This window comes from Cyprinodon tularosa, unplaced genomic scaffold, assembly GCF_016077235.1.
Source record: "Cyprinodon tularosa strain WSP-4 unplaced genomic scaffold, ASM1607723v1 ctg47, whole genome shotgun sequence".
Taxonomy (NCBI): Eukaryota; Metazoa; Chordata; class Actinopteri; order Cyprinodontiformes; family Cyprinodontidae; genus Cyprinodon; species Cyprinodon tularosa.
The window spans coordinates 1,160,911-1,232,496 of record NW_024039196.1 but is presented as its reverse complement, the minus strand read 5'-3'; the positions used below and the strand labels follow the sequence as shown (position 1 = coordinate 1,232,496).

Genomic DNA, 71,586 nt, shown 5'->3' with positions numbered 1-71,586 from the left:
TCCCCTTCACAGGTTGATGATTTGTTGATGGCATTGCTAGTTCTCTGCATACTGCCTTAGACAACGTAGCCCCTTTGAATAAGAGAAACATTTAAAATAGAAAGCTAGCTCCTTGGTTTAATGCATTGCTGTGCAACCTAAAGCAAAATGCTAGGAAACTGGAGAGAAAACTGCGCTCCACAGGCCTACGGGAATCCCACCTAGTCTGGACAAATAGTTTACTGCTGTATAAGTGGACACTTTGTAAAGCGAGAACAGCATATTTCTCCTCATTAATAGAGAATAAGAATAATCCTTGATATCTTTCTAATACAGTTGCCAAACTCACCCAGAGCCATAGCTCTGTTAAACTGTCCATCCCACCTGCTCTTACCAGTAATGATTTTATGGGATTCCTTATAAATAATATTAACCTTATTAAAAAATTAGATATTTAGAACTCCTCCAACTATGACTGGTTTATCTTTGGAAGGAGAGTCAGCATCTGAGCTAGCCATAGAATCTGAACTGGGTCGAGACTACTTTGATCCAGTTGAACTTTCAGGTTATTTAAGGAGGTATTCCCTTTGATCTCCTCCTACATTTTAGATGTGATTGTTCTATCTCTGTTACAGGGGTCTGTACCAGAGGCTTTTAAGATTGCTGTAATTAAACCCTTTACGTAGGAAACTGTCTCTTGACCCAGATGACTTGGTCAATTATAGACCTATATCCGATCTTCCTTTCTTAGTGTGCCAATACACCGTAATGAACTTTTTGAAGAGACTCAGTCTGGCTTTAGAGCTCATCATAGCACTGAAATAGCTCTGGTGAAAGTTGCTAATGATATTCTCATGGCCTCAGATAATGGACTTGTATCTGTACTCGTCCTGTTGGATCTCAGTGCTGCATTTGATACAATTGATCATAATATTCTTTTAGAAAGACTTGAATATTTTGTAGGAATTAAAGAAGCGGCTCTAGAGTGGTTTAAATCTTATCAATCTGATCAATTTCATTTTGTTCACGTTAATTACTAATCTTCCTCATGCTTAATGGTTACCTGTGGAGTACCACAGGGATCAGCACTAGGACCAGTTCTCTTTATTGCTTTCATATATATATAGATATAAAAAACATATATATATATATAAATATATATATAAGACAGTATGGGATTAATTTCCACTGTTATGTTGATGATACTCAGCTATGTATGTCTATAAAATCCAGATGAAGCTAACCCATTACATAGATTACAGGGATGTCTTGAAGTCTTGAAGACTTACAATTCTGGATGACATAACTTTCTTCTCCTGAATGCAGACAAAACAGCAGTTATAGTCTTTGGACCAGAGTCTTTGAAAAAGAAGCTGATTAGTCAGTCACTTCACTTGGATTGGAGTAAACTGATATCAGATAATAAAGTAAAAAATCTTGGTGTAATTTTTGATCAGGACCTGTCATTTAAATCCCATAGCAAGAGGTTTCTAAAATTTCCTTCCTCCAGGGGTGATGCTGAGGAACTAGTCCATGCATTTGTTACTTCAAGGCTGGACTATTGTTATTCTTTACTATCAGGAAGTCCACAAACTGTAGTTAAAAGCCTTCACATGATCAAAAATGCTGCAGCCAGAGTTCTGATGATAATTAAAAATAGAGATCATATCTCTCCTATCCTGGCTTCTCTTCATTGGATTCCTGTTAAATCCAGAATAGAATTTAAAATCCTCCTTCTCACATATAAAGCCTTAAATGGCCAAGCTCCATCTTACATCAGAGATCTGATTGTTCCCTATGTTCCTAACAGGGCACTTCACTCTCAATCTGCAGGATTACTAGTGGTCCCTAGAATTTCTAAAAGTAGAGTGTGAGGCAGATTATTTAGTTATCAGGCTCCTTTCCTGTGGAACCAACTACCAGTTTTAGTCAGTGAGGCAGACACCCTGTCTACTTTTAAGGCTAGGCTTAAAACTTTCCTTTTTGATAAAGTTTATTGTCAGAGTGGCTCAGGTTATCCTGAATCTGTTAGTTCAATCTCTAATGTTGTGCTCTAGAATAGAAATAAACACAAACAGATACTTTTCTCATCTTTGTGGGGTCTTTCCGTTGACTTCCATTAACTTCTACAGCCTAACTGTGACCCCACTGGCATAACCTTCTGAAGGCCTGGTATGGACATGTCCCCAAAACTTTGAAATGGGTGGGGACAGTCCCCACCAATAATTTGTACATTTGTGTTCGGCTCATTTACTTTAGCCAACAACAGTTTAGCCAACAAAATTTAGAAAATTGCCATTTAAAAAAAAAATCCTGTCTTAAAATCTGTGGGGTTTTTATTATCTTATGCAGGCCAGTTAGTTATGCATCAGCCTGAACACCTAAATTCAGCCAATCCTATATCAACGGTCATCTGTCAATCAAATTTTGGGGGGGGTCAAAGCATCTTGATTTATACGTTGCAGTTAAAGCTACAGTGTGTAATAATTACAGGGATATACAGTCAGAAATGTAATATATTATACATAACTATGTTATTTATCATCATCTACGAGCTCAGCCTCTTAACCTTAATATTTGCGTTGCCTTAGAATTCGTTATTTATAATTACATAGGAGCGGGTCTCGCAGCCATGGAGGCAGACATCTTTGCGCTACGGCAGCGCAGAGCCAACAAACTAGTGATTGCGAGATCGCCAAAATGTCACAACGATGTAGAAAAAATAACGGGTATATTTATTATCTTAAGTCTACATGAAATCTATACCCTACACGGACTAATGAAATACTATCTGTAAAATTATCTATGTAAACAAACCTCATCACTTGAGAAGGTAGGTGATGCGGACATCGTGGAAGACATTTTGTCCCGTAACGCTCGCCGTACTGTTGGGGGGGAGAAGCGGTGGGGGGGAGATGTTCATGTTGCTGCAGTCTGCAGTCTGACCGCTAGATGTCGCTAAAAGTTACACACTGTAGCTTTAATATACGCAACGGTTGAAATAAGAATCTTCACAGAGAAGTGGTGATCATTACATTTGTATAGTTGGAGAGTGAATTGTTGGCAGTTTCTCAATTCACAAGAAGACGAGTACTGACTTGTGTCCTCGCCAAGTATGTTCTTTAGAAGAACACAGAAAAGTGTGGAGAACGCAGAATGAATATGGGTCAATTGAACAAAAGCATACTGATGATGTCACCACACGCTCGGCTCGTCTGGTGCTGCTTTTCATCACCTGTTATTAAAAGTCTCTAGATAATAATAAAATGATTTTTTTTTTCATTTATTGAGGGAATAATAATTAACACAGGCAGATAAACACAAATCAAACTAGAAAAAGCTGTTTCGGAGAAACAGCAAAGTGGGAATGCTTTTTTTGCTGAATGAAAAAAGAAAAATTAGCTAAAGAAACTGCGAGAAGGAAAAGAAGCACAAATTAACTGAGGAACATATGAAAATCTGATAGGAAGTCATCAGAAGCTTCAAACTGCAGAAAACAATTGAATAATATGAGGATTTTGTAGGGTAGAATCATCAGGCAGTAAAATGGCAGAAACAGACTCATCTTAAAAGCTGCACAGCCAAACCATACATGATATCAAAAATGTGTTTAATGTGGGCACTAGAAGGGGTCTAAATGTAATGTCTCCCAACTTTCTAGAAAAACTTCTAAAGAAATTTTGAAGGGGGGCCACCTACTTTCCAGAAAGATGTCAGGCGTGTTATGAATTAGCAGTAAACAGAAAAGCTTTATTCCTGTCCAGAAAGAAAGCGGAATGAAGCCAAAGTTCACAGCATAGGCTGAAAATTATTAAATTAGCTGAATCAGGGACTTCCGGTTTGTAGCCACATGGAGTAGAAGCAGCTTAGACAGGCTCCAACAACTTTTCATCTTTTTATACTCTTTACTCATCATAATTTAACCAAAGAGTGACATAACAGCGATATTAAACTTTTTTACTCCACGATAGCGTAAAAATGGCTGGTAAGGGTTCCAAGGTGTCTAAAAAAGACGCTTTGACCAGTTCGTCGACGGAGGCCATTTCTGAGCTACTGGAGCAACACCGCGAGGCGCTGGCTGCCGAATTTAAGGCCTCTTTCAGCTCGCTTGAAACGAAGTTTGACCAAGTTCACAGCATTGTTCAGGACCACGGCCAAAGACTTTCATCCCTGGAGCTCGCTTCAGATGACCTCAGCCAACGGGTGCGTGAGCTTGAAAATACGGCCTCTAATCTCAGTGAAACCAACACCAAACTAACGGCTAAAGTCACTGACCTGGAAGGACGTAGTCGGCGGCAAAACTTGCGTATCCTCGGCCTGGCAGAATCCACCGAGAATGGTCGCCCCACCGAGTTCTTTTCCAGCCTGCTGCGTGAGGTTTTTGGCGGCGAAACGCTCACATCTCCACCAGAGATTGACAGAGCTCACCGCGTCCCAACAGCCAAACCGACGAGCGGTCAGCGACCACGGCCAGTCATAATCCGCTTACATCGCTACCAGGTGAAGGAACAGCTGATCCGTGAAGCCAGGCGAAGAGGGATGTTGGAATACCGCGGGCAACGAATTCGCGTGGTGGAGGATTACTGTCCCGAGGTTCTTGCTCAGCGAGCGGAATATAGAGCGGCGATGACGGAACTGTACAAGCGCGGCTTCAAACCATCTCTTCTGTATCCCGCACGGCTTCGCATTGTCCTCTCTTCCGGAGAAAAGAAGTGGCTTCGTTCGGCGGAGGAGGCGAACAGGTTTGTTGCCGGGCTGCCTCCCACAGCGGAGCCGACCAACTGAAAGGTGCGGCGGACTGATTACAACGGGCTTGACTCCACCAAACACTGGCTGTGCAGGTATGAGCGGGGAGCAGCCAGTCTTCGCTGCCAGTGAGACTGTTGTACCATTTATGGGCCCAGACAGTTTAAATGTCACTCATATAACTCTACTGTAGAGTACATAGAGTATATATTTTTCCTTCATTTATTTATTTTTTTTCTACTTTAATCAATGTTGGGAGCTGAAGTTTGGTGTTCAAACTGGAAGAGTTTTTTCTGTGTATGAGGGGGGATTTAAAGAGCTTGCTGCTAAGTTCTTTGGCAGCTGTCATGTTGTTGGGGTGGGGGGTGGGGGATTGTTCTGGTAATGCAGATGCCATTGGAGTAATATCTGTTAAACATGTCTGGGACCAGTTTTTCTATCATCTTTTGGATTATTTTATGTCCCTCATGACCTTAAGTCTCAACATTTATTTCTCAAGGAACCAAATCTGTCAACCATAGGTGATGCATAGTTCACTGAATTTTTTCAGCTGGAATGTTAAGGGTTTAAACCACCCTGTTAAAAGGAGGAAGGTTTTTTCTCTCTTAAAACAAGAAAGGGCAGAGATTATCTTTTTACAAGAGACACACATCCGCGGCTCCGACTATCTACGTCTCATGTCTCGGTGGGCGGGGCACCACTTTCACTCCTCTTTCCGGGCTAAGGCCCGGGGGGTCTCAATTCTAATCAACCAAAATATACCATTTGAGCAGCATAATGTAATTTCTGATCCAAATGGGCGATTTATTATGGTTTCAGGAAAGTTGGGTGATGTCAAGGTTGTGCTTGCCAATGTGTACGCTCCTAACTGTGACGATGCTGGATTCTTCAGGAGGTTTTTCTCCTCTTTACCTGATCTTAGTTCATACTCTCTTATCCTTGGGGGGGATTTTAATTGTTGTTTAGATCCGTTACTGGACCGATCTTCCCCCAAGCCTGGCATATTAAGTAAATCAGCCTCCATGATTCAGTCATTCCTATCAGATTATGGAATCTCTGATGTGTGGCGTTGTTTTCATCCACAAAGGAGAGAATACTCATTCTTTTCCCATGTGCATCATAGCTACTCTAGAATAGATTATTTTTTTGTTCAAAATGAGCTTCTCTCATCAGTGCTTTCATGTTCATATGAACCAATTGTAATATCAGACCATTCTCCTGTTACACTGAAAATGGACTTCCTGAACCTTCCTCCTCATAGAAAACATTGGCGCTTCAATACAACCCTGTTATCAGACAACACTTTTAAACAATTTATACAAGAGCAGATAGCTTTCTTTTTTGAAACCAATATCTCTCCAGAAGTCTCTAGCTTAACAGTGTGGGATACTCTGAAAGCTTTTCTTAGAGGCCAAATTATTTCCTATAGTGCTAATATGAAAAGGACAGCCCGGAGAGAGCGACAAGATTTAGCATCTCAGATTAAACAAATTGATCAGCAGTACGCTCAGTCTGGTAATCCAGACCTTATCCAAAAACGAGTAGAACTACAAACTAAATTTGATCTACTTTCTACATATCCAATCGAACAACAACTTCTAAAAAACAAAAGCCAGTTTTATCTACAAGGGGACAAGCCTGGTAAGATGCTAGCTAATTGCTTAAGAGGATCCAGAGCAAAACAGCTGATCACACAGATTCAGATGTCTGATGGCAGCGTAACATCCAATCCTACTGAAATAAATGATACATTCAGAGAATATTACAGTAATCTTTATGCTTCTGAACTACAAAATGATAATACTCGTGTGGAAAACTTCTTGGATAATTTGGATCTCCCTGAGCTTTCGCCTGATGACAGAGAGAGACTTGATGGACCAATAACCAAGGAGGAGGTGGTGTTTGCTATCTCCTCTATGCAATCAGGAAAGTCCCCGGGACCTGACGGGTTCCCAGTCGAGTTCTTCAGGTCATTCTCTTCCTTGCTTATACCCCAGCTAAGTCTGGTTTTGTCTGACTCATTCAGGCAAAACAAACTCCCTGCATCCTTCGGAGAAGCAACTATTACATTAATTGCCAAAAAGGACAAAGACCCAACACAGTGTTCTTCGTACAGACCAATTTCTTTGCTAAATGTAGACGTTAAAATTCTTGCAAAAATTATAGCTCATAGATTGGAGAATGTTCTGCCATCTGTCATATCCACCGATCAAAATGGCTTCATCAAGAATCGCCAATCATATTACAGCACACGCCGCTTATTCAATATATTGTACTCCCCAGCCTCTACGGATCCTGAATGTATTCTTTCTCTGGACGCTGAAAAGGCGTTTGATCGGGTGGAGTGGGCATATCTCTTTTCAGTTTTGGAGAAATTTAACTTTCCACACAATTTTATCTCTTGGATTAGATTACTGTACTCCAATCCCACTGCATCAGTAATTACTAATTCCCAACTCTCCCGCCCATTTATCCTCCATAGAGGAACTCGCCAGGGGTGCCCTTTAAGTCCTTTACTTTTCGACCTTGCGATAGAGCCACTGGCAGCTGCCTTTCGTGGTTGCGAAGCGATCTCTGGAATTTGGAGGGGAGGGGTAGAGCACAAGGTGGCCCTGTATGCTGATGACCTGTTACTTTTCATATCAAAGCCCAATATCTCCCTGCCTCATATACTGTCATTGTTCAGCAATTTTGGCCAATTTTCAGGCTATAAGCTTAATTTAAGTAAAAGCGAACTTTTCCCTGTGAATGATTTAGCCTTTCAAGCACAATACAAAAACTTTCCATTTAAAGTCACAAAAGACCATTTTACCTACCTTGGTATTAAAATCACAAGGAAACACAAGAATCTTTTTCAAGAAAACTTCCTTACTCTGTTAAATAAGACCAGACATACTCTGACGCAGTGGTCACCTTTGTCAACTTCCTTAGTTGGCCGAATTAACTCCATTAAAATGAATATTCTCCCTAAATTTTTATATCTTTTTCAAAACGTACCAATTTTCATACCCAAATCTTTTTTTGATACATTAGATTCAGTTATTTCATCATATGTTTGGAAAGGCAAGCACCCTCGTTTAACTAAAGCCCATCTTCAAAAATCCAAAAATATGGGAGGACTAGCAATGCCCAACTTTCGATTCTATTATTGGGCGGCTAATTTGCGGTGTTTAACTTTTTGGTTCAAAGATCGTCATCATGCTAGCTGCCCACCATGGGTTAAGATGGAGCTTGCCTCCTCAGAACACGTTTCCATCCCTGCACTGCTTGGATCCCCACTCCCTTTACCACCAAATATTTCCATATTTAACTTGGTTGTTAAACATGCTGTGAGAGTGTGGATACAGTTTAGAAGACACTTCGGTCTTCTTGACTTTTCAGTCCTCAGTCCTATCCTCAATAACAACTCATTTCAGCCCTCTCTAAAGGACGCTGCTTTTATGGAATGGCATAAAAAGGGCCTGGTGCATTTTAAAGACCTCTTTATTAACAATTGTTTTCCCTCATTTGAACAACTTTCAGTACGGTACAATTTATCTAAAGATAATTTTTTCAGATATCTACAAGTCAGACATTTTCTTGCTTCTCAGCTACCCAACTTTCCAAATGTATATGACACAAATTTGGCGGATGATATTCTGTCCTTAAACCCAACATGCAAACGTCTCATTTCCATCATCTATGACAAACTGGTGGAAGTCAGACAAGCCCCTATCGATAAGATCAAAAAGGCCTGGGAACACGACTTAAATATCTTACTGTCAAACAATGAATGGGAAACTATTCTCAAACTAACCAATACATCATCTCTATGCGCTCGTCACTGTTTGTTACAATTTAAGGTCGTACACAGAGCCCACTGGTCAAAAGCTAGGCTTTCAAGTATCTACCCGAATGTGGACCCTCACTGTGATAAATGCTCGATCAGTGAAGCTTCCCTCATTCACATGTTTTGGACATGCCCAAGCCTGGAGGATTTCTGGAGGGAGGTCTTCCGGACTTTGTCCATAATTCTTGAGATCGATCTGAAGCCCAACCCTTTGGTTGCTATTTTTGGCACCACTGGCGAGGGTAGCACCCGCCTCTCACCAACTCAATGTCGTGTTGTGTCTTTCACCTCCCTGCTGGCTCGGCGAGCTGTTCTGATGAGATGGAAGGATGCTGCCCCGCCCACCCATGCTCAGTGGCTCAAAGATGTTATGTCATGCCTTACTCTCGAGAAAATTCGCTACTCAATAACTAACTCAGTAGAAAACTTTTTTACTGTGTGGGGACCCTTTTTGAAGTACTTCCATCACTATAAATTGAAATGAAGATGTTTCGCTGTCTACCTTCCTACCTATGTTTAAATTTGAATTCCGGTTGGGTTTTAAGTCTTTGGTGTTATCCAGGAACAGGGACCGACTATACTATAACTGTTACTGCTGGTATGGGTTAGGGGTTTTGTTTTTGTGGTGTTGCTTTCACATTTTGATTTTTTTTTTTCTTTTTCCTGTACACTCTAGACTTGGATGTAAACATCACAGTGTGCAATGTTGTATGTTAAAATGAAAATTCAATAAAAATATTCAGAGGAAAAAAAAATTAGCTGAATCAGAAAATAAATTACAAAGAAAAACTTGAATCTTATCTGGTTGAAGAAAAAAAGTAGTAGCTTAAGGATGGGAAGTAAAATGTTGAGGAAGATGGTATTAAATAAGTATCGACATTTTGAAATCATATGTGGAAATGTCAAGACTTGGCAAAACAATTTAAAATAATTTAAAATGTGTCGGTTGATCAGCATAAAGAAAACATTGTCATTATTTGAGGATTGAAAATCTACAAACCTATGTGCAAGACTGACCATGAGAAGCAGAGCAAGGACAGAGAGAGAAGCTTATAGAAAGAGAGCTAATACCATTTAGGGAGCTGAATTTATAAAAAAACCTAACCTGCATGTTACGAGCCGCTGTGGTGATGAAAGCACCGTTGGCAGGCTTAGGCTGCATGTTACGAGGTTAGCAGATGCTTTGTTACAGTGTAAATCTTAGAGCCTTATTAAGAAATGAGCACTGAGGTGTGTGGTCAACAGGCCATTGTAGTGTAATTTGAAGAAATTGGTTGACTTTGGGTAAGGAAGAGGCTTTTATTTTGGAGGGTCCCTTTAGTCTTATTTCAAAAGTCTATCATGAATGTGTGTCAAGGGTGGGGTCATGCCCAGCAGTGATATGGAATCCATTTCTAAATGTGAAATCACTGGTTTTCCATGTTATTGGGTGAGTAGATGCTGTATTAGAGCATAAATGGGAGACTTTTATTGTGAAATTCGCTCTGGGGTATGTTTTCAAAAGGTCCCCAGAGTCTAATAGAATCAAGCTAGTAGAGTTTGGGTTACCTTGACAACGCTGTGATTTTTGGAAAGTCTCTCATTGGATTTCTTTTGGGGAAGTGTGGACTTCGCGGTCTGGGCCAAACTGCAGGAAAACTGATACCAAATTTGTTGAAATGGGCTGAAAACTGCGGAACTAGTTAAACGACCAAAAACGTATGGAATAATAATAATAATAAAGGAAAACAGAAAAACAATAAGTGGGAATGCTTAAGCATTCCCTCTTGACTAGAAATTATAGCCCCCTGCTAGGGATGGGAATCGAAAACCGGTTCCTGTTCAGAACCGGTTCCGTATTTTCCGATTCCATGTAGGGCTGGGTACCGAACTTCGGTACTTTTATGGTACCGACCGAAATGCTTCGGTTCTACAGAGTATCGAAACATGCCTCGTCTTTCGGTACCAAGTTTCGGTGATTGGCTGGAACACTTAAGGTGATTGCGTCATCCAGGAAAAATACACAGGTGGTCACGCCTACAGCCAGGGTTCATGTGTATCTTTTGTGAACTGGTTGCAGCGTCGCGGAACCCCTTTAAAATGCCCCCCAGGTCAAAAGTGCGGCTTCACTTTATTAAGACTGATGCTAATAGTGCACAATGCAATACATCGTGCACGGAAATAATTTAAGAGCAGAAAGTCGCTCTGTGTTTGACTGCAAGAAGAGCGGACCGCAGCCAGCGCGACCATCCTCCTCTCAGCAGCCCGTGGGCAGAGCAAAGCCAGAGCGGAGTGAATCATGCTGCTTTCAAACTGGACGCAGCAAGAGCAGCAAAATCTCGTCTGCTGCTTCATTTTTGAAGCTTGTACCAGCTTCTGACGCGCTGCTGTAGAAGCTTTGCTGCTCTGGCTGCGCGGTCGCAAAGTGGGTCAGACGCGAGTTGGGCGGAGCTACTCTATCCTTTATTTGCCTTGCAGCTATATTTGCTGTGATCAGTGGGAATAAAGTAGTTTTATTATGTTTTTAAGTGGGAAAATCCACCTGAAAACGTAATCAGTGCAGTCAGTTCATCCTGCATTCAATATTTCTGTCGGAGCCGCTCAGACCCCCCCCATACCAGCGGTGCGCTGTCAGTAGGATCCCATTCAACGGGCTTGTTTGTCAGACATGGTAATTTTTCTAAAGGAAAACTGCTAAGTAAAAAGGTCCTCACAATGTAACAGTGAATATTAGACACTGAATTATTTATTTTTTTATGTAAGAGGAAAAATGTAAATGGAAAAACAGAGCTTAAAATAAAACTCAAGATTTGTACTTTTTTATGTTGTGTAATTTTCTTTTTTTTCGAATTGATATTATAAAACTGGTATCGAAAAAAGTATCGTTCAGGAACCGGTATCGAAGTGAAGGTATCGGTATTGGTACCGGAACCGAAATTTTTTTAACAATACCCAGCCCTACCATGGCATCGTTTGGCAGCTCGCTGAATGATTCTTTTTTCGATTCCCGCAGCACCAGAGCCGAGAGCGCCGGCTCTGGGGAGCACGACTTACGTCACGTTTTTTACGTAAGTTACGCAACTTACGCAAGTTGGAAGAACTATTCGAGGAGGAAGACAACGAGCTGCGGTCACTTTGTGAATCAAAGCCCCGTCTTTCCTTAGCCCAGAGGGTAGATCAGGAAATTCAGCTCTATAAAAGCTTGCCCTCCATCCCCTGCAGGGATAGCGCCAAACTGGTGGTGGAACAAGCAAGATACGCTGCCATTGCTATCTGGACTGGCTGAAAACTACCTCTGTGTGCAGGCTTCCTCCACCCCATCTGAGAGGGTGTTCTCCACGGCTGGAGACACCTTAGGCCCTGAAAGATCCCGTATCCTTCCAGAAAAAGCAGATATGCTCATCTTTCTGCAAAAAAACTGTTAATTTTCCCTACTACTGTTTTATAATTAGTATTTTTTGTTATTTAAAATAGGTTATTATCCCATCATTTGTTATTAGACATTGTTGGTTATTAAGTTTGTTCTTGTATTCATTTTTCATTTAAACACAGATGTTACTCCAGTTTCACATTTCCTGTGGACATCTTGATCTTTTTGAGTTTGTAAGATTGTGCAATAGTTAAGTAAACAAAGTTGATTCTGATAATCAAACTGTTTGTTCTCCTTTTTCCCCCAAATTGGAATCGAAAAAAGAATCGATTAAGAATCGAATCGTTTCATAGAATCGAAAAGGGAATCGGAATCGTGAAAATCTTTTCAATTCCCAACCCTACCCCCTGCAGTAATAACATTAAGTTCCGCTGAATCTTAGGATCATGTGAGAGTCTTTAATGGTTTCTTTAAGCAGAAAGCCCTCTGAGGCACATGATGGAGCATGCTTCATTTTTCTCATCAGTCAGGACTACAGCAATTTTCTAATGCGATATGTGTGCTTCCCAATTTGCATGGTGGCTCGGTCCGTTGAACTCGTCAGGACGTCCAGGACTTCATCCTGCCGTTCCAATTCAGTCTCCGCCTCCAGTGCGAGGTTCTTCAGCTGCATCAGCATCTGCTCACAAACAGAAAACCACACAGGAGCATACACTCAGTTGTGTGAATATTTTTGCTACAAATCAGCCGAGTGAGACACCAGGTTACAAAGTAATAATATAATAATGGATGAATAGGCTAAAATCACCTCACTGTAAATCAGTTTCAGTGTACTACATGTTGGCCATACAGAGCCTTAGTAAACATCGGCATACATGGAACTGATTTAAATTTAGCCAAAACCACATATATCAACTCAACTGTATTATTAGACTGGTAAGTTAACACTTTGCTCCTAGTATCCAGTCTTTGAAATAAAATGGTACAAGATAGTATATAATTAAATAGTGAAAAAAATTATAGTAAAACAAATAAAAATTGTATAAAATCTTTGTTATTATTTTCTATGTTTAATTGAGGCAAAACACTTGGAGTTACAGGTATACCGTCCCTGGTGTTGAAAAGTTACACAGTGTGCCTGTAAAGGAGAAAAATATGAGATGAAAGCACTCTGGTAAGGTGAGGCCAAATTTAACTTATTTTTTACCAAAAACTTGTTAGCATACATACATTTGATCTGCAAAGCAGGTGAAATTTGTATTTTAATGGGGTGGACCTGTAAGTGGGTTGCTTTGTCAGTTTAAGGCATGTTTTGCAGGCTCTATAATTCAGTTAACGATTAATCGATTACTAAATCATTTGACGGTTATTTCAATAATTGATTAATCATGATTAATTGTTTCAGCCCTAATATCACATAATATTTCTTCTTTAGTTTGTACCACTTTAAGATACTTATATATAAAGTGTACAGAGTTATTTTGTCTTTTAATTAAATTCAAGAAAAAAAAATGCGATCTGAAAGGGGAAGATAATTTTAAAAGTAAAATCAATATTAGAGAGAAAAAAAAAATTCTCTATGAATGCAAAAACTGATGTTATTTCAGGCTGCTGGAAAAGTTTTGACAGAAAATATTTGGTCAGAATATAAATAAAAATAAAATGATGTTTGGAAAATGATTTTCAAGGAGAAAAAACTCTTAGTTGTTTTTGTGCTCTCATCTCCATCACTTGTTACATGTTAAGTGTTGCTATGTGCTTCATTGATCACAGCATAACCTTAGCTGTTCTTTGTGGATGAATCGGAAAAAAATTCAGTCAATAGTTGGTGAAAAGTTGGTAGAAATAAACTCCTCTTATTGCACAAAAAACATAGACCTCTTACTGCAGCAGAACTTTGACCCAAAAAAAGAAAAGATTAGGGAGGATCATATAAAAACACACCACTTTATTTAATCAGCACTTCCTTGATAATCTTTTAAATTCACGTTTCCAACTGCCTTGGTCTAATAATTTAAAATCCCAATTGAATCATTCGAAATGTGTGGTTGTTATGTGGAAAAAGTCTGAGGGGTTTGAAACTTTTGGTAGAGGGATGACATTTTGGTTCGTGTAAAAATCAATGCAAATAATTACATTAAAAAGTGTAATAATTTCAAATAGCATAATATTTGTTCTCCAGTTTCCCAAAATATACTTTCTCCTGTTCTGTGATGCAACATCGGTTAGTTACGCTGACGAATAAAAAAAATATTCAGCAACCAAAACCTCAGAATGCACTAAGAAAAGAGTGTTAGACCCTCTTTTGCCAAACAATATTGTTTATCTTCTACTTTTTGTTGGTTTATGGAGTATTGTAACTACATGTCAATGGTATAAAAACCATGTTTGTCATGATTTATGGGAAAGTTTAGATATACCAAACTTTGCCAAGCAAATCTAATAAACACTCCCAACTCCACCACCCTTGTGTCTAAACTTGTATTATTTTATTATACACATTCATGCAAACCATACTCATGTGGTGGCTGACATTAGGTCAGGTTCCACCAGCTACTGTCTGTGGACATTTCACATGGGCATTAAACAGCCACACACAGTGAATCAGAAAGCAGATAATGTCAATACACTCCAAGAAGCACATGCATTCACTCACTGAGGTCTGGGACTTCCCAATCAGGTTGACATGACAGCATTATACCTCGAGGTCAATTCACAGACGAAGTTAAAAAGAAATAAACGTGTTTATGACCCTGAAGAGGGCCACAAGATGAAACGCCTTGGTTTCAAATACAGTGGGTGGGTGAGTTTTTACCTCACATGCACCTTGGAAATTGGTGAAGTTGTGCCAGAAATGTTGGAAGTGTGTAAAGCTAAAAATACTGAAATGAAAGTTGCAACACAAGGATACAAATACCTTGCTCCAACAGCATGTCTTAAATCTTTCCAAAAACACGCTTTGATGCTTTAAAAACAAATGTCAATGCTTTGTTGTACTTCCTGCTAAGTCTCTAACACCTGGATAAAATAAGTACAGGTAAATGCACATTATCAAGGCCTTAAAACAGGGGATTTGTTTACAACTTGAGTCTCATGTTGAATTATATTAAGAGCAGGGCGTGCGCACTGCAACTGCAAAGAGTTCTTTAACTGGCAGCCTTTCAAATGTGAGCCATTATCAGCAGAGAACAATAAAACATTTAAAAGCACAACAGGCGATCCAAGCTTTACGACCAAGCCAGCACTGTTAATGCTTTTAAACGAGAGTTATAAGACAGAGTTAGTGCTGTGTAATATTTAATAAAACTTATAGCAAAGGGTCATAACAATGAATCACAGAGATGGGTGCATATTCATTAAGTGCGTTCAAAAGATACTGCACACTATCAAGGACTCCTTTGAACAATTAAACCTAATACTATGACAACGGGTTGGTCTAGGAAACTTTAGGGGACTTCAGCTTCCAGTCTGGTTTCACACATGCTATTTTATGAGCTTGGACAGGATAGGGAGACTTAAACTGACTGGTCATTTTATTACCACTTTTGCCTTAAGAACCACCCTCCATGGCACAAAAAACTAATAAGCAAACCTCCATGATTTTGACTTCAAACGACAGGATACCATCACAAATTTCTGTAGATTTGCTGGCTCCATTGCATCCCATGCTTCTTTTATAGGACTGAGATCTGGTAACCATAGATGTAATTTAAGTAGACTAAAACTCAGTAATACTTTCAAGAAATCCAGTTAGTTTATCTGAGACATGTGAAGCATCTATCAGAAGTTACTCTATGGTCAGCAGGGTGGAAATGCTCATCATGATAAGGTAGGCTATGGAGTTTGAAAGAAGCTCAGCTGGTACTAAAGGCCCAAAGTGTGCCATGATAAACCTTTATACTGCTAAACCACTATCATCAGCCTAGACTACCATTAAAAGGAAGAAGGGATTGTGCTTTAATCTGTAAATCCATTTCTTAATCTACTATATGGGGGTTGTAGCTGACTCAAATCAGTCTTAGGTGAATCGGTGTGCTTTTCATAGCTGACAAGAGGGGCACTCAGTAAGGTGTTCTGCTGCTCTAACTCATCTGCTTCAAGGTTGGATGTGTTCAGAGATTATGTTCTTGGTTGTAGTGGTTGTTTAACTCCTATTCCGCCATGCCCATCCTGTCTCTGGTATCAAGTTTTCTTAATGGCCCTCAATAAATATGTATACCTTTTTAAGACTGTTTTCAATAAATATCAGATGAAGGTGAATGATTATCTCAGATCGCCAGTTTCTGAAATACTTGAGCAGCCTGTCTGACCCCCAACATCAACATTTTAAAATTGACATAAACTTCAACTCTTTCTCATCCTGCAGTTCCCTCTGAACCACACCATATCTAGATACCTTAATGTAACAAATAGCCGATTTTTGGGTTATTTAATACTATTGTTATCAAGCAACTGAACAAGTGCACCTTAAAAAGCGTCTGGTGAGTGTATACTGTAGGATATTTTTTTTATTTATTTTAGTCTTGCATATGACCTAAACTTATGAAAGAAATGGCTTACTGTAAGTTTCACATATAGTTTCAAGCTCTCAGAAACCTCAAGTAGTGAGTCACAAACATAAGAGAAAAAAAATGTCAGCGTAAAACGCCTGAATTTGCGTCACTGTTTAGAGTTTGCCACCACAGACCATGTCTGTAACAGCTCTCAGCACTGTGAGGTACTGAGTGGAAAAGGCACTGACCAAATAACTGACCGTACTTCTTTTCCTCTCTTAAACCCAGGATGGACTTTTGGTTTGTGGGCTCACCAAATAACATTTCAAAGACATGGGATAAAAAAATAAAATAAATCACAGCAGCAGATTGTGGATTGGAATGGAAAGATGAAAAATATGTGTTGCTGTTAAATGTAAGCTTATTTACAATAACAGCATGCGTCGTTTTTGTGACACTATGCAGACTACATGTGGGCCTTTTCATTACTGCCACCTGTCTTGTTTTTACAAATATGGAACTGCTTAAAGCCCCAGTAGAGCAGTTATATTTTTATACAAGCCTTGGAAATCCAGCTTTCTCACCTGTTTGAGTTCCTGGGCCTCAGCCTGACTGACAGATGGCTGGAGAACTTGCACCTGCAACTGGGACAGCTCTCCTGCCGGGACCTCCACTGGGAGCTCAGTGTCTTGGCACCTCTGCATCAAACCTGCTTCTATTGGGTGGAGGTGGTGAAAAAGTGCATACAGTTTGTTTTTTTTCTTATATTTCTGTCACAAAGAAACACCATTAGCCATGATGAAATGTTTTTGCATGTGACTTAATTTCTGGATGCAGCAAGCTGAGAACACAGATCACTACTGCCACTCAGTGGTCAAATCTGCTAAAGCATGGCAGAGGAAATAAAAACAACTGTTTTACCTTCATTCCAGTTTGTCCCTTCTTTGATGGAAGGAGATGCCAGCTGAGTTGCCTTAAAGGCTTCGTATTCCCTTGTCATCTTCTTTTTGTACTGCATCTCTAACACGGACAAGACCTCTGGCATCTTGGCTGACAAGAATCTATAACATATATCTGGTTTTCCTATAAACCTCTGTCTAACTGTGATCTCGTAGGGATTGTGCACCCTAATTTCATCAATTTCGTTCCGTTCAAATCGATGGAGGAGGTGGCAGTTGGTATCTTGTGCCTCCAATGAGGAAACCAGCAACACCAAACATCCAGGCTTTAATTCTGAGTCTCCGCCTTTGGACAGCACTGCCGGGATGCTTGCAATCACCTTGCTCCTGCTAGAGACTTTGCCCGATGAGATTGCAGCTGCCGCCTTGGCAGCATCCTCAGCTTTGGCATCCTGCTGAAACTTCCAGTTGAGTTTACTAAAAGGCCACCAGGAAGGAGACTCAAGTTCTGAGAGAAATCTGAAAAGAAGCAAATAATGTACAGTACCATGAGCGTATTTGTAAACCTTGTCACATTACAGCCACAAACTCATATATGCTTTAGAAAGATTTCACATTAGTAATAAATCATCAATAGAATTCAAAATTATGAACAAGTGTTTTTTAGATTTCTTATCAAATAAAAATGTTATAAGAAATTAATTTCTATTTACCCACATCTACTCTAATGCCATAAATAAAACCAAGTCTAAGCACTGTAGATTTTTACAGCAGAATTTAACGCAGTAATCCACCAAAAAGAATGCAACAAGTAAGGCCAACTGCAATCCTAACAAGACATGACTGAAACTGAAAAGATAGAGAAAAATAATCAGAGGAGCAGAAAATGATGCTAATGGTGGCTCATGATTAATGGCGCCTGAGGGAGTGGCTTAGATCTACAGCTCAGGTGGGAGATTCTGTTTACAGGGCAACAATTAGCCGCACACGACACAACCATTCCTTCCTGGAGGAGTGGTAAAATGAAAGCCAAGTTTGAAGGGGAAAAAAAAAAAAAAGTTATAAGAACCTGTGTATGGTAATCCTGCAAAATCTGTTATATGCTCCAAAAGACATGAATTGGATGGAGATCCATCCTGCTATGGGACATCAAACCTCTACAGTCAGTACTAGACAGGATTGGTGTGGATCATTTTTACTTCTAATTGTTAGGAATATTATTATCAATGACATGTGAGTCTGTTAATACCTAATATTACCAGCCTGTTGTGTGTCAGAATGATTTCTTTTCCTAAGTGGATTATTGATTAGAACAGTTCTTCTGTCCTGATATACCGGATATATAGTTATCATCTTCATTATGTACATAACAGAGATTTGAGAATGAGATGGGGGCATAGAGTGTATCATTTTTAACAGTGAATTCTCTGTTTTTATCTGGGACACTGTGTAATATTTTAATAAGGCTGGAGCATTGGATGTCTCCTCATCTGCAAACATGTAAGATGTGATGATACGGCACACTGGATTTGTATAAAATGCATCTTTAATGGTGATTCAGGAGAGGTAAGCCTGATTGGTAAGCGCTGCCTTCTGTAAATCAAAGTAACTTCTTTGATCTGAGTAAGATTACAATTCTATAAAAACCTATTGTAATGTCTCCTGAATATTTAATGCATAAACATCATGAAGTGTTATTTAACAAGTTTGCTCAAAGTGATCTCTTCTGAAGAAAAGAACTGAAAAGAGAAAGCTTCAAGGTGTAAACACAGAGCTTTCCATAACATACTTCATAGGAGTTTACTAGTTTATGTTGGTTCAAAATATAAAATATATAATACATTAAAGTCTGGGGTTGTAAGCATTTTTTTTTAAGTTAAAAAGCAAGCATCCTTGCAATATGCTGCATGAGGCTATACATTTCATACTGTTTTCATTTTGGGTTTTTTTTTTAAACAGAACATCCATTTAGTGCCATCATACATGTTTAAATGGAAAGAAAACATGGTAATTACTTATCAGCAACACCCAGATCAGAGTCGATCTTCTCCAATCCCTGCACCATGTTGTCAAACTGCTCTCCCTGGTGACTGAGGACTCTCCCAGTGTCCTCCAGTCTTCTCTGGGCCCCAGCCACCAGTTTGATAAGCTCCCTTCCCTTAGAAGGTTGACACTCAGCCCCCCGAACCTCTGAGGTGGGGGAAAGGAGCCTTTCCCTCCAGAAATGCTCCAGCACGTTAAAAACCGCCAACCTGTTGGGTTTGAGGGAACCAAACCAATGTTTGACGTTTCCCTCCTCCAGCACAGTCAGGGTACTGAAGATGAAACTGGAGGACTCCATCTTTATCTCCATGATCCTGGATAGATGGAAACTGGCGATGCACTCCTTGCTCTGGCTTGAGATGAAGCGCACAATGGTCCTGGTGAGGGTCAGAGTTCCGCTCTCCCACCTCCTCTCACTGTTCATGTAATAAGAGGCAGGCCAGGTGTGGATGGGAGCATCCCGGCTCATCTTAAAGGCAGATGAGCGAGATCACCTAAGTAAAAGTCAAATTAACTACTGTGTTGGCATATATATGCTGGGGCCAAGTAAATGTAAATTTATATCACGACTTTGCTGTCTTTGGTAATCTGCGTTTCCTAATTGGGAACATCCTTCCTTCAAAGTAACCCAGGAAAAACGCTGACTTCCGGGGACGCTTCCAATCAGGCAGATTCGTTATTTTTCACCCGCACCTTTGTAATTAAATTACAATGCCTCTCTTAGTTCTAGATCTTTTTCTCGCAGTATACTGTACAGCGTAAACATTAGCCTGAGCATGGCGTTGCCTCGTTTTCTTCCTGTTTATGATGGAAGTGATGTCACACTCAGCTGTGAACGCTTGCGTGACCGTGTCCGCCATATTGCGAGTGGCTAGACAGCCCACTAAGACTTTTTTTATTGGAGAATCAAAGTATTACCAATGTCAAATATCAAAACAATTCTACAAAATTGTAAATTGAATATCTTAAGAAGCTGAGCACACTATGTTTAATATTACAAATAGAATCATACAGAGAACCAATATACAATTAGAAAACAAAAATATCAGATTGTAGAACAAAGTAATTGAATAAAAAGAAAAGGGAAAAAAACAAAACACAAAAGGACTCTTGAATTTTAAAGTAAATACTCAATATATTGCGTCATTGATCGGGCTTAGCCCACTAAGACTTAGGTTTTGTCATTTTGTATATAGTGTAAACAAAAGGAAATTTCGTTTAAAACAGCTCTAGACAATATCATTTTTTAAAGTGCAGCCTTGAAAACAGTAATAAATACATAAAAAAATAGTAATATAAACATATGACTGTATATTTACAATTCTAACATTTTTTTTTCCTTTTTTTAAGAATCAAAATGGTAGAAGCTTTCTTGATTTTATAACATTGTAGATTACTTTCGTCTAATACTGTTAAACTATTTTACTTTTGACAACTAGATATGAAGGTAAGAAATTCTGCATTAATCAATAATATTAAGTGCTGTTGTTAAGTCATTTAGTCATGTTTTTACCCTGGAAGTATATAAAAATAAATAATAATCCTACCACTGCTACTGCTAATATTACTAATAGTAATAATATCTTAATTGTAACTGGAAAACAGTTGAACAAAACATGCCACTCGCAACATGGCGGTGCGGTTGACGTAAGCTAATGGACACCCATAAGCAGCGTGCGTTCTTCTAGGTCTATGGTCCGCACGAAACAGTGAAAAGTCACGGTTCCTAGGACAATAAAGGGGGACAATAGCGGCTGTGACGGCGGTTGTATTTTTAATTTCGAATGAGCATTTGCAGCGTTAGCATTTAAGGAACGAAATAGTTGACATAACCAAAGTATCGGTGTTACATTGCGTCGTCGGGAAATAGCATTCATATGGTGATTTGTTGTCGTACAGGGAAAAAAAAAAAAAAGACAGCGCGTGAAATATGTATTTTAAATGTAACTAAATCGGACGTGGACGTATTTTAATTTTAATCTCGTCGATTGCTTTTCGGCGTAACAGTTTAATGCTAACGTCGGTAGCCAGTTAGCCGGGGTCTGGTTTAACACGATGGACAGAGACGCCTACCACAACTGCTGCAGCCTTGTCAAAATCCCGAGACAGTCCTACGAGCAGTTCTGGTCCTCTCATTTTGTTGACTACATAGACAAGGAGCTAAACTACTCTAAGTTTTTCAAGAAGTACTTGCTGCCTAATCACCCGTGCATGTTTTCTAAAAGGTTCACAGAGAACTGGAAGTGTAGGAAACAGTGGGTGACAGAGGAGGGGAAACCACATTTTCAGAACCTGCTGCAAGAGTTTGGTAAATAAGGATTTTTTTTTGAATAATCAGCTTGAACGGATACCATCATATGAACTTATATTCTTTAATTGCACCTTTTTTTATTACAGATGAGACTTCTGTCCCAGTTGCAAACTGCAATGCAAAAGAATACAATGCAAACCCTAAACAATTAATGCCATTTAAAGAATTCATACATTACTGGAAGGAGTACATCCAGAATGGACACTCTTCACCCAAAGGATGCCTCTATCTTAAAGACTGGCATATGTCAAGGTATAAAACTAATCGAAAATAATATAATTTGTGTCTGCATGTGTTTAGTGTTATCAAAATCATATTCTAACAGTAGTCTGACAGAGCAACAAAGGTCTAATTTATTTTTCTTAAAAGATGGCATGAAACATTTTACAACTTTGAAGATTGCTCTACTTTTCTGAGGTTGAACTTACTAGATGTCCTTTATTAGCTTGTGAATTTATTTTTATTCACACTAAAGGTAGCAGTCAGCCATGTCAATTAAATTGGTAAGAAATATTTAGCCTAGAAACAAACCAATCAAATAAACAAAGTTCGGAGTTTAAGATGCAAGTTATTACTTTTCTAAAATATAACCTAGGCTGAGTAGGTATGTTTATATTTCAATTGAATTTGATATTATTGGTATCTGAAACTAGATTATATGGTTTAAAAAAGGGAAATCCACTCCTTTCTAACGTAACAGAAAACATTTATATATATTAGTCATGATAGATTTAATGAGCCATGGTAATGTTATGAAAACATGGTTAATGTGCAATATTTTGAATTGTTCAATTGACTGATTGCAGCTGCAGATAGCCTAACTAACAAGATTCACCTTGCTATTCACTTAATATAAATATCAGGTATAAAAGTATTTGGCATGTTTAATTAGTTTAGCAGGAGATCCTGTCATTGATCTATCAGTATTATAAATATTAAAACTATTGAATATAGAAGCATTAGGTTTTGCTTCTCCGTCATAAAGGCAATTATGCCTAAATTTTCAGTTATCCAGCACTGATACACACATATCCAGGAGTCTCTGTCAATTCTGGCAGTTCGTACTAGAGCAAGTCGACAAATTGGACAAAGATCCCTTGATAGGTGTTTTAAAAAAAAAAAATGAACCAAACCAAGATGGGCTCTGATTTAGGCGTGTTTTGTGGTTAAAAGCAATAACGTTATATTTTTGAGCTAAAATATAAGTTACTTTGGGTTATGATACTATGAAAATCTTATACTGGCTAAAACCTGTTCTAGTGTTTCCAGCTGGTTATTTCCAGTTATTCATGTTAATATATTTCTACAGGGATTTTCCAGACCATAATGTTTACATCACACCAATATTCTTTTCCTCCGATTGGCTTAATGAATATTGGGATACACTGGATGTGGATGACTATCGGTTCGTCTACATGGGACCCAAAGGCTCATGGTAGAAAAATGTTCATTTATCATCTAAAAAAATAACTTGGCAAAGGGGTAACCTTTTTTTTAATTGTTCTTTTTTTTCCAGGACGCCGTTCCATGCTGATGTATTCCGCTCATACAGCTGGTCTGCAAATATCTGTGGGAGAAAAAAGTGGTTGCTCTATCCTCCGGGTCAGGAGGACTTTCTACGAGACACCAATGGAAACCTTCCGTATGATGTTACTTCAGCTGAACTCAAAGACAGAGGCCTTTTCCCACAGTTCGAAGAAGCATGCCAGCCTCTTGAAATTATTCAAGAGGCTGGTGAAATTATTTTTGTGCCAAGCGGCTGGTTCCATCAAGTTTACAATCTGGTAAGAGGTGGGAAAAAAAGTAATTTGATTCATTAGTTAAAACCGTATTGATTGATGACGCTGATATATTTAAAGTATTAATTTCTGTAAGCTTTGATTATGGCTTATGAGCTATGAAAAATACCATATTTATAAAGCACTTTCAACACCCAACAGGATCAAATTGCTATACACAATCATAAAAACAAGTGTATAAAAGTAATAGTAAAATAAAAAGCAATAATAAAATAAAAGAAATGCAGTAAGACAAAGTCAACATCTCAGATTGTGTTAAAAGCCAAGGAAAAGAAATCGGTCTTTAGAAGAGATTTAAAATCAGAAAGTGAAGAGGTCTGTTTAATGGCCAAGGGAAGGTCATTCCACAGCTTAGGGAGCTGCAACAGAAAAAGCACAGCCCCCTCGGAGCTTGCGTTTTGTCTTTGACATCCTCAGTAACAACTGGTCAGCTGATCTAAGGGAGCGTGAGGGTGTGTAGGGATGAAGCAGCTAAGACAGGTATGGACAAGGGCAAGACCATTAAGAGCTTTAAAAGGATTTTAAAAAATCAATCATAAAATGCACTGGCAGTCAATGTAATGAGGCTAAAATAGGGGAAATATGATCAATTTACTTGTACCTGTTAAAAGGCGTGCAGCAGCATTCTGTACACACTGAATCTGGAAAACGCATGAATCAACAATACCCTTATTAAGTGCATTACAGTAATCCAGCCGAATGGTTACAAAGGCATGGACCACTGTTTCAAAATGCTGAAGCGAAAGGATCTGTTTTAACCGCTAAATTTGTAATAATAGGTATAAATATTTGATTTCTCACAAATGCACAACTAAAAAAAATACACAAATATTTTCCTCCTCAACAGTATGTGTGTGTGCAAGTATTACCTGGTCAGGAGTAGCTGCGTGCATGCGGAAGATCAGCCCGCATCTTTGCTCGGATGTTAGGGAAACCCAGGTTGCTTCAGCAACAGCCTTTCAGCTGGTCTGCTGTCTCTCATTCTCCTCTTCCTCTTTTATCTTCATCATTATATCAGGTATTGATCCTTTTATCAAGGTTGATATTGCTCAGGTGCCTATAACAACATATATTCATGGCCCATCCCCAAACCTCCAGACTCTGACGTTAAACTCCAGAGAAAATTATTTGCTTACATTTTAGCCTGGAAATATTCTGTTCATCATCAGACTTTGGTGATTCTCTTAATTTTATCCAGGTTTCTCAGACTGTAAGCCATATTAATATTATGGAGTGGCCCAACCATATTTACCTTCTCAGCAACTAAGAAATAAACAATTGAAATGTATCACTAAGAATCTATTAGCTAACTTCTTAGATTGAACTAATGAGGTTATTTAACCCTTCAATGTTACTCTAAATAACTGACATGAACCTGTAGGTAAATATACACATTTGAATTGTTGATCTTTTGTTTCTAGGAGGATACTATCTCCATTAATCATAATTGGCTTAATGGCTGCAATATTGACATCATGTGGCAGTTCCTACAAAATGAGCTGTCTTCTGTTCAAAAAGAGATAGAGGAATGGAGAAACACCATGGATTCATGGCATCAGCATTGCCAGGTACTGTGTGAATGAGATTGTTTCTAAATATACGATTCAAATCATTTTTCTTAAAACTTAGTTGTGATTGTTGGCCAATTCTCTTTTCAGGTCATTATGAAAGCCTGCTCAGGCATTGATTACAGTGAATTTGCCTCATTTTTGAAGATCGTTGCTGAAAATCGGATGGCCTTTTTGAATGCCTGTTCCTCTGGTGATTCCTCCGATTACTCACGACATCTCTCAGAGACCCTCACCACCCTTGGACCTTACCACGCAGCGTTTGACCTACAGAGAGTCGCTCACATTATCGAGTGCCTGATGTGCAACGAGGACTTCAAACGTCTTGATCATTCAACGTCAAATTTGCAACTAGAGACCATGTTGCAACAGATCAGAGACACTATACAGGCCACTAGAGGGCAGCACCTCCTTTATCAGGAATAATGTGTCCATCTCAACAAAATCCACATTGAGTGAAAACTATTATAATAAAGCAAATGGGTTCACTGCTGTCTGAATTCTTGTCTGCCTGAATTTTGCATTTGCACTGAAAGATGATCAAACACGAATAAAAGTAGTGTTTGTGTTACTTTTAATGTCTTTTTTTTTTATAAGAATCGATGCTTCAACACCTTTATATTTCTATACATGAATACTAAATTTTCAATAGATTAAGAAATGGAGATATTAGAAAATAAGAGAAGCTTTCCAAAGCAATTAAACTCTTCTTGAGGGTTTTGTCTGTCTTAAATATGTCAGCTCTGATATGCGTCACATTTCGAGGAGCAACAAAACATCCTCTTCAGTTAATTTTTACGTCTGTAGGCCACCAGTCTGGCACAGAGGCCTGAAGTGTCACTGTTGTGTCGTCGGAGGATTTCAGCGTCAACACTTCTTTGGCATGAGCGGTGCGAATTAGGCTCAGACCCAGCTCCCCGACGCCAGATCGATGTTTACCAGCTGGTTTGCCAGACTGCGTCTGGAGCGTGGCTCCTTCCCCGAATTGTTGGACTGGAGATGAGAAACGTACTGGCATGAGGCGTTTCCGAATTACCCCAGTGTGATGAGTCCTGGCCGTGAGCTCCTGACCGATGTAGCACCCCTTGCTGAAGCTGATACCCTGCATGAAGACAAGGTTAGACTCCAGTGGTAGTGCTACTCCAGGGGGAAGATCATTTACTCCCTCAGGAAGTCCTACGTGGTACGAGAGAGAAAAAATAAATGCCATAATATCAACAATATATATATATATACTCATCTGACTCCTCAAATCATTTATGCTTATGTGATAAAAACTGGACACTCAATTGTAGATCATACCTATTGAGTAGCGATGTCTGTGGTAATCTTCTGTGTCTCCTTTCTGACAAGATGAAATGATCTCTAAGGGGTCGACCTGACTCTGCATGACCAGTCTCCACCCCATTTGCGCAGTTCGGGGATCAGCCTCCCACACCAGAGCTTTTCCAGGGTCAGATAACTCAGGTTTAAATGTGTCTTGATTTGGGCTTCCTTGCTGTGAAAGTACTGCCCACACCGACAGCTCCGGACAGAGGCTGATGTTCACCTTTCGCCGGATCTTGTAAACCTTCAAGTGTTTTAGCACTGAGCTCTCAACCATGCTGTCACACTCAAGGAAAACGCCATGTTCTCCTCCTCCTTTCAGACTGAAGGAAAATAAAACAAATTAGGTTTAAGTGTAAAAAGTCAATTCACCGTAAAATGTGAGTTAAACATGAGTTGCAGTTATTTTGCCAAGGTAAAGACTATATTTTGACACAGTATGTGCAGATTTCATAGAGGAACAAGCATGCCTACTAGAAGAAATGGGAAACTAAAAATGTGTTAAACAATTTTCTTTCAGAAAGTAATTTTTTCTTATGCTTGCTGGAATTCAAGTCTTCTCCATTTCCTGTAATATGATTCGAAAAGAACAAAAGCTTGCATGACTTGCTAACCTCATTACAAACTAAGGGTATCCCAGGGCTTAGTAGCCTGTAGAACCATGAAAACAGCATTAGAGTAAAATACTGTCATACTGCAATTAATAACATATTTTGCTTTTAACTAGAAAGAACTGTGTACCTCCAAACAAGGTGTGTGTTGTAAAAAATGTTGTATCCTACTTAGCTGAGCAAAATACCTTATATTTGTATTAGTACTGCAACTACAGAGTATTTTACAAATCGATTAATCTGTCAATTATCTTTTCAATTAATCGATTAATAATTGGATAGCCAAAAGTGAAGATTTTTTACTAAATTATACCACTGAAAAAAATTTTTTTTTCACTTTTGGAGTTCTGGATAGAGAATATTGACAGATACATGTTTTCATCTTAAGTGAAAAAATGTTTACATAATTTACTTTTACAATTTTGGTATAATTGCTGCTCATTGTGGGATGCTCTGTCAGCTAAAGGCAAGTATAAGTCTCTATATTCCAGTTAATGATTAATAGTTGACGATTATTTCAATAATTAATCACAATGAATCTAATTAATTTTTTCAACCCTATTTTGTATGTTTGGATTTTCTGCCTGATGACAGCGCAGAGATGTTCACCAGTTTCTTCTCTCAGGTCCAAGTCTCTGTACACTTGATAGACATTTTGCTTTTTTCTTTAACCAATTCTACATGAAGGTATTTATCTTTTATTAAAACTTCCTTCAAGCACTTCATTCATTAGTATGTCTCACTGGATAGGACATCCCGAATCAGCCACTAGAGCTAGAGTTGTCAACAACACTATGCTATTCTAATTTAAGAGTGAGCAAGGATCCCTTATTTATGGTTTGTTTTTACAAAATATGTCTCTAATTAAAGCATGTACATTGTCATGATACACAGAAATGTTTACTCTGCCTGACCATTAATCAATAAGTAGTGTTGGAACTACAACTGAATGATTTTTTTTTTAGTTATGCAATTTTATTCAGATTTTCCTTTGCACTAACCACAAGCATGTACACAGTTTTATTTCCGTGGCCTTGAAAGTTTGCTTGTCCAAAGGCCAATGTCAGAAGACTTAACTGTTATTGTTGTGTGGAAAAGTGTTTATTTCTGCTCTCATGCGTGGATCAATATGCCAGCTGCATCTATGGTTGTGTCCCAAGTCAGGGGCTTTGACCTTTGAAGCACCCAGTCCAAGTAGACATGCATCCTCTCCGAGAGTTTCATATTATGCAAGTTGCTAATAAGATAAAATATAATTTAAAAAATACCTCGGATCGGCCAAATAAAGGAGTCTTTAAGAGCAAAGCTGTGTTGTGATCATTCTACAAACAGCCTTCAAAGCATGAACCCCTGACCAGGGTTGGGAGCGATTTCTTTTAAACTTGTTCTAAGCTGTCTGAGCTTCAGTGAGCTGATGACAGTCTTAACAGCACGGTTTTCACAGGGCTTCTCCCATGTCAACAAGTAAGGAGGTAAATGTGTTTAAAAACACAGTGTTTCATTATGCTTATTACACAGCACAGTTCAGTTGTAATTAATAGTTTCAGCTTAACCAGCGTTTGTCCTCCTGACTGGTGCATAAAAAGAAAAATGAGTGTATTAGCCTGATTCTCAGCATGGCTTTTGGAGTGTAACGGACCACTATACTTAAATACGCTGGCGAGTAAACATAATGCATTCATAAACTTTACTAATAAATGACTAAGCTTGACTAGAGGAATCGTTGTTTTTTCTATAATTCAACCCTATTTCACAATGTAAAATCCAGTGATATAAAAATCAATGGCCTCATTCATAGAGCATCAGCAAAAACTGATCTACACTATCAAATAATACCCGTTTTACACCCAATACAAAAAAGCATTAGAAAGAAATTAACACCCATTAAAGTTTATTTTCAAATGAGTGAGATAGGAAATGCTTTAGAGATCACTTATTGGTGGCATTCGTTCATCCTTTTGAGGTTTGGAGCAATTTTTCCTTCTTTATAATAAGGACTTTTAACATAATTTCTAAAATAGGCCTTTCAGATTTTAAACCAGTTACCGGTATATCTAAACAGTAAACATGTTTCACCATTCTTATAAGCCAAGGTTTGAGTCTGTAGAGTTTTAATTAATCTCAGGCCCATAATGTTTGACTAAATGTGTCTTGACCCCAAATCTAAAGTTCCACTCCACATTTTAATCAGCTTAAGACTGGACTCAACTGGACTTTGATTAGACCAAAGCAACACATTGATACTTGTTTACCCATTCTGTTGTAGAAATGCTGGCCTATTGGGACCACTGTCCTGTTGATAAGCCAATTAAGATAAGCTTTAGCTGCTAAGATAGTGCTTTGGTAAACAAAGTTAAAATGTAAATAATAAGGAAGAATAAAAAATAAAAATCGTACTTAATTTTATTTATTTTCTTTTTTTTTAAATGCATATAATCAGAATGTAAATACCTGCATCTATATAAATAAAAATAAATAAAATACACCTGAAACATTTTATTGCATAATAAATAATCAATAATTACATTGAAATACTCTCACTGTGGTGCACTGGTGTTTGTCACTTTAGTGTTCAAATTTTGTTCCAGTCCAAAGCCACGACTTGCGCTTCTGCATTCTACTGATAATTTGTGAGGGATGTGCTCTGTTTCTTATCACAATTTAGCAATAACTTGGCTTATTTTCTATAAACTGAATTGAATTGTATGACATGAGATCAAAGAATAACTAAAGGGATCAGGGCTAAGACAATTAATCGGATTAATCGTGATTAATCCATTATTGAAATAATCATCAACTAATTTAGTAATCAATTAATCGTTACCTGGAGTATGGACTAGGGGTGCAACAAACGATTGTTTTGCAAATTTATTTATCTGTCAATTATTTCTATGATTCATCGATTAATAATCCGATAGCCAAATTAGTCTATTAGTATAGACTCGAAAACATGCCATTAGCAGACAGAGCAACCCACTTAGAGCAGTAATTATAGCAAAATTGTGAAAAATATATTTTGCATTTAAGATTAGAAAACCTTTTTCTGCTGTCAATAGGCTGGATCCAGAACTCCACAGTTGAAAAGTTTTAGTTTCCCCTGGTTTAATTCTGTATAAAACCTTTAAGGAATCTTTTACTATGCAATTATTGATCAAATAATCGAAACAAAGAAAAAATATCCGGTAGATGCAGCCCTAAAAAGGAAGCAAAAGCAGGAAGAAATTAAGAAATAAATGCATATTGTAAATGATATTGGAGTTTTTAAAACTTTTGGTGTTTAAACTTACACTTTGCATCCCGTTGTGCCTGTTCAGTCTTTGATATTCATAACATTTAAACCTAAAGAGTATTTTATTTGCACAAAGCTGTTGCTGAATTCTCAGATATTAAAGATACTAACTGCTCCATCACATACAGTAAATTTGGGTTTGTGGTTAAAAGGGAGGTGGATAATTTTTGCAGACCCAGTAGGCCTTTAAAATAAGAAAGTATCAAATTGGTAATTGTTAATAAAATAAAGAAGCAACCCTTTCTCACCTGTATAACAGGATGTCATACAATGTTCGTCCCTGAACATTCAGCATGTGTGAGTACATGGCAGCGCACTCAGGCTCCTCCAGCAGCTTCATGTCATTGGTTATAATTCCCTGTAGAAACGGGCTTGTGTCCTGGCCTTCAATCTTCAACAGGGTTCTGTGCGGAAGGGGGTAACAAACAAACTGACCGCGACCATTTTTCTCCGCGCCCTGGCTGTACTGTTTGACCCGGATCCTGGTTTGAGTCGCAGCTCCCAAGAGAAGCGTAACCGACAAACTGCTTCGTTTTCCCGTTTTAAAGCCCAGACCGCTAAAAGCTCCACGGACAAAACACAAACCTGCCATTTTATACGGTTACATTGGAGTGTGGTGGTATATGAATCTGTGAATAACGGATTACATCAGTGTTATCGATAACTTAACATCTTACGTCAACACGGTGGGCGCCATTTTGGTGTCCCAGCATACTTTGCTCGAAAGTTGTTTTTGCTGAGAAGAGTTCCGTCTCTCTTTTACGAAATCCACTTGAAATTAGTTAGAATAATCAATTATATATCCATTATTATTATCAATTATATATTTGGTAGAATGCCAAGATTTCGACACAAAAAATGAGACCTGTTGTGTGAGATCTTTTTTGTACCACTTTTATTGTGACATTTCTACTGTATAATTTAACAGAAAATCAAAAGCAAGTAGTATGTGATATATGAAAAAAGGAGCTGCAAATAAAACATGTATTTTTTCCCCAAAAGCACTCAGACCATTCATAATTTGAGGAGATTTTACAATAAGCATATACTCAGTGGATTAGATATGTTCCAAACACATCAACATTTGTTTCATATGAGTATATGTCATTGTATTGACATGAAATTAACACTAGTTGTCAGGTACAAACCTAACTGTCCAAAGAGAAATAGTCTACAAATAAAATTATGGGTAGAAAAAATTATTATAATAAAGGAATGACATGCTTTGTAATTATTGAACACTCAAATTAAGGGTTTCATTGGTCCTATATTTTAAACCTATTGCATTACTTGACAATGGAAATTCTGTTTGTATTCAGATTTATATGCCCTGATACATTTCTGCATTTATCTGTATGTCAGTACTGTATGCTTTAAGATAGTCCACATCATGACTTAAATGACTTAAAACCATTATATAAAACCATGATATTTTTGGGTTAACCATTCCTCCAAACATTTCTAATAAAGTGCCCCAAAAAATGTTCAGGACTTATCTAATTGACTTTGTAATGTTGGCTTTCCCAAAACCCTACTGCAAAGTTTAAACAAGCTTCATCAGGTTGTTTGGGCAGTTAATGTGTATAAGGCCATGCTAGCTACACCTACTTTTTTCCAGGTCTCTCTGATGTTCTATGTGAAGGCTCATTGGCTCTTGTGGACTTATGGACAACTCTTTTGGTTATTCTTTGACTCGGGTGTCAGGAATCTTACAAGGGGAACTTGGTCATGGCTGGTTAATGGTGAAATGATGTCCCTTCCACTTCCACTTTATGGCTCCTTCTTTTCCATCTCCAGATTCTGGCTCCACCAGCGCTCACTGGAAAATTCAAAAGTTTAAAAACGCAGTTGTAAGCAATGCCATTAGTATCGTTTGCAACATGAATACTTTTTGTGAAGGTCTCTGCTTTTAGCAATTGTGTTATTCTTTGAAATACTTTGGTTTGATGGAACCCTTTATAGGCCATTAGTTATTATCAAAGCAACTGATACTCATTTGCACATAGCAGGAGGAATGCTTTCTAGATAATGTTTCTTGCTTGTTTTTCTGGTGTTAAGTAATTATTTCCTGTAGCATTCTACAGCATCGAACATATGAAGTAAGAGATTGTTTTGATTTGGGGTGTGTGTGTGGATTACTTTGGTGTTTCCAAACTATACATCAGATTTTAATTTCAGATAGACAGAAAATACTTTTTAAAACTTATTTTACCCACCATACTTTATTAAACCACATTTTGATTAATTTCCAATCTTAAGTCCTCTTATCTTTTGATGTGTAAGTATCTCATACGTGGCCGGATTTTCTTCTTAAAAGCTTAATGCCAAAACTTATCTGGATTCATAGCAAGTTATTTCTGATTTAATTTACCTTGAAAAATGTTTTCGTCACATTTGAAAAAAAACCACAAAAAAACACCCGAGACCATGATGCTGCAACCACCATATTTTACTGTGCATGAGGTTTTCTCTTGGTGACCTGGTGTGTAAGTGCAACAAGATAGACTGCATTTGTGGCAATTTTAGTTTGGTTGATAATTTTTTATAAACAGTTTCATAGTCTACTCATATTTTAAAATAATTGATTTGCTGCATGATTATAATCTCATCAGAATTAACAATTGATTGTTTGTCCCGCCAAAGTATTTGATTTATAATGAAAGTAGGAATGAAACAATTAATCGGATTAATCCTGAATAATTGATTATTGAAATAATCATCAACTAATTTAAAAATCCATTAATCGTTAACTGAAGTATAGACACTCTAAAACATGTCTTTGGCTGACAGAGCAACGCTTTTAGAGCAGTAATTATACCAAAAGCATTCATCTTAATCTTAAAGGCATTTTGCCTTTAAGAATTAAAACTTCAAAACTCCTCTAGTGGAAAAGTTTGAGTTTCACCTGGTTTAATTAATTAAAAAGTCTTCTTAAAAAAATCTTTGGCTATCTGATAATTAATCTAAATGTATTGAAAAAATAATCAACAGTTTCAGCGTGCAAAATAGACGTTAGATGAAAGACAAAGTGGATATAAGTGCTTGCAGCTATAATTAAGTCCTGTTATTGGGAACAAAGGAAGAGCTGCAGTAAAAAGTAGATGAGCGAGTTTTTCTGTGTTGTGATTGTGTTAGATGCTGATGAAGGTTCTCAGTCATCCAGCTTTCTCAATTGAATTGAGATAGCTTCCTGGAGAGGTGGCGAAACGTCTTCAAATCTTGAAAACCAAGTCCAGTGGATATTTTTTGAATTTTTACGGAATGATTGTGTTAGGATTATTACCGTAGTAAGGATTTTTCAGTGACGTTGGAACATCTTTGGAAAGCTTAGGCACTTCACTATTTTATGCAATTATGCATGCACAAGATTATTCTCCTTTTTATTGTACTAGCAGGGTCATGTTTTCTTTCTCTTTTGGCTCCCCTTGAGATGATAATCTGTTAATGGCTGATCGGCTTTTTGACACCAATGCAGTCAGCAAGCCTTTTGCCACTACAAAGCTCAGCTTGCCTCAAGTTTACAAAATAAAAATTCTATTATTCAGAATCTGAACTGATTCTGTCCTCAGCAACATACTGTAGCAACATAGTACAAATCCTAATTATCTTCACCATTAAGAACTGTGAACTTTCGTTCAGGCCCCTCAGTTTTTCTCAGTATTATTTTGAAGTCAGTCGAATCTAGACAAGAGTAGATATATGTCAATAGCAGCCTTTGGAATTTACCCCAAATCTGTTAGTTGTTTGCCAAGTCGTTAATTTAATATAAATATAAACAATTAAACCACCTGAAAAAAATACTAAAACAGTATATATTGTATATATTTTGGGTCAAATACTGTATGCAATGATTTGTGAAATGGCTAAAGTTTTGGTTTCCCTCAGTTATGATGCTTCTTAGAATCAATTGTTTTAAAACTGTTTTCTGACCGTTTTATTTCTATTTTATTGCTTTCACATCCACCATGTTTTAAAGAGTGTCTTCTGTTCTGTTACATCCATTTGGCAGATTTGCAGTGCCTTTAAATAGTATTCACATTTATACATGTTATCACATTAGAGCTACAAGCATCAATGTGACCAATAGATACAGAAAATGGTGCAGAATATTGAAGTGCAACAAAGAGGATACATGACTGTACACGACTCTGCAAATTATCTAACAGCTGTAGTGCTGGCCAATGGAGGACAGCATTGATCAGAGAAGCAGTCATCAGGTAACTGAGGACGAGCTGCATAGTCCTCTCTAAAAAAAAAAAACTGCCTTTTAAGCAATAGTTGTTTAAAGAAAGGCTCTTTATGTTTTAAAATTGTTGAGAAATAGCCTGAAAAATTGTTTCCTGTAAGTGGGTATAAAAACTCTTTGGAAAAAGTATTAAGCCGGGATAGGAAACCTAAAGGCATGCCACACTTTTCAGGTTTTATTTGTAAAAAAAAAATAAAAACAGAAAAGTGTCTAATTGTACAATATATTTCTTATGTGAATACTATAATTTAGCAAACCCAATATCTTCAGTTCCTTTGTTTATCATGATCTCTTTTTCTGATGAATGAATAAAGACACACTTTTAATGTCTGCCTGACTATAAACCAAAGCAAGTCTTTTGGCATTTGATGGGTGGATCAATTTAATTTTATGGAAAGTATGCTGAGTCGATCCAATTTCTAAATAAATGTATATTCTTCTAAATGTATAGGTGCAATATGTCATAATATCAGCAGTTTATCACTTTAAGCTGTAGTAATTTTGAATGTTTGCGATTGTTGAAATCAGTTTTTAATGACTTCAAGAAATTGCTTTATTAACGGATTCTGGTATTTTTGAACAGATAAATAGTTTTGGACTTCAAGAGGCCAACTTACTTAGAGTTTCTAAGTTTAGATTGGAGAGCTTGTGTTCCTAGAGACATGCCCTTGTTTGGGCAATAAGTCACTGAAGCATACTGAGCTACTAGACATCAGGATGTTTTGAGATTTCAATTTAATTAATTAACCAAATTAATACGAAAACAGACTTTAAGAATTGGAGGCACTTTGAAAATTGAAAGCAGTGAAGGCAGGATTCCATATTGCTCAAACATTTCAGTAGCAGAGATAAATTGAAAATATAAATCCAACTGAATTTAAGGTAAGAGTTTAATGAATGATCAGTGATTGGATTTCTGTCAGAAATATGACTGTACCTGTTCAAGTTCCCAGCTATAAATAATGGATAGTCTTCTCACAGGATATTGGTATTTAGTAAAGAAAGTTGTTACAATATGTATTTATTTTCTGTTTTATTTTACATAACCCTTTTGGAAAACTGTAACACAGAGATCAGGGCTTTGCACGAATGACTGAAGATCAACACTGTGCAAATGTTTCCTAAAAAAAGTCTTTACCGCTTCTCGTCACAATTGAAGAAATTGTTATTACATTGCTTCTACCTCCAAAAAGTATGTATCTTAATGTAAAACACATATCTTTAGATTGATAATAGTCTATGTAAAAACAAAAAAAAGTGCTATTTAAGTGCTTTACTGTCCGTTTTTCACTACGATAGCTAACATTTAAAGCTTTGTTTCTCCACATAAATCAGTCAGTTTTCATTGGAGACCATGTGTGTCATGAAGTTTAGCTGGAATTAAAGATGCTAAGCTAAGCAGGTATATTTTGTTAACTATAATCAACATCTACTCCTATGAAATGATTCATTATTTTGAGTTTGATCTCTGTGTTTTCTGCTTTTTGTGTTTTCAGAGACTAGAGCATTAGTGCCCCTAGATCCTGCTGTCCATAGTTAAATCTCTTCATCCTTTATTACAGTTTTGTAGTTTATTAGTTTAATGTCAGTTTCCTATAATAGTTGAATCTTTATATCCATACAGAGGTCTTTACATTTTTTACGATGGTCGTAGCCTTGTCTGTAGCTGATCTTGGTCTTGCTCCTTGCTTCTCTTGGACAGTATTGACTCGATTTTGTTCTGCCACAGTTCCCCCAGAAACAGGGCTGCTTGTTCTGGAGGTCTGCTGTGTGTTTTTGATCTGATAGGTTTGAAAGGCCATATCCAGCTGCTCCTGTGCAACTCTTAGGTGCCGATGCAGGCTTGCAAGGTCGGAGGGGATGTTCTCGTCCGGGCTGGTGCACTGCTGCTCCTGGGCTACGTTGGCCATGTTTTGCTCATGGGGGATAAGGCTGTTGGGAATCCTGCTGGGTTTGTCTGTTTTCATTACAAGGTTGTACCCAGGTGGCGAGGCTGTGATGTTGCGTGAAAACGGATAGCCATAGGACCCGGGACGTCGACCACGGTTTCTCTTCATGTGAAGAGTGTCCCGAAATGTGCCGATTCCCAAGTGAAGCATCTCACAGACATTCAGCACGAGACAAAGACAGCTCACCACATACATAATGAGGAGGAAGATTGTTTTCTCTGTAGGTCTGGAGATAAAACAATCCACTCTGTGTGGACAAGGTATCCTGTTGCACACGTAGGAAGGATTCACTCGAAATCCATATAGGAGATACTGTCCCGCCAGGAAAGCAATTTCAAAAATAGCTCTGGACATTAGCTGGAGAACGTAGATTCTCATTAGGCCTTGTTGCAGGATTTTTCTGCGCCCATCATGTTTGGGTGGATCTTTGCCAGTGTTGCTAACAGGCTGCACTTTGCTATCATGAACCTCAAGTGCATCTTCATAGATCATGGGCTCAGCATCATCATCTTCCTCCTCCTCCAGGTCACCCTCAAGAGGTTGACTTTCTCTCCATCTTGTATGAGGCGGCCTTTTGTGGAGTCTTTGGTGTTTCCTGCGCTCAACCTCTGAGGATCGTGCTATCTTGTGGATGGCGTAGCCCATGTACATGATAGAGGGAGTGGAGATCATGATTATCTGAAAGACCCAGAACCGAACATGTGAAAGAGGGGCAAAGGCATCATAGCACACGTTGTCACAGCCCGGCTGCTTAGTGTTGCAGGTGAATTTAGTCTGCTCATCAGAGTAGATGGACTCTCCTCCTACGGCTGTGAGTACAATGCGAAAGATGATGAGCACAGTGAGCCACACTTTCCCCACAAATGTGGAGTGGTTGTGGATCTCCTCCAGAAGTCGGGTAAGGAAGCTCCAGCTCATGTTGCTCCTACAGGCTTTAAACTACAATCTGTAAAACAAACAATGACATTTTAAAAATTTAACCAACATTTCTGGATCTAAACCACAGTTTTAATCTTGAGGGGGAAACATATTTCCATGGTCACCTTTGATGATTATTTCCTCAACTAAGTAGATCTAAAACATTTTGAAAAGCTTTAAATATAGCTTTATAGAGTGCAGCTTATTAGACTGATCATTAAATAAACAATTGAACTAAAATAAAAGTGACATTTGAGCAGTCCTATGACCAATCCCCTTTACCATTTAAGAAATTACTTGACTGCAATTAATAATGAAATAATGTGCAAAGATTTGAGTACATAGTCATGTAAAGGTATGTTTAAGGCACAAGGTACAAACTAGAAAGGCAAAAAATAAAAAATAAAATTCTCAGGAGTATATAGCAAAGGGGAAAAACCAACATATACATCCCTGTATTTTACCATTGAAGACAAAGATGAGAGACACTTGAAGAAAATACATGATAATCTCATAAACAGAGAATTAAAATAGTGTTGAAAGGGAGAAAATATAAAATAGCCATTTTTTTGTGTGTTTTCACAAACATTTTGGGCTGTGGAAATCATTATAGGTGTGTCAGTAATAATCAAACAGTAAAACAAACCTTTATAGAAGCAAGAAGGAGCTTCAGTAGTGGAAAGATAATTAAAATATAAAAGGTGACTTTGTGTTACGCTTTTGAGTTTTTAGCTCCGTCATGAAAAAATCCATAACGGATCTCAAAATATTAGCAGTTGGATACAAGTTACAGATATATACAATGTAGATGTTACACAGAGAAGCTGCAGTGATTCTGATTCACTTACTTCTAAAATGTTTTTTTTCAGCATCTTAGAAACAAGCAGTTTGCTTTTATGTACATATTAATGTTGCTCTGATATTAATGATATCCCTGAATAAAGGGAAATCATTCACATGCAAATAATAGTAGCATTCCAGACTACAATAGGACAAAAGCAAACAAAATATTTGAGTGAAGAATATTAGATATTGCATATTTGCATTCAGACACTGGAATCAGATCACATCCTGTGGAATGTGGAAAAGAGCATCTTCACAAAAATTATAATTCTCTTCAGTATATTGCAGGGGTACAATCCTTGCTGCATAGAGAGACAACACTTCTACTAAATAAGATTAGCAGGTGCCTTAAAGTGCTGTATACAAAAAAGACACATTAGGGAAAGTACATTGCTCTAAAAAATAATAGGATCATTATTGTATAGTGCTATAGGAAAATAAATAGGATTTAAAACTAGCTTAAAAAAGTTTGTCTTTAATGATTACAGTTCAGCAGTCTGATGACTACTTTTATGATATAGAACAAACTTTTTTACAGTACTTAATATATTTCTGAAAATTAATTTTAAATCACAGGTTATTTGCATTAGAAAGAAAGAAAGAAAGAAAGAAAGAAAGAAAGAAAGAAAGAAAGAAAGAAAGAAAGAAAGAAAAAAAGAAAGAAAGAAAGAAAGAAAGAAAGAAAGACAGAAAGAAAGAAAGAAACTGAACCCAAATGAATTGAATTTTTAGTTTTTAAGTTATAATGAAAAGTCATCTTCTTTTTAAAAAAAGAACCCATAAATGGAGTCAAACCACAGTTACTTGATCTGCTACGCATGGAAGTATTTGCTTTCATATCCCCATTAAAGATAAGATAGCTTCAGTTCAGAGCAATTTCTGTTTTCTTGCTTTCATTGAATTGCAAACATATGGCATTCTTTTGTTTACCTCAAAGGGATTTTGCAATGTAAAAGATTGTCTTGAATTGAATGCTTGGTAACGATAGAAGAAAATTACACACAATAGCAAAGAAAAGATTAAAAGACAAAGAAAAAGCCCTTCATCAGATACACTACTTAAGAATCATTGTCATAATTGAAACAGACCAAAGAGCACCACACCCTCAGAAACAGAGAACATGCCTAAAATCAAATACTAATGATTTGGAATAGGTGACAAGACCATTTTTGAATCAAAGCATGGTTTGTTCGGCATGCTTTGGCACAATATGCCGATTGTCACGCAGGAAGAAAAAAAGGATGACATAAGATGGCATAGGGTCATACTCTCCTCAGAACCAGCATCCCTGCAGAAGTGAGGCAATGAGATAGCTAAGGACTTTTATCCGATATACAGAACGAAAGAGTCCGCAGTGATCTCATGACTGTGATACTGTACTGCCCGTGTTTGATGTGCCATCTACCCAGTGAACAGTAGAGGATTGTTGCTCCAAACACCAGGCCTCCACTCCTCTTCCAGTCCTCCCAGTACAGGAGATGGTCAGATGTCCACAACAGTCTCAGTCTCAAAGATACTATTCAGGTTTTATTCACAACAGTTTTCTTTCATATCATCAGTTTGCTGATGTGTTTGATTGTTCTTTTAATAAATATATTTCTTTATCGTTCTTTTGATCAGACCTAAATTTGTTCCAGCATTTTAGCAAACATAAATTAAAAGCAGGAAACTTGTAGCATCAAAAAGTTAAATTGTAATAGAAAGACATGTAAAGAAAATTATTTCCCACATAAATCCCACTTGATTTGTGTGGGATACATCTTGACTTTTAACATATATGCATCTTTATTTTTTGGTTTATTAAATATCACAAATGTTTAAAAAAGGTAGTGTAGACTGCAAATGACACTACCCAAAAAAATGCATTTTGACTGCTTAATACTACCCACAGTTATCGGCTCTGATATATAAAACTTAAAACAAAGGTAAAGGGAGCAAGAATCTATAATTATTAAATAAATAAGTATAAAAATCCAATGAACATTAACAAAAAATGAGATCAAAACTTGTTATATGTTTTAGTAAGTTTGTCAAAATTAAAAATGTATTTTTTATTTTAACTTATTTCTATTATAAGGATTAAATCAAAACAAATTAAACAATTTACAAATCTTAAAAAACATTGAATAAAAAAGAATTGTTATTTGCATGACAAAAAAATAATCTAGTTGTAATCTTGTACCATAAACGTTTAACAAAATATATATGTCAATATTTCAGAACCACACATCGTGAAATAAATGATCATATTTACGTAAAACCTCATTAAAACCCTTGTAGTGTATAAATGTATATTTGAAGTTTTACTAATTTCTCTACATTTAGCCTATCTATCTATCTATCTATCTATCTATCTATCTATCTATCTATCTATCTATCTATCTATCTATCTATCTATCTATCTATCTATCTATCTATCTATCTATCTATCTATCTATCTATCTATCTATCTATCTATCTATCTATCTATCTATCGATCTTAAACATTTGGAACATTAAAGTTTACAGAATATCTTTGCAAAAATAAATTGTGGGTAAAATGATGTAACTAATGCAACTCACCTGAAAAAGTTGCACATGCATTCCCATTTCTGCAGTCCTCTTTTTCCCACACTCTTTATTTCTAAACAGACTGATCCACTTTTCATCCTAACAGACCTTCTTTTAAAAAAATCCAAATTAACTAAAAAAAACTGAAGTTGGAACTTTCTTTTCTTGACTATAATTCTCTTTCTAATCCTGCTATTCTACTCTGCGAAGAAGTGAGGTCTCGCCGCAGTGGATGGATGCCTCACATGCTGGCTTGTGTCTGGTTTCTATTACACCAGCCTTCTGCCCAAGAAGGAAGTATAAAAAAAAAATAAAATCATCCTCTGGCAAGTGATCCTCATCCAAGGGTTCAGACTTGAGGCTATTGTACTGCAGATTGAAATGAACACCCGACTGAGGGAACGTGTTATTTGCAACACAGACTAACCTCCCCCAACATTCATGAGCAACATTTGTAACACATGATGAGCTTCCTCTCTCTCTCTTTCTCTTACTTTATCTTACTCTTGATTCTTCTGTTCTTGTTCCATGCTATCATACCTTCAAAGATGTAAAAATAGTAATAGCTTACTGAGACAATATCGCTGCTTTTAAGACTTCCCAAATTGTTCCTAAGGAATTTTTGCATCAGTGTCTCTCTAATTTGGTTACAGAGGGTGCACAGTGAGGTACCACAGTTGCAGATTGCAGCCTCTTTATTATCTTTTGATTACATAAGAGTTTACAGTGGGTGATGGCTATGAAGAAGTAACTTCATAGCCATGAGAGAAAGACGGGGACTTTGAGGACAGAACTGTCACCAAGACACAAGCCACCTTGCCTCAGTGCGGATCAGCTAAAATATAACCAGCAGGTACACTCAGTCATGTCAAGTGTCATAATATTTAGATCTTTCATCCCGGCAGATGGCCAGATTACAGAAAAGTGAACAGATCTCACTATGCATTCCCGCAACACCCCTTCTCCAACTTTGGGTTTACAGTTTTAGCTGTCAACTTCATCTGTTGTATCACAACAATCTACAAGATTATATATTTTATATATATATATATATATATATATATATATATATATATATATATATATATATATATATATATATATATATATATATATATATATAGGGCAGAGAAGAAGGAAAACTGATGGAAAAATTAAAATTGGAAAACATTACTTCATTCTATGTGCCAGAACTTGCTGTCAGATTTTGGAAAGTAAAATTATGTTGGAACAGAGGACAGATAAATGTCTTAGTGTCTGGTTTGCATTAATGACACAAGCCTGGTCATTGTCACAGTGATTGTTTTACAATGTTGCTTTCACATGGCCCTTGGTAATCTTTTCACTTTATTATTTATGTGGTTATAAAGCTAAGAATAATACTCAACAATTCTAGTTTGCTTACATCAATAAGATAATAGCTCGAAGAGTAAGTATTTTAGTTAGAGAGACTTCTAAAAGTAGTCATAGCCCTTGAGCCTTTTCAGATTTTGTTACATTCTACCACAAACTTTTATATTTTTTATTTGGAAGTTATCATGTAGTCAAACCAACATAACAGCATTGATTGAAATCTCTACAGATGAAAAATTACTGTAAACAAAATTTGAGTCTAATCAAAATTTTACTGAATTTAGGTCTTAAATTTGGACTAGCCCAGATAGAAAATGAGTTGTCATGAGCCTACTGGGATTCAAGGATCAACAAGGATGAGGTCTTAACAATTAAATATGATATAATTTATGTTATATTTATATATCATATATATAAATGTACTAATAGAGTAAGCAATTTGAAAAGCATTTTTTTAACTTTGCCTTTTTCACTTAGATTTTTGAATTGCAAGCACATATTGAAGATTTATTGTTTGCAAAACTTGCTATAGATATTGAATTACTACTACTACTAAGAAAAGTACTGGTTTAATCAGTGGGTGGGGTCATAAATCCATTAAATTAAATATTGAAGTTTAAAGACACTGTAAACACAAAATTTCAAATGAAAGATGGAGCCTAGGGAAATTCAACTGAAGAAACTTCTTGTTTTTCATACATCCACCTGCGACACAGCCAATCAGCTTTGAACCACACCTCCACGAAAGCCAATCGGCATCCAAAGCTCATCTTAAAAGGCCTCCGATACACACCTGTCTGCTCCTGTGCGCAGGAGGGGGATGCACTGTGACTTCATTTAGATGACACCATATCAACACACCTCCAGCCCCTCATCCACCATCGTAGCTAAAAGCTTCATCAGAGTGTTATTCCTTCAAGACTCTTACTGCGTTCCCTGTCTCATCTTAACCGGTCCGGCAAAAAAACGTCATGTTGAGCCTGGTTCTGCCAAAGGTTTCTTCTCAATGGGGAGTTTTTCCTCTCCACTGTCACTTCATGCCTGCTGATCACGGACAGGTTCTTTCAACCTGTGTTTTCCAACTAGACTTCCATTTTCCAGGTCCCTGAGTGAAGCTCTAGTATCAGCTCACGCAGTCCACAGAATCTCCCCATACAGTAAAGCTCTGCAGACCGTCTCGCTATCCAGCAGTCTACAGACTGACCAACTTCATCTATCTCCACTCCACCACCAGTTTCAGGCCTAAGGGGGAAACAGCCCTATTCTTTTCTCCTATTCATGCTTATCTATCAAATCAAGTGCTATGTTTCCTGCCGAGGTCAGAGCGCCAAAGACAAAGTAATTGTATCAAAAAATTGCTCCTAATTGTCTTTTCTCTTTGTGTGCGTTTTTCAGATTGAAATAATTGTTGCATTTATTTACTCAGAGAGTTTTCAAAATTTAGGATTTTTTTGTATTTTGGGTTTATTTGTGGTTTGCTTTTGGGATAGGCTTTAATGCATGCTATTTGAAATGATTGGTATCAGTCGAATCAGTGTATGGGTAGGTTCTGAAACTGTAGGATGTGGCTTCATACTGGTTGGTTACAAAGAAATGGTCCTTTTGGATGCCCTCGTCTGTGTGTTTTATGTCATTCTTCTTCCAGTCAAATTAGTCCATGATGCCTGTCAATCTATTTATGTTGTAACCGCATCCCTCACCACGGTAGACACTGGTCAACATCTCTTGTTGGGTAAATCTCTTGTCTAATCTAAATTCATACACAACAACTCCTGTCTTTGGAGGGCAAGGTTCTGCAGCTTTTACATGTTTCTCTGGTTAAACGCACCTGAATAAATATCAATTTTGGCCACTAGTGGGACTCTGTAGATCTTGAATGTATGATGTTGCAGCAAATAAGCTGTTTAACTAAGGTGTGTATGACCAAGTGCCTTCTACACATCATCATCCAGGGGCGTTGTAGATAGCCACAGCTCCTCCAGAGTTACTGTGAACACTTTAGCTACTTTGAGACTTTTTAATCATTGCTTATGATAAAGCCTTCACAGAAATGTAATATTGATACTGAGATTAAATTAAAATGAGGTCAGTTTTGGGTCCTTTTCATAAAGGAACAGAAAGACAGCAGCACTTGGCTGCAAATATTATTAAAAGTCTATTTAAATCTCCTTCTGACTGAATTGTCTAAATAGAGACCCCAGAGCTAACAATCTTGGTGTGACAGTGAGAGCTTAAAGTTTAGAGCAGACAGTTAGCAAGTGGAAACGGTTGCTTTTCTTTTTGCAATTTTCAGTTGATGTTCATTGACAGTTGCAAAACTTGATCTTCACAGTAGCAAGTCCCAGTTGGCACATCAATATGTCCAGTTAAAACTGAATTTGTCACAGTGTGCAAGTCTTTTCACAGCATGTAGTGATGGACAAGTGCAGAATCTGACTGTAACTATGTGTTGGTCTTTTTTATGAGGTGCCCCCAGGGACATAAATCAGAATTAACTTGCATATACACATATTAAATTACACTGTTCCATATAATATACTGAAAACCTCACACAAACACTAGTAAAAAGCTCTCACATAAACTAGTGAAAACATTTACCTCTTATATAATCTACTCAAAAGCTCTCATACAAAGTAGTGAGAACTGTTCATATAAACTGGTGAAAAGCTTTACCTTTCATACACACTACTAGAAAGCTTTCATATACACTATTAAAAAGCTCTCATATACACTACTAGAACGCTCTCATATACACTATTAGAAAGCTCTCATATACACTACTAGAAAGCTCTCATATACACTACTAGAAAGCTCTCATATACACTACTAGAAAGCTCTCATATACACTATTAGAAAGCTCTCATATACACTATTAGAACGCTCTCATATACACTATTAGAAAGCTCTCATATACACTACTAGAAAGCTCTCATATACACTATTAGAACGCTCTCATATACACTACTAGAAGGCTCTCATATACACTACTAGAACGCTCTCATACACGCTACTAGAAAGCTCTCAAACACACTACTGGAAAGCTTTCATACACACTATTAGAAAGCTAAAATATATGGTCCCCCTCCTTTAATTTAGGCAAACATTGCTCAAATATCACCGAATCCAGATGGTTAATAAACACAGTTTAAGATTTGCAGCTAAATTTATTTGTTTCCATATTATGGAACTGCTATCAGGCACTTCCCATCATCTTATATCAGTAATAAAAAATTATAAATACAAATTTGGTATTTGCTGACTTGACTTTTATTTCTGTCAGGCTGAAGTGAAAAAACTTGGAAAGAGACTGATTCTCTTGGCGTTTAAAATAACAACACAAAACAGCATAAGAAAACCGCATTTATTTTTTTTTATTTTACAATTTTGTAAACAACAGCGGCTGATTAAACTAAATGTCTCAACCTTGTATAATTTTACGACTTTTTATTTAACCAAGAAATGATCCGAAAGGCCTGGGAAATGATCAGATCCGCTTATGTGGCTGCAATGCGCGGCGCGCTCCCGACACAGGTGGAACAGATTTTCACATGGGAACAGAATTTCACACAACACCGGAAAAGGATCTCCGTTGAAGCAAAAACATAAAAAATAAAGTCGAGTAATGCCCGTGCTTCTGTGAGTTGTTTAGCGGATAGCTGAGCATGAATCAATAATTTTATTTGATACAATTTCGGCCGGAGATAGCACAAAATGTACGGAGCTAGCCAGAATGACCTCCGTTTAAAACAACTTCCGGTGTAATGACGGTCCTTCCTGTTTCACTGAAACACCTTCCGTTTCAACTGAAATCCGCTAATAGCTTTTCAGTAGTGTGTATGAGAGCTTTCTAGTAACGTGTATGAGAGCCTTCTAGTAGTGTATGTGAGAGCTTTCTAGTAGCATGTGTGAGAGCTTTCTAGTAGCATGTATGAGAGCTTTCTAGTAGCGTGTATGAGAGCGTTCTAGTAGTGTATATGAGAGCGTTCTAGCAGTGTATATGAGAGCGTTCTAGCAGTGTATATGAGAGCTTTCTAGCAGTGTATATGAGAGCTTTCTAATAGTGTATATGAGAGCGTTCTAATAGTGTATATGAGAGCGTTCTAATAGTGTATATGAGAGCATTCTAGTAGTGTATATGAGAGCTTTCTAATAGTGTATATGAGAGCGTTCTAATAGTGTATATGAGAGCGTTCTAATAGTGTATATGAGAGCTTTCTAATAGTGTATATGAGAGCGTTCTAATAGTGTATATGAGAGCGTTCTAATAGTGTATATGAGAGCTTTCTAATAGTGTATATGAGAGCGTTCTAATAGTGTATATGAGAGCGTTCTAATAGTGTATATGAGAGCTTTCTAGTAGTGTATATGAGAGCTTTCTAATAGTGTATATGAGAGCGTTCTAGTAGTGTATATGAGAGCGTTCTAGTAGTGTATATGAGAGCTTTTTAATAGTGTATATGAAAGCTTTCTAGTAGTGTGTATGAAAGGTAAAGCTTTTCACCAGTTTATATGAACAATTCTCACTACTTTGTATGAGAGCTTTTGAGTAGATTATATAAGAGGTAAATGTTTTCACTAGTTTATGTGAGAGCTTTTTACTAGTGTTTGTGTGAGGTTTTCAGTATATTATATGGAAGAGTGTAATTTAATATGTGTATATGCAAGTTAATTCTGATTTATGTCCCTGGGGGCACCTCATACTTTTTTCTTTTGAGTTAACACGATTACACTCCATAAGCTTCTGTACAGCTGCTGCATAATTCAGAGAAGCTCACTAATGTCACCACTACCAATGTTTTTGCTGTTGCTCTTGTTGCTTGTTTGTTCCTTTTTTCCCCCTGTTCCCTTTTGCAGGAGCTCCTACAGGTTCCCCACCAGGACTGCACACAAGGAACAGTTCCATTTTTTTTTTTTTTAGACAGTAGATGGTTATATGGTTATGTTTTCTCTGTTGTTGTCTTTTTTCTCTTTATGTCCAAAGGATCTCTTTCCTTTCCACTGCTTTTCTTTCTTCTGTCTCTCTGTCAGGTTCCGCATTATCGGTCACATATATATATGTGACCGATAATGCGGTATATGGGATATGTGAGCCTTAGTCTTGTTCAGATTACTTATTTGTGTACACTGATACTGACAGACCATTAAAGAAAGGCTGAAACTATATTTTAGCAACTGAAGTACACCACTTTTGAAAAAAATGCGTGGTAACATCTGCCTCTCAATAACATTTTCAATGCCAGCACACAGAAAAGTTAATGATGTCATCTGTCTAAAAAAAATAAGTATTTAAAACAATAGAAGAAAAAAATACAGCTTTTCCCAAAGGATATGTTACCATCTGAGAGAAGCCACTTCTGGGTCACAGTTTTAAAGACAAATTAAGCATAACAATGCTATGACAAGAAAACAGTAAACCCACAGTGAAATTGAGATGTGGCAGTATCATTTTCTGTTTTTTTCCTTTCAATTACATAATACTAGATTTTGGTATTTGAAATTGTAAACTGTTCCAAATGGCTAGTCAATTTTGACCTCTAAGCAGAATATGAAGATGAATTTTCCCTTTGCTTTTATATCAAGATCGAGCCTGCATTAAAATTGACAATAATAGTTACTTAATACAGTAAAAAATAGGACTCTGGAAAGGTATCTAAATCTGTAAGGTCACCTAAAGAGGATGTGAATGATAGACTTTCTCACAGTCTGATAGATTTGGAGAAGTTAATATAGAAAGTGCCGCCAAATAAAAGCTAGAGTGGACTTTTACCAAAGAATGAATGCTGTAATCAATCATAAGGTCAAATTAGTATTTGGGAGTCTTAACAATTCAATTCAATTCAGTTTATTTATATAGCTCCAATCCACAACACGCCATCACAAGGCACCCTACAATTCACCAGATTACAAGGCCAAACTGATTCAAAGTTCTCTATCCAAGGAAAACCAGTTGATTGCATCAACTCGTTGATTCGAAGGCAATCCCTAAACAACAAACAGGTCTGTGCAGTCTTTGTATTTATTCCGTTTTACAGTTGAGTTTTGTAAGAGAAGTTGTGTCTATGGTAGAAAAGGAAAGAGTTAATGTTGTTTTATTTCCACTGATGTGCAGTCTTTTTATATGCCATATTTTTCTTAGGGGTTAGTTTTTGCTAGTTCCTGTATATTGTTATTATAAAAATCTTAAACAACTTTATTAACCTTTGTTTCATAAAAGAATGATATCCATATCCTGTACACAGAGGTGTCAAAAGCATTCATGTTTATTGCTCAAGTAGAAGTAGAAATTGCACTCTTTAAAAATGAGAGTCAACTTCAGCTTTTTTACTCAAGTAAAATGTTTTAAAACTACATAAAGTAAAAAAGTAATGCAGGAAAATGTTAAGGAAAGATGCTTTACTGCGCTAGCCTATTAAAGAATAATCTTTTTACAATTTAGCGTGATAACTTCCTTGGACCCAATTTTATTCCTTTTATAAACTAATGGTAAAAGTGTCAATTTTTACTTTGCATCATCTTGAAAAAACATTTATTTTTTTAGTGAGCAACAAGTTTGTGCTGTACCAAGTCCAACTATAAAGAAATTAATTGAATTGATAGAACAAATTGTTTTGATGGTTTTTGTTTATTTTAAATACCAACAGGCCATAATGAAAATGAGCTCAAATAAAACAAAACTAACAAGTCTATTTTTAAAATGTAAGGCGTAGAAAGTAAAGATAATTGCAAAAAAACTAAGGAGTAGAAGTAAAAGTTTTTGTAAAAAAAATATTACTCCAGGGAAGTACAGATAGCCACTTAAGTAAGAAAGGTAACAACGTACTTTTAATTTGTTACTTGACATCTCTGTGCTTCATATTACAGGGTTGCTAACAGGCTAGTTTAGCAAAAAGCAAGCAGAGATGTGACTTCAGTCATTTAGATATGCTATTTATTCAATATACAACATCATACGTTCATTTCCAAACCAACTATATATATATATAGTATAATTATTTAACATTCCTTTGTTGCTTTTGTCAAAAAAATGTTTTACATTTTGTGTGATTGTGAAAACCTTTGTATGTAAAAACACATTAGGATTTTTTAACAAATCCTCTAAACTAGATAATTAGGGATACATTAACAATTGTTTTAATAAAATACATTTATTTATTTATTTTGATAGGGGAAAAAAATGTTTAACAAATTCATGACATAATACATCACCCAAGCAAATGTTAAACTTTAAAAACAAATAAAAGAAACTGTCCTTTTGTCCTTAGACAAGTCAGACTGTTTTAGCTTCAGGAAACTGTTGTTGGTGGTGATAAATATTGATTGGAGAGCCTGTAGCCAGCAAAATATAACAGTGTTCCCCTGCAAGACATCATTTGACATTGTTCCTTTTACAAGGACTGCCGTCACATGATAGCTAAAAAAGGTGGTTAATATTCATGAGGATAGTGTGGCCTATAATAGTAAGATAGATAGATAGATAGATAGATAGATAGATAGATAGATAGATAGATAGATAGATAGATAGATAGATAGATAGATAGATAGATAGATAGATAGATAGATAGATAGATAGATAGATAGATAGATAGATAGATAGATAGATAGATAGATAGATACAACACAGTGTTATTTTTAAAGGAGAAAATAATGCTAAGACTTTTAAGAGGAAAAGTCTGTCATCCAGTTTGTATGGGTTTTATTTACAAGCATCCTTGCCTGGAGAGGTTTCTGTGAGCTGTGAGGTGAAGTGATGCAGCAATGTGGAGTGAACATCTCGACAACTCTCCTTGGCCACCACCAATGTCATCCCAAGAGTTTCATCCACATGTATTTACAGAACAAATTTGATGTGAGTAGACTGGGGGCTGTGGAGGTCCATGTTTATGTAACAAATCAAGCTCTAGCCTGTGATTTGGAAGCCCCCTCCTTCACCCTCCTTTCCTCTAACCCTCACAGAAAAGAGTGACAGAAGACACCAAAGCAAAAAAGAGACAAAAAAAAACAAATAAAAAAACAACATCCATCTCAGCACTTGGGCTCTCTCTCTCTCATTGTCTCCCAACACTATCATTAAAGCGCCCTCAAAAAGCTGTGAGGGATTATCCCACAGGCAGCCTGTGAGTAGTGGCAGTCCCATCGCATTTGTTCACTTTTTTTCCTTCCAGTTTCTCAGCCGAGTCTCTCCTACCCTGGGGTCGAGTGCGTCCCGTGCCAGCTTTACGAAAGCTGGACAACGTTGAAACAACTAAGATGAAAAGCCTTGAGGAGAATGTCAACAACTTTTCTCAGCCTGGCCCTCCCATATTTCAATAAAGCAGCTCACTCTAAGCGAAAATTACTGAGCAGACAAAAAGCAGTAGAAATAGATCTGAAGAGAATTAAGATGGCAATATTTTTGACAAAATTACAGTTACTGACTGTAAATCAGTAAAATCTTATTATGTTGTACACATAGAGCCAAGGTTTTTCTTTAAAGGATCAATATCCACCCACTACAACATTTTCTGAATGAAAAGCACCTTTAAGCTTTACTTGCAGAATTGTTGGACTTTAATCTTTGGCATCATCTTATCTTAACTGCAATGTCAGTGATGGAGTTGAGGCAAGGCCAAAGGCTCATCAGACCTAGTCAGGGTCATTCAAACTATCAGTGAGGCGTTACTGCATCTCCTCCTTAGTGCTGTTGCCTTCTTCTATAACTCAGTGAACTCCAGACACTGATAACACTGCTAGCAATGCTACAGGATTTCTTCAGATTGCAGCAACATTGCCTCTGTGCTCGATGCAGTCTTATACAAAATACTTAAACCAAAACTCTAAATGCACTACTGCATGTGGAGAGTGCATGACTTAAACTGCATGTGACATTAATGAATGAGGTGATAAGAAGTGCAAATCTGCTGACCAAAATATTAACTTTTAAGGTGAAAGCTTTGTGACAGTATAAAATGGTTGATAATGTGGGCAGGAAATGTGTTGAAAATGAACTTATTAAATGCAACTAATCACAAAGCAATCCAACATTAGCTTTAAATATTTTATTCTATTAACATTTACTTCCACACACTGGTCAATGCAGGCTGCTGCCTATCTCTAGTGCCTTTTACACAGGTTATCTACCCTTTACTGATCTTTAGTCCATTTCATATGATATATAGTCCAAAATATACACAATTTTAACACAATTTAAAATCCCAGTTATCCTGGCTTGTGTTTTGGACTGTAGGAGCAAATCATCATCACCAGTCACACTCATCTGAGAGAAGATGCAAACTCTACAGATAAAGGCCCATGACAAGATTTAACCCAAGACCTTTTTTTTTTCGCCATGAGGCACCCGTGATGACAATTTTACCTCTATAATGCCCTGTTTCACATTTTTTTAAAACCTTTTCTGACTAGATATCTTTAGCCACCAGATGGCAATGTTGTTTGACCCAACAAACTCAGAACTCTCTTGTAGACATTTGCAGCATTTTGGCAATTAGTTGCCAGGATATCCGAATATTATAACCTGTGAAAATGAAACCATTGCTTGTGATCAGGAATTGTTGACATAAACAATCAAACTTTTTGTGAATGAGGGATTTGAATTTGTAGGGATTGGATCTCTGCTAAATGTGTGATACATAGATTTAAAACCCCCCAGGATTTTTTAGTGGCTAGGGGATTGGTGGTAAGAAAAATCCTCTTGGATTGTTTTTTTTCTTTTGCATTATGGCTTTTGTTTATATTCAACTCTGAATTTCAACCTACTGGAAATTCAATAAAGATATATAAATAACTTGAATTAAATTTTTTAGCAGGCACCAGAGAAACACAAAAAGGTAAATTATTCAGTTTTTAAATGCCACAGGTCATAATTAACAGCCCAGTGTTCAATGATTATTTGGCAATTTTATGTTGATCTGATCAACAGCTAACAACATGTATCAAATGCTTTTAACTATTACTGTCAGGTTTCTGCATAAACAGAAATAACTCAGACATTCTGTGCTCATTGGCTACAGTATCAACCAACTTGATCTCTTTTAACTTAGAATTTAAAGTTTGTGTCAAGGCATTCTTTTTCATTAGAAGTGCTGTTACTCACATTACATTCTTATTCTAGGACTAAGATGCAATTGATAAGCCTTTTTGGATACTTAATACTTTTTTAAGTCACCATATACCAACAACAATAACAAGAATGTTTATTTTTGAAGTAAATGACTATTAATTCAAATAACTTTTACTTAAATACTCATTACCAAAAAATGGTGTTGTTGGAAATTTTTTATTTCTCTTCTATTATATATTAATTAATCCTATTTACTCTCTATAAAAGTTTTCACTCAGTCTGTTTCACCTTGAAGGCCGCACAATTCTCTGCAGGATGGTGTTTGTAGACCAGACATAGCTTCTTCCCACAACAAACCAGATTCTTTCTCAAGGTTTATTCATAACATGTTACTGTTAACCAAAGTGTCTGTAATTTGTTTTGACTTTGACTACTTTTGCATTGTTGTAAGTAAGGGGGAACGAACACTGCTCTAGCAGAACAGGGCAGAATGCTGTGCCATTAGGGCTGTATGATGACTGTTCTCTCTTTGCAAAGATATGAATAAATGTGCCGACTGAGAGAAATCCATTGATCTCTGTTTATTTAACCAGGATGAATAGTTGAATACTTTTTTCCCACGACAATGGACATAAGTAAGAGTAGCTCTAACACATTATATGTTTACTTCAGTAAAAACAGAAAGTAGCCATTCAGAAAAAATACTCAGGTAAGGTAAGTATTGAGTGAACAATACTTAATACTCATGTTGATAACAGATTAAATACCCTTAAAATATGTAAAATAGCAATAATAATAATAATTTTATGCAAATGCTCATTCAAGGTATGAGATATAAAAAAAAGTAAATATAACAACAGATTCAGGTGGAAGAAACACTTTTCAAAATATAATGTTTAATATATTTTTATTACAAAACCTAAACCTTGGACTCAATACTTGCAATATTTTATATATGGGCAAAAATAGTAATTACATTACTACAAAAAAGATACAGCATACTGTTTAATGTATGTTCACTTGATCTTCAAATGACACGGCATAATCAGCAGATAGAAAATAACAATAAACCAATGGAGATTGAGTACAAAAAAGAAGTCACACTTAAACATGACCTGCAGGGGTGCAATTCTATCAGGGTGAATATTTGCCTAAAACCTGTTCTTTTTTGGGTAAAATTAGTCACAAATGTAACCAGTTACTCCACATCTCTGAATAAAACAAAAGTTGTGTAAATGACGAAAGCAGAACTATCAACACCTAACTTAAAATTAATGAAATAATCAACCTTTTGGTCTTATAGCTACAAGACTTAAACTTGACACACTCAGAACTTTGCATTTCATAGACAAAGCGAAGCTAAAGGAATAACAATAATCACAAACTGTATATCTTAAAATGTTTTGTTGTTACACATGAATGGCTGCCTAGCTCTAACAGCCCTGCTCCAAAGTTTCCTTTGTCAACAGCAATCATTCCCAATATTTCAGAAAAAACACAAATAATATAGAGAACCGTAATTTCTATAGAGTCCCTACATTTATCTAACCCTAAAAGTTTGGCCAGTAGATAGCGGCTATGTATTTGTTCATTCCAGGATCCTTTTACATCTATTTTGAAATGTTTGTGTTTCTAAGGCACTGTCATAAACAGGTTAATGACCCATCCAGACTCTGCCACTGACAAGTAGAAACGATAACAGCCTTGTTACTCTGTGCATCAAGAGTCAGCAAACAAGAGGAGTTCAAGGTTATGGTTTTTCTAAGAATTAAGGACATTTCATTTAGAGGATGAAATGAACGTTGACAGCACATCTAGTTAATGCAGTCCAATTTGTCGTGATTCACTTAATTCCAGTTAGTTATTCTGCATCACTTTACACTGAATTCATATCAGGGAACTATTAAAAACTCAAAACAGGAACAATCCCTTTTTAAAAATCAATCCATCTAACACCAAGGTCACAATCTGATTAATTTATCATACCATCTTTCAATGATAACTAACCACAAAACAGCGAGAAATTATAAAATATTGTGCATCGAAAAAAGTTGTAGATTGCATCAGAACTTTACTCGAAACAATCCACAGTGCCAGTACAACCTATTTACGTTGTTTTTTTTTTTTGGTCACATTTAAATACAATGCTCAAACAAATAAAGGGAACACTTAAGTAACACATTCTAGATCTGAATTAATGAAGTATTCTCATGAAATACTTTGTTCTGTACCAAGTTGAATGTGCTAACAACAATTTCACTCAAAAATCATCAATGAAAAATAAATGTATTAACCAACCGAGGCCTGAATTTCAAGTCAGCCAACAGAGGCATTTTCCTGTTAAGATGGCAGATGGTCTGAGAGATTTCTTCCAAAACCTGGACTAAACGGACGCGGCAAACTTTCTCATCACAGCTCACATTGATGTGCCATCCTGGATGAGCTGCACTACCTGAGCCACTTGTGTGGGTTGTAGTGTGAAAGCGCCACTAACCTTCAAAAGCGACCAAAACATCAGCCAGAAAGCATAGGTACTGAGAAATTTTATCTGGGGGCCCACCTGTAGAACTGCTCCTTTATTGAGTGTGTCTTGATAATTGCCAATAATTTTTACCTTTTGTCAAACAATTTTCAAAACAGCATGTGAAATTGATTGTCGATCAGTGTTGCTTCCTAACTGGGCAATTTGATCTCACGAAGTTTGATTTGATTGAAGTTATATAGTGCTGTTCCCTTTATTATTTGGAGCAGTTTATTTTAAATCAACGAAAACTATATAAGACAAGTTAATGCAGCTTTTAAATGACAATTTTGTTTCAGACAAATCTATCTTACCTCACCCTAATGTGTTTGTCCCAAAAACTAATAACTATAAGCAGTAGTGCCTGCCATTAAGAACTTTATTTTGTTTAGTTTTTATTTGCTAATCAGAGTTTAACTGTGGTGTACCTCTGCCTCACTTTTCATGGTCCCAAGCTGATTTATGATCAGAGAGGATTTACTTCCTACATCTACTTCCAGGTCTGACATTTTTAAGATGCCCAAACAGCCTCACCTTATTCCTTTTGATGATGAAGGACATCATTACATCTCTTTGTCTAAGCCAAGTCGAGATGGAGCTCAGTTGACCCATTTATATGTTTGATCTCTTTCTTTTGGTCATGATCCATATCAAAATCTAGACATAAAGGTAAAATGAGACTTTCGTCTTTAGTTCAGCTCTTTTTTCCACTCAATAGAACAAAGAAGGGAGTAAAAGGAGATAAACAGTGAAGGCCCTAATCTACAATCCATCTCTAATCCCATCTTCCCTCTGTAACAAGACACCAAGGTACTCTTATCTCAAAGTTGTTAGGATAATTATCATTGAAGATGTGTGAGTTTATTACACCCTGGTATGGGCTGCCTGTTGCGCGTCAGAACCGACATTCTAATTTAATTAGGACAGTTCCTTTGTCTGGATATACAGTTATAATCTTCATTTTGTACATTGCAAAGATTTGGAAATGGAATGAGAGCGGTGTCCTTCAGCTAAGAACGATTTGTAATATTTTGAGGATGGAGCAATGGATGTCTAATCATCTGCTAATACGTATGATGTAAAACATGATGATGTGGCAGACTGGAGATGTAAAAAATTATTTTTAACTGTTAATCAGGGCAACTTCCTGAGAGATGAGCCTGCAGGTGAGCAGCTGCCATACTGTAACCCTAAGCAATTTCTCTGATCTGAGTAAGATTACAATTTCAGAATCTGTTGTCATGTCTCCTGGTTATTTAATACATAAAAGTTATTAAGTGTTAAACAAAGAGTTTGACCCTAGTGATCTCTTTTCAGGGAAAAGAACCGGAAAGAAATAGCATCAGGGTTCATACACAGAGCTATCTCTAAGAAAGTTAAATACGGTCACTGTTGTAAATATTTCCTTCCTGGGGCTGGGACTTTGACCAAGCTGCGTTTTTTCAGGTAACTTCAAGAAGTCCTCGAAGAATCAGTAAAGAGTAGATGTTGGCAAGGGCATGTTTAAAAAACAATTGTAACCGTCCCTTTTTATACAACCAACTGAATTTTATGTTAAGACATCCATTTTAGGATATATAATCACTCATTGTTGAACGGTTTTATTTTTTCATCATTATAGAAAAAAACACAAATACATACCGTTCCACTTTAAGGTGTCTATTGGGGTACTATAACTTTCAGGAACCTATGGTAGCTTTATAGAGCTATTTTCTTAAATTTTCTTGTTTCTTCAGGAACCACGTGTAAAATAAATTGCCAGGAAGCAATGCTACCCTTAAAACGACCCTTGCAGAGGTACTACTTTTAGAAACACAGAAATTCCCTTTAGACCAAGCCTGAAGGGTAACAGTTTTGTAGGTATTAATTGTAGGTATAAATTATATGGCTTTACAGTTTTCATATTCTAAAATACCAATCAAAGTTTTCTTATCTATAAGTATTATCTATAGAGTATGCTACACACCCAGAGACCAAAGGGCTGCACACATCCATAAAATTTAATGAAATAAAATCATAAAATGAGCAATAAAATACAGTATCTAGGGTAAAGCTTATAGAACATGAGCAGTTAAAATAATAAAGGGATAATAAATTAGAAATCTATAAAGAAAACATACTGAAACTTCAGTTGGAGTTCAAAGTCAAGCTGAATGATGAGTCTTAAAGGAGATTTAAAATATTTCAATGTATTTCCCCTCATTGCAACAAGTGAACCAGCAACACAGAAAGCTATCACTTCAACTTATGAGTCCAAAGAACATCAAGTAGCAGGTTACCTGACCTCAGGGTTTTAACTGAACACGCCTTAAAAGAGCTTTGATAAGTAGAGGGGTGCCTGACTTATCACTATTTAAAAAGTAAGAGTGAAAACTTAAAATGAATCCCAAAACATCCAGGCAGCCAGCACAGTGAGGACAATATGCAATAAATGTGTTCAGGTCTTTTTTTTACCTGTCAGCAGATGGCCAGCAACTTTTTGGATCACCTGCAGAAGACAAAGAAGAGAACTGAGCATCCCAGTAGAGGGTTGCAGTAGGCCAGTCTGGAAGCAACAAAAGGGTGAATCACCCTTATAGGTTCACTATAAGGTAGATAAGTTTTGATTTTAGAAAATAAGCCTTAGAATAAAGAAGCTGGACAGGACTACTGCACTGCCCTTTTTATCAAATTTAAAGGAGTAATACCCCATATATTAGTTATAGTTTTACAATATAAATAGTTCAAAGGATCATTTGCACTGTTAAAATTCAGTTGCAATAACATCACCTTAGACTTAATTTCATTAAGGTAAAGAAATTTAAGCTCCATCCAACTTTTGGATGTTCTTTAAAACTCAGTGGGTACTACTTGCATTTAGAGTGAGGTAGATTTGTACATTGTCCACCAAAGATTAAAAAAGACAAACCTTCTCTAAAGCTGGACCCTAGAGGAGGAGGGTAAAGGGAGCCTTGAAGTAGAGCGCATTTCAGAAAAGAAAGAGAGCCTTAGATTGTCTATTCTTCACAATTCATAAATACGAAACAGACAACATTTTAAAATTAGTTTGTTCTGAACTTCCAACAGGTTAGAAACATTCTTATTCAGAGTGTGACCCTAAAAAGAACTCTAAAATGAAGAGAATATTCTGCTGTGATCTTAACAGCTCTGTCCCTGTCTTTTCCTATTACTTTAAAAAAAGTTAACAGGCCTGATCGGCAATATTCATGTTTCAGTTAAAACTTTACCTAATGTCTGGAACAACACTACTTTGTTTGAGGATACAATCAATGTTAGAGTTTCACCCTGAAAGAATGTTGCGTTGATCTTACTCAAACTCTTTCTACCCTGAACATACTCAGACATTTGAAAGGGGGCAGTTAATTTAACATGTATTATAGACACTTTTTTCCCCCCATTTTTAATGACAATACTGCTTTCAAATCAAAGCCATTATAAAGAATCAGGAAATAATGCTGCCTTGATGGTTATTTACTGTTTCTAATCTCGTCACAGATTTTTTTTTTTTATGTTAGTGTCCAGTATCCCAAGGATGCTAAAGCAGATAAAAAGACTTATGTAAACATACCAGCAGACTCTGGAGTGGAAATGCAAATAGCCGGGCAGCCAGGGTAAAACAGTAGGTTTTAAAAATGTAACTTTGTTTAAATAACTGTTAATAAATAGCTTTCTTTAATATAAAATAATTTCCTGAAACTGTAGTGTTTGCAGTACCAATAAGGGAAACATTCAGGTGTTTTGATAAAATAATTCAGATAGATGAATAAATATGTCTACAGTTGGAAAAAAAGAACAATTATAAGCAGTACCTACCTGCTCATGTGGAAAAAAGATTTTTTGCTTTATGATAGTTTCTCTACTGACATTCAAAGGAATCATTCCAGTGCATTGGCTCTGTTGCAGGATGAGAACAACAATGGGTTATTTTTTTTTATCAAAACCCCTCACCACCAAGTACAGGCAGACCTCTCGGAAGATCAGCATGCTACCAAAAGACCCATTGTTCTGCAGCTTACCCGGATACATGGCCTAGACTGACAAACTGCTTATTTATTGATGGTAGCATCACAACCACTACAACCCCATTCATTTGCAATGAAAAAAGGTGTCACAGCTATACAGTAAGTTGTATTGATAAAAACTGTGTTGAAGAAACAAACTGACTCTAGAAGAGCCTGGACATTGTTTGCTTCCCTTAGTATACATGTGAATGATTGTGATGTTAACCATGCACAAGTATGTCCTTATCCCATATTTGCTATAGCATATTGATAATTTAACCAGTTTATTAAGTGCAAAAGCCTCACAATGAACATAAACCAAGGTTAAAAACTGTAACAATTTCTTTTGGCTTGGAGCAAAACTGTTAAAACCTTTAAATATACAAATTGCAATGCAAAACCTCAACAACATTGCATATCCTTTTTTAAATTACCATGCCGGCAAATTTTCAAAGGCAAATTTTCTAAAAAATTGTATCAAGTTTGGTTTCCAAAGTGTGATTTAGTTACTCTGTATTATTTAATTTGCATCAATGGCTTTTAGTCCTCTCAGCGTTGGCTATTGGTGGCATTTTAATACCTTGACATGTTTTCAGTTTCGAAAGGTTGCATTATTATTATTATTTTATTAATTTATATATTTTGCACAAACTGTATGTTGCAAACATCTTTGGTCTCTTGGAAAGCGAGACATTTTAAGTGTGAAACTTGCATAAATATACATATGGCAAATTTGACTGGTGTTAACTGCATTTGCAAAGAGAATTAGGCCTTCTGTTTATGAATACTATTTCACACAAAGATTTATTTGTGCATCTTTTTTCAGATGTTAGTTTCAAAGGACACACACAAAGGTTTGCACAAATTTATCATTGTGCAAAAAAGTGATATAGACAGGTAAAAAAGATTTCTTATAAGTTTATAGTTTTAAAAATAAATTGTAAGACAAAAGTATGGCTGATATAAAAACAAAATATCCACAGAAAATAAGAAAACTAAGGGTTATAAATTGAGTTGTATAGGTTATCCAATAATACAAATATATTTAGGAGTTAGGTTAATTGGTTTCTCTAAAGTGTCCTTAGGTGTGAAAATGTGAGTGTGCATGGTTGTTTGCCTCTGTGTTTCCCTGCGATGGACGGGCGACCTGTCCAGGGTGAAACCCACCTCATGCCCATAGACTGCCAGAGATAAGCAATGGCCTCACCACGACCTGGACAGAATAAGCGAAAGCAGATGGAAGGACGGAAAATGTATTTAATGCATGTTGATTCTGGATTTTTGTTAATATTTTGTCTGGTAAAAAAAGTTTATCATTAATAAAAGCTCTATTTACTTGTTTTAAGGGGTCCGTCTTAGAAAATCAGAATCAGATAAAATTATTTTTATCCTCAATATACATTTGATTAATTTAAAAAAAAAATGTAAATAGACCTAAAAAAGCAATAAGTCAAATTAACTCTATTTTGTATGAGTATGAATAGCTGTGGATAAAGTTGGGAGCATTCTTCGATGTGACATTTCTTTATAACAGTATGTTTTGATTACAGTTCTTTCTGGACTTGCTTGAAGTACACTATATTGCCAAAAGTATTTGCTCACCCATCCAAATTATTGGAATCAGGTGTTCCAATCACTTCCATGGCCACAGGTGTATAAATTCAAGCACCTAGGCATGCAGACTGTTTTTACAAACATTTGTGAAAGAATGGGTCGCTCTCAGGAGCTCAGTGAATTCCAGCGTGGAACTGTGATAGGATGCCACCTGTGCAACAAATCCAGTCGTGAAATTTCCTCGCTCCTAAATATTCCACAGTCAACTGTCAGCTGTATTATAAGAAAATGGAAGTGTTTGGGAACGACAGCAACTCAGCCACGAAGTGGTAGGCCACGTAAACTGACGGAGCGGGGTCAGCGGATGCTGAAGCGCATAGTGCGAAGAGGTCGCCAACTTTCTGCAGAGTCAATCACTACAGACCTCCAAACTTCATGTGGCCTTCAGATTAGCTCAAGAACAGTGCGCAGAGAGCTTCATGGAATGGGTTTCCATGGTCGAGCAGCTGCATCCAAGCCATACATCACCAAGTGCAATGCAAAGCGTCGGATGCGGTGGTGTAAAGCACGCCGCCACTGGACTCTAGAGCAGTGGAGACGCGTTCTCTGGAGTGACGAATCGCGCTTCTCCATCTGGCAATCTGATGGACGGGCCTGGGTTTGGCGGTTGCCAGGAGAACGGTACTTGTCTGACTGCATTGTGCCAAGTGTAAAGTTTGGTGAAGGGGGGATTATGGTGTGGGGTTGTTTTTCAGGAGCTGGGCTTGGCCCCTTAGTTCCAAGGAAAGGAACTCTGAATGCTTCAGCATACCAAGACATTTTGGACAATTCCATGCTCCCAACTTTGTGGGAACAGTTTGGAGCTGGCCCCTTCCTCTTCCAACATGACTGTGCACCAGTGCACAAAGCAAGGTCCATAAAGACATGGATGACAGAGTCTGGTGTGGATGAACTTGACTGGCCTGCACAGAGTCCTGACCTCAACCCGATAGAACACCTTTGGGATGAATTAGAGCGGAGACTGAGAGCCAGGCCTTCTCGTCCAACATCAGTGTGCGACCTCACAAATGCGCTTCTGGAAGAATGGTCAAAAATTCCCATAAACACACTCCTAAACCTTGTGGACAGCCTTCCCAGAAGAGTTGAAGCTGTTCTAGCTGCAAAGGGTGGACCGACGTCATATTGAACCCTATGGATTAGGAACGGGATGTCACTTAAGCTCATATGTGAGTCAAGGCAGGTGAGCAAATACTTTTGGCAATATAGTGTATCTTGAATATTTTGATTTTTTTTTATTTTCTGCTGATTTTCTTCAGTGAATGGGATCATTGAGGTTCTGTTTTATTAAGATTTAACTGCCTTACAGATGGTCTCAATCATTGTGTTTAAAAGAATCCTAACAATGTGTAAGGATGTTTATACTGCACTATGTTTAGTTTTTGACAGAGTGCAGCCGAGCACATCATCGCAAAACATCCTCAAATTTGGTCTTGTTAACTGCTCCTAATTTTGGGGAATTTTGTTAGTTTGAAAGGGAATGCTGGCATGCCAGTATCCCTTTCCAAATAATAGACTTTTTTTCACAATCCTTCCAAAAACAAGTTGAGGAATTTGAAATCTAAGATGTGCATTTTATGTGCTGGTTTTAAGGTCCGTTGTTCTGCTGAGGAAAACAGATTTGGTTTCTTCTTGGCAAGTTTATAATTAGACTGTTTGTCACAAAAGCTGAGGAAGGCAGATTAAGCAGCTTGTCCTAATTCTGGTGATACCCTATCAATGCTCGGTGAGTCCTATTTGTTTTTTGGATCTATATTTTTACAAAGAAGTTTAGCTCAGCTAGGGAAGTCATGATATTCACCTCTGTTCCCTTCCTGCTGTAAAAGTGGTTCAGGATTATGGTTATTGTACTGCAAGGGTATCCAGTACAATAGCAATAATGGCACTTCCATTTTTACAATCAACCTTGACCCTGGGTTTATATTTCTCTTCCACCAAGGTTAGATTTAGGGTAGGAAGGAACTGTACTATATTTAATTATTAAAGCTACTGAACTTAGGCTTAGTTGCTTCACCTTTCTGTCCAAAACCTCCTGTGTGACATTTTTTTATTTTGTGTACTTCATATATAGAAATATAGAGAATCAAATGAACAAATAACAGTGTAGACACCATCTTCACAAACAGCAATGAAGGGTTATTTAGATAAGGTTGTAATTGAAGTATAAATTAAAACAGTAATTTGCTTTAAAGTTATAGTGGAGGATGTTCTTTTTCTTGGTGGATCATCAAAATAAGTGGTCCCCCTAATTGTCAATCATTCTGGTTATATGTTTACATAAGGCTGTCCTACTTGCTCGTCCCCATTTTCACTTACGGGTGAAAATTGCAAAAGTTTCTTTTGGAAATTAAGCTGTATGAGCAAAGAGCACCTTTTAAACAAATCATGCAAAAGGAGAAATGGGCTTGTGCATGCTCTTGCATGTGTTTAATAGGCATTCCCTCTGGGGAGTGGGTACAGGGTTGTGCATGTGCATTGTTTTTCTAATGTAGAGAGGGTGGGTCTTTTCAGAAATTCACGAAAATCCTCCACTATACCATTAATGTTGAAATTTATTTAAAAAAATAAATACATAAACTTGTCCTAATTGACTTACTTCAGGTATTAATTGTAAAAATGGCATATCCCTGCAGTAGGGAGAAAAAGAGCAATGCTTATAGCGTTTTGTTAGGGAGTTCTATGGGGGTTCCAGGTGTGAGCTTATAACTCCTCCTTCTTAGTTTTGTGTTGTGTTTTTGAGAGTTAAATGACAGGAAAGGCTATATTGATGTCACTGAAGTATTGTTCTAATCTTCATAATATTGGTGAATAGAAACCTAACCTAGGAGATTTATGAACCACAGCAGTAATAGGGCACAGAGAGAGGGATGTTAATAAGGAAACCGTTGAAACATTGAATTAGAGAACAAGCAAAAGAATAGCACAGCATAAAAAGTGAAGTGGACATCATATAGGAACTCAAAGAGGTCAGCATTTATATATTTTCCAAGTGTTGTTTCATTATTCCTGAAACAGGGGACATTATGAAAATTGGACTGAAATTAGATTTTTCAAGCCTTTTGATCATACATAAAACAGTGACACAGTAGGACATTTGTTCACTAAAAGCTTTATTTGTCAATCTAAACTTTAACCAGATCTAATGTCATCACATAGTCAGTTACGTAAGTAGTACGAAAGACATCTCTTTAATTTCCAAAAGAAAAAGCATCCTTAAATAAAAGGCTTTCATTCTTCAATATAATGTTTGTTGTTTTTGTTTAAGTTTTGTCATTTTTACATTTTCACAATGTGGCATTTTATAATTGACAGCGAAGTTCAGTATTCTGGAGAATAAAACACAGAAAAAACAAACAAAATTACAGTATTTTTTCACCGTTATCACAACATAATTAAATGCTGAATTGCAAATAAATGTACAAATTCTACTTAATTAAGCAATTTTCTGTTTTGAAATGGAACGATGTTGAAAAAAGGTTTAAACATAAAGAGAAAAAAATGTTTTAACTTTCCTTTGGATTAATACAGTATATTTTATTTAAATGATTCGAGTATGTTCACAGGTTTGGTGTTACAGCAAACCATAATACATTTTCAGTACATTCTATGTCAGCTTTTATAAGGTGACCATGCTTTTAGTGTAAGGCTATTTAATTACGCAATAGTCAACTGCTGCATTTTAAGTGAAATCTCTTTAAAATCTTAATCTGTATCTAAACGGAACATCTCTGATGGGTTGCATCGATCCAAATCCCCAACGCCTGAAGTCAATTTGAGGAATCTCCTCATCTGCATTTTTCAGCTCAAACTCAAAGTAGACCAACATCAGGAACACAAACTGTTTCAGCTCATTGGTGGCAAAAAATCGCCCAGGACACATGGAGACCCCTGCACCCCACGGCATGTTGTAGTACTTCACTTTCTTACCACCTTTGAAAAAATCAGTTTTTTTGCTGCCATCTGGGTTCAGAAAACGGTCATATTTAAATGTGTGTGGGTCAGGATGGATCTCTGGGTCAATGTGGACTGCTGAGTAAGGAAAGATGGACATCCTGTCACCCTTGCGGACAAGGTATTGACGCCCATCAGCCAGCTTGAGAGTCATATCCTCGAGCACAGCCCTGGTGAGAAGGGGCGCTGCTGTGAGCCTCAGGGTCTCTTCCACAGCGCTGTCCAGGATGGGAGTTTTCAGCAGCATTTCACGGGTAAGGTCTACCAAGGGGCCGCCACGTCTGACTTCCTGCCCTGACTCTTTCAAAACTTTATCAACCTCTTCTCTCACTGCTTTCATGGCCTCTGGGTGTTTCAGGAGGAAGAGGAGAAGCCAGAACGAAGCCGGTCCTGTGTTTCCCTGAGAGGCCCAGAGAAGCACAAACATGTACCTGTTGATCATCGACTCATTCATCCCCACCTCTTCTTTGGCCTGCTGCATGTCCCACACCCAGCGGCTAATGTTGTCCCTAGCTTTCATGTTCTGCACAGACACAGCATCCCAGAAGAAGGACTGCAGCCTGTCAGCTTCCCACTTCTGCTTTGGTGGAAGAACTCCATATGCCAGGTTGGGGAAGAGTTGGTCATATTTACGAAATTCGTAAAACAAAGCTTCGGAATGAGTTCTGTCCTTTTCTTTGGCTTTTTCCTCACCTCCTTCAGACTTGTTTGGCACATTTCCATATAAGGCCAAATAACCAGCTCTGAAAACAATGTTGTAGCTGTACATGAATAGTCCATCTTCCTTCCAGGGACTCTGATCTGTAGCTGAGCCCACACTGTGCAACATCAGGTTTTGCAAATTACTCATCATGGATTGTGTCATTAACTCCAACCCTTCTCCTTTCAAATGCTTGTTGCTGGCAATCATCAGGATATTATGATCATTCTCGACTGCTTTATAACCAAAAACCCTCTCAACAAGCTGCTCGGCAAAGCTTTTAAAGTCCAGCTTCTCTCGAGCCTCCTTAACGAAAGCCCCAAAGGAAAGTGGGTCCTGCAGAAATGTGAAGTAATATCCTCCCAGCTGTACTGTGAAAACATCACCATGCTTCTTCTGCATCCTCTCCAGGAACTTTAAAGTGTCTCTGCGAAATTCCAGGACATGGCCAAGCCATGGAATTAGTCCCTTGTCAAGAGGGGGCTCTCCTGGCCGGCGCTTTCGGAAAACTCCGAGAACGTACAGGCCTCCAAGTAGAGCAACAAAACAGCTGAGGAGGATCAGCAGAAGTCCCATGGCTGATTCTGCTGGCAGAAAGAGTGATTGTGGGGTAAGGTCTGTGCTCAGCTTTACAAACAGGCTGTTGCTCCTCCCATTCATAATGGGTAACAGATTTCCAGTAAGAGAAGATCAAACACTTAAGCTGAACAAGAGATAAGGAATTTGTTTGCAGTTTCTGATGTATTTCTGAAAGCAGAGAAGTGTTAACAGGCACAATTAACCACAGGATATTTTTTTATTGCAACACAATAATTTCATTATACTTTAATTATACTATGATATTAGGCAGGCATGTTCTGTGGAACTTTTAAAAGCTGATTTAGAGACTCACTTGTTTCTGAAATGTATGTGCAAAGTTTTATTGTTTTTACTCTGGTCTTTACTATTCATCTGTTCTTATACTGTTTTTAACTGTATTGTTTTATTTGTTATCTTTTAATGTTTTCAGCACTTTGTTTGATGATGATAATGATAATAACTATATAATGTTATTATTATTATTATGATAAGACGTGTCCTCTAATAATGAACATCTTTGTAACTGGATGCATTTGCAAAGTGTAATCTGGCTTTTTATCTGCTTAATGACTTCTATACTGTCTAAGTGGCATTTCTGTGTAAATAAGTGGTTTGGGCATTTGGAAATTTTCCCCAATGATAACCAGAATTCTGGCTGATATATTACACAACAATCCCTTCTTTCAGTAAGGGGTACTTTTTATTTCTTAAAACATCCTTAGATGTCACTCTTGTTTGGTCAAATTAGCCTAAAAGAAGCTGAACAATGCCATGATATCATCATTTCCCCTTTTCCAAGTGATTGAATGACTAATAATTTTAGTAATCATATGATCTTTCATATCATTGTGACAGTTAGCAACTATGAGCTAGCAACCCCGGGGCTCTAGTTTGTATGTTCTCTCAGGCAGTGGGTGAATTTCCCTGACATGTGCAAACAATGCAAAGAAAAAAAGGTGCCATAAAATAGATTGAATCTAATGCAACATTAAAAACTTGCTGGACTGAAAGCAATATACACTATATTGCCAAAAGTATTTGCTCACCCATCCAAATTATTGGAATCAGGTGTTCCAATCACTTCCATGGCCACAGGTGTATAAATTCAAGCACCTAGGCATGCAGACTGTTTTTACAAACATTTGTGAAAGAATGGGTCGCTCTCAGGAGCTCAGTGAATTCCAGCGTGGAACTGTGATAGGATGCCACCTGTGCAACAAATCCAGTCGTGAAATTTCCTCGCTCCTAAATATTCCACAGTCAACTGTCAGCTGTATTATAAGAAAATGGAAGTGTTTGGGAACGACAGCAACTCAGCCACGAAGTGGTAGGCCACGTAAACTGACGGAGCGGGGTCAGCGGATGCTGACGCGCATAGTGCGAAGAGGTCGCCAACTTTCTGCAGAGTCAATCACTACAGACCTCCAAACTTCATGTGGCCTTCAGATTAGCTCAAGAACAGTGCGCAGAGAGCTTCATGGAATGGGTTTCCATGGTCGAGCAGCTGCATCCAAGCCATACATCACCAAGTGCAATGCAAAGCGTCGGATGCGGTGGTGTAAAGCACGCCGCCACTGGACTCTAGAGCAGTGGAGACGCGTTCTCTGGAGTGACGAATCGCGCTTCTCCATCTGGCAATCTGATGGACGGGTCTGGGTTTGGCGGTTGCCAGGAGAACGGTACTTGTCTGACTGCATTGTGCCAAGTGTAAAGTTTGGTGGAGGGGGGATTATGGTGTGGGGTTGTTTTTCAGGAGCTGGGCTTGGCCCCTTAGTTCCAGTGAAAGGAACTCTGAATGCTTCAGCATACCAAGACATTTTGGACAATTCCATGCTCCCAACTTTGTGGGAACAGTTTGGAGCTGGCCCCTTCCTCTTCCAACATGACTGTGCACCAGTGCACAAAGCAAGGTCCATAAAGACATGGATGACAGAGTCTGGTGTGGATGAACTTGACTGGCCTGCACAGAGTCCTGACCTCAACCCGATAGAACACCTTTGGGATGAATTAGAGCGGAGACTGAGAGCCAGGCCTTCTCGTCCAACATCAGTGTGCGACCTCACAAATGCGCTTCTGGAAGAATGGTCAAAAATTCCCATAAACACACTCCTAAACCTTGTGGACAGCCTTCCCAGAAGAGTTGAAGCTGTTCTAGCTGCAAAGGGTGGACCGACGTCATATTGAACCCTATGGATTAGGAACGGGATGTCACTTAAGCTCATATGTGAGTCAAGGCAGGTGAGCAAATACTTTTGGCAATATAGTGTATATATATATATATATATATATATATATATATATATATATATATATATATATATGATTTGATGCTTTGGATTTAGGCTTTTGCAGCAATTTACCTCCATGTCTTCCAATGGATATTGGAATCAGATGAATATTTGCAAGTTACAAAAAAGGAAAGAAAAAAACATTTTCAAATGTGAAGTGCTGTGATAAAGATGTGTTTGAGCTTTGATAAAGATGAGTTTGCCACTGCATGTATTTAAATTACACTGAAACATTTTCAAGTAAGCAGAACTTTAAAAGAAGTGATTGAATTAGAAAAGCTTTTCTAAGGACTTTGACGGGAAGCTAAAGCTTTACCTTAGCAACTTTAATTCTTAGATGTTTGTTGAAAATAAGCTTAATTTAGTCAGACCTGAAACAATCAATCCATTCAGTATTACAGCAAATTTTAATCAAAACATCAAACTGATAATTATACAGGTCCTAGGGATTTTATTTTGTTAGTTCTGCATAGGTTCAATATGTTGGTTAAAACCAACTAATCAAGTACCCTAATCCTTATAAATAAAGTATACAAGGTTAGCTAAGTAGAAAAAAGAAAACTTTAATAAAGCCAGACCTTGAACAGCTGATGAAACACTCCAGTGACCTTCATCCTGCTCCTGACCCTGTAATCATTCAATATTTTTGCACAATTGATCATGCAGACAGTAATGCCAGTGTTGTTTGACAACGGGTTCAGAAGGGAATGTTTCTTCTGCTATCATGATGGCCATGAACTAAATTACAACAATCTGCAAGCTTTATTGTTTAATATGAGAGCAATGTGCACTTTAGACTGCAGCAGAGGCTTGTGTGATTCTGTCTTTTGTTTGTCTGGTGACAGGGCAGTCCAAAATTGGAAGGCAGAAGATTATGAAATATGGTAGAGAGGTTACACTCTTCAACCAAGAGTTGTTTTTCATCCAGAAAATAATGTTAGGCCTAAAATACCTGCCCGAAGGTCTGGTGTAAATGCAGAATATGTTCTATATAGGCATTTTTTTTAACAGACATTATAGGTATAGGAAGTTAGCGCAAAAAAATAGTCCTGGCTGCTTTCTTTTTTCAGAAGCCATAAAGCGCCATCTGCTGGATTTTAATAGAAATTAAAGTATTAATTAGATTTTTCCTGTTACTGGCTTTTTGTGACATCTAGTGTTTGCAGTCATGAAAGTCATATATTAATAGTTCCTTGTCTTGGGGCAGTGCCAGTAACTTGATAGATCTTGATTTTATTTCCTTATTTTTTAGAGACAAATGTTCAAATTTTCAGTTTCCCTATTATTGTTTTTTTTTCTAAGTACATTTGGAAAAAACTAAATACAATTTATTTCCATTTAAATACTTTGAAGAGAAAGTTGTTTTTTTAGTGTTTTTATAAAAATAGGAAGCAGCCTGATATAATCAAAACACTAAATTGAAACAAAAAAGTGAAAGAAATTCATGGAATCTGAATGCATGAAGCTGTTGCTGAACTGGAGAGCTCCCTCAGTGACAGACTGCTGCACCCTAAATGCACCAGGGAGCGTTATAGCAGATCCTTCCTCCCAGCAGCTGGAAGACTTTATAACCCACTGTTCCCAACAACCTCAAGAAGTTGTTTCACTGATGCAGAGTTTTGCAGTTTATGTCGTAGTCAGTTAAATAACATGCAGCTGTCATTTCTTTTCTGTTTTTCTTTTTTTCTCTCACATCGCTGGTGTTGCTGCTACTTTTCACATATTAGTTACTGTAAAAATGTCCACAGCTCTTTATTGATTATTAACTCTCCAGATACAGACCATTTATATTGTAAAAACACTGTACAGGGTTGGGTATTTTCTTAACTCTGTCACATGTGTGATCAATTCTGCTATAACCTTTTGCTGTTGTAACACCACAATTTCTCCACTGTGGGACTATATAGGGATTTTCTAGGGACATTCTATTCTATTCTTTTATAAAATCAGCTTTTATCATTTTTTTTTATTTTTGCATTAGTTCATTGTTACTGTAAATAACAACAATGCATCCTGAAATATCAAGAAATGTTTGAATTTTGACTCTGACATTGATACACCTACATTATTTAATTTGATTACTTCAATTTTCTATTTTATGAAAAATTCAATTTAATTAAAATTTTAATTCAAATATGGCAGTGAGCCTTAATGCTGACATTTCCTCTATGTGATATAAGTCTGGACTTTGGCTGGGCCATTTTAAAAGATTAATATGTTTTAATATTTGAATAACTCTTGCAGGTGTTCTTTCACAATAGCTCCACCCGATTCTGCCATAACCAGGACGGTAAAGAATTGTATTCAGATTGCCTGTGTAATAAACTGAGTGTTCCTTTGTGAAATGTTTCTCTGTATAAATCCAGTTTTTCTCCTAAAATCTCAGAGGCTTAAAAAACATTAGTGAGCAAACATTATCATGACCAAGAAACACAAGACAGGTCAGGGATATAAAGGAGTAGATAAAGCTACATTACCATTTGCACAACAAATATATGTGTATACACTCTGAATTTTGAGGCTGTAATGAGAAAAAAGTGCATTCAGAAGTTCACTGTTCTCTATTATATTTACATTACTCCTGAACCTACCTTTACTTTATTGCACATTCAGTTATTGACCACTAAGTGGGGTTATACCATCTCTTAACAACATTGTCATCTCAACATTTAACTGTTTTTTGTTTTCTTTAAAATAAAGTTTGGCACTGAGGTATTTTTCTCCTTCGACCAATTCACGTGAAGACCTAAAAGGATGAGGTAGTGTTTTAATATTAAACATTTCTAATATAAGTTGCTAAGAAAATATGAATCTTAAGATCATTTGCGCCTGGCTTACTCATAGTTTGAATAGAAAATGTAGAACAAAAAGATTCTGTTCTGTTATTATTTTATTTTTTTTGTAAAGTTTAGAAGGATTCAGTTACTTTCCTTTCACCCCTTTCCTTAATCTGCATTCTGAAGTGTACATCTGGTTCTGGTTCTGGATCAGTAAGATCTGAGCCAGTAATTACATAAAGGAAATGCCACATGCTCATTAGGGCTTTGGAGCTGTTCTTTTCATGTCCGTTCTCAACAAGGCCGAACACTATGCAGAACCTCTCATAAAATGATTATAAACCTTTAAGGAAAAAGAAAATTGCAAAGCACTGCAAAATGTAAAAAAAAAAACAAAAAAAACTGTTATTAATATGAAATGCAATTATTGTATTCTGTTATATAACAATAAATGCGAAACATAATACAAGTAAATCCTTCATCAAGTTGAAGCATGAAAGTGTTGTTTTTTTGGGGTGGATCATCTCAAGACTCCCTATTTTTTTCTCATAGGCAGATCTTTCAACTCAAACATTTAACTTTGCAAAAATCTTCCAGATCAGTCATGATGTCTGTCAACTTTAATTTTCGAATCTTACCAAATATTCCAATCTGAGTTCAGGTCTTGACTACATGGTGGCACAGTTTGTAGCACTGTTGCCTTGCAGCAAGAAGCTCCGACTCCCAGCCCAGAATCTTTCTACATGTTCTACCCATGCTTGCGTGAGTTCTTTCCTGCTACTCCAGCTTCTTTCCACAGTGCAAAACCATGACTGTTAAGGTTAATTTGTGTCTCTAATTTGTCTTTAGGTGTGAGTGTGTGTGTGCTCATTTTGCCCATAGACTGTTGGAGACCCTGTCGGATTGAGCGGGGAAGACAGGTGGATGGGTTCAGGGCCTTATTTTGTCTTAGTAATTTTAGCACATGCTATTGCTGATTTTAAAGAGACTTTTTTTTTTT

General features: G+C 37.1%; 5 protein-coding genes across 9 annotated transcripts; 1 reads left to right on the top strand and 4 right to left on the bottom strand.

Moving 5' to 3' along the window:
- Window positions 1-12,341: 12,341 nt before the first annotated feature.
- snap47 (synaptosome associated protein 47) lies at window positions 12,342-20,538 on the bottom strand. The gene is made up of 4 exons (XM_038301588.1): window positions 19,311-20,538; window positions 17,318-17,814; window positions 16,981-17,111; window positions 12,342-12,582 (listed from the first exon to the last, which is right to left on the bottom strand). Exons 1-4 carry the CDS (start codon window positions 19,805-19,807, stop codon window positions 12,436-12,438), a joined length of 1,272 nt encoding a protein of 423 aa, XP_038157516.1. The 5' UTR covers window positions 19,808-20,538; the 3' UTR covers window positions 12,342-12,435.
- A 480-nt stretch (window positions 20,539-21,018) lies between these two features.
- jmjd4 (jumonji domain containing 4) lies at window positions 21,019-25,516 on the top strand. Of its 2 annotated transcripts, XM_038301587.1 has the most exons (7): window positions 21,019-21,464; window positions 21,564-21,646; window positions 21,736-21,901; window positions 22,959-23,084; window positions 23,166-23,433; window positions 24,870-25,016; window positions 25,107-25,516. In XM_038301587.1, the coding sequence occupies exons 1-7, from the start codon at window positions 21,394-21,396 to the stop codon at window positions 25,440-25,442; spliced, it is 1,197 nt and encodes a 398-aa protein (XP_038157515.1). In that variant the 5' UTR covers window positions 21,019-21,393; the 3' UTR covers window positions 25,443-25,516. The 2 variants fall into 2 exon arrangements, with proteins under 2 accessions (XP_038157515.1, XP_038157514.1); XM_038301586.1 differs by having other exon boundaries at window positions 21,019-21,646.
- Window positions 25,517-25,573: 57 nt separating this feature from the next.
- Window positions 25,574-30,945, bottom strand: iba57 (iron-sulfur cluster assembly factor IBA57). The gene is made up of 3 exons (XM_038301589.1): window positions 30,491-30,945; window positions 26,319-26,665; window positions 25,574-26,192 (listed from the first exon to the last, which is right to left on the bottom strand). Exons 1-3 carry the CDS (start codon window positions 30,832-30,834, stop codon window positions 25,801-25,803), a joined length of 1,083 nt encoding a protein of 360 aa, XP_038157517.1. The 5' UTR covers window positions 30,835-30,945; the 3' UTR covers window positions 25,574-25,800.
- A 336-nt stretch (window positions 30,946-31,281) lies between these two features.
- Window positions 31,282-58,655, bottom strand: gjc2 (gap junction protein gamma 2). Of its 4 annotated transcripts, XM_038301572.1 has the most exons (4): window positions 58,493-58,655; window positions 57,134-57,167; window positions 36,123-37,383; window positions 31,282-32,061 (listed from the first exon to the last, which is right to left on the bottom strand). In XM_038301572.1, exons 3-4 carry the CDS (start codon window positions 37,353-37,355, stop codon window positions 32,059-32,061), a joined length of 1,236 nt encoding a protein of 411 aa, XP_038157500.1. In that variant the 5' UTR covers window positions 37,356-37,383; window positions 57,134-57,167; window positions 58,493-58,655; the 3' UTR covers window positions 31,282-32,058. The 4 variants fall into 4 exon arrangements, with proteins under 4 accessions (XP_038157500.1, XP_038157497.1, XP_038157499.1 ...); XM_038301569.1 differs by lacking the exon at window positions 31,282-32,061 and having other exon boundaries at window positions 34,511-37,383; XM_038301571.1 differs by lacking the exons at window positions 31,282-32,061; window positions 57,134-57,167 and having other exon boundaries at window positions 34,511-37,383.
- A 5,135-nt stretch (window positions 58,656-63,790) lies between these two features.
- LOC119794200 (5-beta-cholestane-3-alpha,7-alpha-diol 12-alpha-hydroxylase-like) lies at window positions 63,791-65,556 on the bottom strand. Its single transcript, XM_038301632.1, has one exon. The coding sequence runs from the start codon at window positions 65,516-65,518 to the stop codon at window positions 63,986-63,988; it is 1,533 nt and encodes a 510-aa protein (XP_038157560.1). The 5' UTR covers window positions 65,519-65,556; the 3' UTR covers window positions 63,791-63,985.
- Between the last annotated feature and the right edge of the window lie 6,030 nt (window positions 65,557-71,586).

Bases quoted from the DNA above. Each gene is read 5' to 3' on its own strand.
- snap47 (XM_038301588.1), bottom strand. From the start codon at position 19,807: ATGAGCCGGGATGCTCCCATCCACACCTGGCCTGCCTCTTATTACATG. The intron at 17,112-17,317 runs GTAAAACAGTTG...TCCACCCAATAG, and splicing joins AGGGACAAACTGGAATGAAG to AAGCAGGTTTGATGCAGAGG. The intron at 12,583-16,980 runs GTGAGAAAGCTG...GTTTGTGAGCAG, and splicing joins AGGCCCAGGAACTCAAACAG to ATGCTGATGCAGCTGAAGAA.
- jmjd4 (XM_038301586.1), top strand. From the start codon at position 21,394: ATGGACAGAGACGCCTACCACAACTGCTGCAGCCTTGTCAAAATCCCG. The intron at 21,647-21,735 runs GTAAATAAGGAT...TTTTTATTACAG, and splicing joins GAACCTGCTGCAAGAGTTTG to ATGAGACTTCTGTCCCAGTT. The intron at 23,434-24,869 runs GTAAGAGGTGGG...TTTTGTTTCTAG, and splicing joins TCCATCAAGTTTACAATCTG to GAGGATACTATCTCCATTAA.
- iba57 (XM_038301589.1), bottom strand. From the start codon at position 30,834: ATGGCAGGTTTGTGTTTTGTCCGTGGAGCTTTTAGCGGTCTGGGCTTT. The intron at 26,666-30,490 runs GTGAGAAAGGGT...ATTTTCCTTCAG, and splicing joins TATGACATCCTGTTATACAG to TCTGAAAGGAGGAGGAGAAC. The intron at 26,193-26,318 runs GTATGATCTACA...CGTACCACGTAG, and splicing joins CAGACATCGCTACTCAATAG to GACTTCCTGAGGGAGTAAAT.
- gjc2 (XM_038301569.1), bottom strand. From the start codon at position 37,355: ATGAGCTGGAGCTTCCTTACCCGACTTCTGGAGGAGATCCACAACCAC.
- LOC119794200 (XM_038301632.1), bottom strand. From the start codon at position 65,518: ATGGGACTTCTGCTGATCCTCCTCAGCTGTTTTGTTGCTCTACTTGGA.